Genomic DNA, 72,089 nt, shown 5'->3' with positions numbered 1-72,089 from the left:
GAGTCTGTGTGCATTTGGGTAAGGATTGTGAGAGAAGCATTTGGTAACATTGTGTATTGGCTGACATATACCTGTTTTAAAACCGGTCATGTTGTGAAGTTTTAGTAGCATTAGAAGCCAGTCTTTGCTTATGCTTTGATTATATGAGTCAGGCTTTGACATAAAAGTGCAGTCCTGAAATATGAAGATTGTGTGCAGTTCGCTTACCACTTCCACTGTAGTGAATGAGTTTTGGTAAACTCCTAGGGATAGTGGTGCTTGTCTAGAATCACACTGTGAGTCTGTGTGCATTTGAGAACCACTGTGAGAGAGGCATTTGGTAACATCGTGTATTTGCTGACAGATAACTAATTTAAAACCTCTCATGTTGTCAAGTTTTAGTAGCATTAGAAGCTAGTCTTTGCTTATGCATTGATAAAATGAGTCAGGGTTTGACACTAAGGTGCAGTACCATGTACTATTCTGTTCACTGTGGCAGAACTGAAAATTTAAAAGTTTTATCTAAGCACTGTCCTAGAAGTAGACTGATTATTTAGTCAGTTTCTAAGTACCAAATAGACTGCTTCAAATGTCTATGCAGTATGCATGTAGTGTTCTAACACACTATACACTTGTCTTTTACACCTTCAATTCCCTAGTCAGTATCCATACACTTCCAGGAAATATCCTGTCACTTCCTTTGTAGTCCTCCAGAGAACCATTCAACAGCATGTACTAATCCATTCACTGTGTCAAAACCCAAACACTTATAAATTCACCAAGACACTCTCTTTCCAGTATTCATGCACAGAGCCAGGTCTTAGCATATGGACTTCTTCAAACCCCTATCCACTATGCATGCAGTCCTCTAAGCACCTACACAATTGTCTTTCTCACCTTCAATTGCCTAGTCAGTATCCATACACTTCCAGCAAACACCCTGTCACTCCATATGTATTCCTCTAGTGATCCATTCAGCATCATGTACTAATCCATTCACTGCGCCAAACCCTAATACATTCACCCAAGCACTCTCCTTGCAGTACTCTAATCATTCAGTCAGTACCCATGTACTCATCCAGTGACCCAGGCCTTAGTATATGGACTGCTTCAATTCCTTATCCACTATGCATGCAGTCCTCTAACCACCTACACAATTGTCTTTCTCACCTTCAATTGCCTAGTCAGTATCCATACACTTCCAGGAAATACCCTGTCACTCCCTTTGCAGTCCTCTAGTGACCCATTCAGCACCATGTACTAATCCATTCACTGTGCTAAAACCCAAACACTTATAAATTCACCAAGATACTATCTTTGCAGTACTCTAATCATTCAGTCAGTGCCAAAGTATTCATACACTGAGCCAGGCCTTAGCACGTGGACTGCTTCAAACCCCTATGCACTATGCATGCAGTCTTCTAACCACCTAGACACTTGTCTTTCACACTTTCAATTTCCTAGTCAGTATCCATACAGTCCAGCACTTGTGACTGCCTTTGCACTCCTCTAGTGACTCATTCAGTTCCAAGTACTAATCCACTCCCTGTGCGAAAATCCTAGCACTTATAAATTCGCCTAGGCACTCTCCTTGCTGTACTCTAATCATTCAGTCAGTACCCAAGTAGTCATGCAGTGAGCCAGGCCTTAGCACATGGACTGCTTTAAATGCCTATGCAGTATTGATGCAGGCCTCTAATCACCTACACAGTTGTGTTTCACACCTTCAATTCCCTAGTTAGTATTCATACTCTTCTAGCAAACACCCTGTCACCCAGTGTGTCTCCTTATAGTACTGTAATCATTTAGTCAGTTAGCATGTAGTCTTTTAGTGAGGTAGGCTTTAGGGCATGAACTGCTTCAAAGTAGTATGCACTATGCATGTAGTGTTTTAACGATTGTCACACTTGTGGTTCAGGGCTATAGTTTCTTAGTCAGTTTTTATATAAAATATGTTTGTACAGTAATGGAATAGTATAAATTTGAAAGTTATTAATATACATTTATTTGTGATTCTTTTTTACAGATACAGAACAGGAGTGTTTCTCATCTGTGTGCACTCTTCTCGTGCAAGATTGTTTGGATGAAGGGTCCTTAGGTGTTTCATCATACTTGCTGTGCCTCACGAGTATTTTTTGTTAGGATTCCCTCGTAACAGAACTCTTTGGCAAAACTTGCGAATGAAGAAAGTGGCATTGGTCTTTGTTTGCCCCTTGGAAAAAATTACAAATTTCTTCACCACTGATGAAAAATGTTGTGGGCGTGGTGACTTCAGCAAAAAAATTTCCTCAGATTCGGTAAATATTTTAAAGCGGCAACATTTCCAGTTTTTGTAAGTTAAACATATAAAATTTTGTTAGCTGTATATATTTTATATATCTGTGATTTGTTTCTTGTGGTATTTTGTTAAGAATACCATGTTGGTTTTTTTTTAACAATCTTTTTGATTTTCCAGGTCTGTCGTCGACATCCGTGGTTCCCACAAGAGTGTTCTGCTTTGTAGTTTTGTATTATTGTTGTTACATTTTGTTTATTAGTTTATTGTTTATATTTATGTTAATAAAAATATAAAGTTTGAAAATAGTGTATCGTTTATATATTTATTATTATAAAAAATAAAGTTTGAAAAAAAAATTAATAATGTTTTTGGTTGTTCTCTTAACTGCTGTGTGACTCTTTCTTGTTCTTATTACTGTTACTTGATGGAGTCCACCATGGTGTTACATTTTGGGGCACTTATCGCTGGAATACTAGTGATATCTGTAGTTTGCACCAACTTCTGAATAGTGTGTTAGATTTATCTCAACTTTACTTCAGTTAAAGTGCTGATAATGAAATGGAGAGTAGCCGTTCCCGTGCAAAAAGACATGAGGTGCACCTTTGCTATTTATTCTAAATACTAAAATCCTGTATTGTATTGCACTGAGGTATTGGCTGCACTTACAGTGTACACACGAAATCTATTAAGAAATCTCATTGTATTTATATTGATTGGGAATAGTGCGTCAGGTGCTGGATCTTGACGAGATACACTGCTCAGTTCGTATATTGTTCTGCATATGAAAAAAATCACATCACAAATTTCACACTAATTGCAATGCGAAACAAATTCTGTCGATAAGACACGTTAGCACCAGGGATTTTAGACCTGCTTTCTGCTGGTGTTAAGCAGGACAACTACCTGCACCATGCAAGGGAACACAGCCAAGAGCCACACCAGGTCCAGAACACCCACAGGTGCCATAAAGTCAATGAGCATGATACAGGGATATCCATCAGGGCCAGAAGACTCATTTCAACAACTCCAGGACCGCCAATGCCCCCCAAACCAATATCTTAGTAAGTGTGTCCCTGTGGTCATTGTCTTAGCATGATAGGCACGAGCCCTGCAACATCACAGTGTGCTGTCACCTCAGCGTTGGCAGTGAGCCTGGATGTGAAAACGTACGCATCCTCCTGCATGCACAACTGGCGTGTGCTGGTCTGGGGTCCACAGGTCAGTGGAGGGGTGTGCCTATCCGGCAAGGGGAACGGGGTGTCACGGACATGTCCGTGTACAGGAAGTGCGGTAAGTGTGTCTCTGTGTTCTGGTGTGGCCTGTTACAAGAGCCGCAGCAGTCGATGTTGTAAAGTGGCATGTACCACCTCCAAACGGCACTGTGATGTTGTTGTTGGAATGTAGCAGGACATGTGCAAATAGGCATTACAATGGCGTGCCGTACGAGTGCATGAGATACAACAGCTCACCGTACAAAAGTGTGGGGGCTCGTGGGAGGGAGGAGCAGCCGTTTGGCAACATAACACACAGTGAACTCGACCATGTGCCACATGATGGGCATCTCATCCATGATGACCACGGTCGCAGACATCCCACAACACCAACGACTGGCCTTTGTACACATCCTGTATGAATGCAGCGTGGTTTTCACTTCTATGCTCGTTCAGTGGTGTGATGTTGGTGGGTTGTGTGACTTGTGCTCCTTGTTGGTGTGTTTCATTTTGGCCATTGTTTGTCTATACTTGTGCTGTACTTAATTGTGCATGTGTGCCATTCTGCCCATCTCCCCTCATCCCCCCACTCCCTGCTTCTTCCTCTTCATGGTGCTGTTGTGTCTATAATTTTGTTGCTGCACACATAAATACATGTAAAGAATAAATTAGAATAGTTCCTTGATTCTTTTAGGTTTCAAAACTTCTCTATTGGTTTCTTTTTAATTTTCCATATGAACCGTTTTTTTAATATTCAACAACACATAGAAGTCAGAAGTGCAACGTATTCTATCAACACACTTTCTAGAACATTCTACAACACGTGCAGGTTAAAAGTTCATCAATTTTTAAAAACGTTACGATATTTTTTTGCAACATTTTCTTGAACATTTAAAGACACGTGCAGGTTAAAATTTGACGATTGTTTTAAGTTCGAACAGTGCCTTCCAAATGCAAGTAGCAGGTGTGGTTGAGCTGAGCAAATTTTATCCTATGATATGTACTCCACGTTGAAACTGCTTTTTCTTAACCAATCACAAAGATGCTTTTCCACAAAACTAATGTGCACCCTACTTTTAAAAAAGAATGCTTTTCATGATATCTTCAGAGATAAGTTATAGATAGGAATTAGCATTTAAAAAACCTTTGAAATTCACTGAAAAAAACATAGGTTTTATGCACGTTATAGTTAGGAATTGGCATTTAAAAAACCTTTGAAATTCACTGAAAAAAACAAAGGTTTCAGGGGCGTTATAGTTAGGAATTGGCATTTAAAAAACCTTAGAAATTCACTGAAAAAATTCATAGGTTTCAGGGGTGTTATAGTTAGCTGGACATTTCCCTTGTACAAAACCATTGAAATTCCCCTGTTATAGTTAGTTCAGCTAATTATCACTCGCGCCCCCGCAATGCACTGCTGATGACGTCACATATTACATCACTCATGACATGGTCAGTGACATCACTGATGACATCACTGATTACATCTCAAATGACATCACTGATGACATCACTGATGACATCATCCAGTGACTGTGTGTTTCTGTAAATTTTAAATATGTTTTATATATTTATAGTGAAAGGCCTGTGGAAGAATGAGTGGCTGTACAAGTGTGTGAATGGATGATTTTCTAGGTGCGTAACTGACTCTATAAGTGAGTCATTAAATGTATCTTACTGCAGACTAGTGACTAAACTGTGTGAATGTCTGTATGTTTCTGTCTGTTAGTGTATAAGTGGCTGCATGGTTTTGTGAATAGCTATATGAGTGTCTATATGGGTTATCGATTGCTTGTCTGAGTATCTGTATGGGTGCCTGAGTGTTTGTGTGGGTAGGCTGTGTGTGACTCTGTGCATAGATGTGTGAGTGGGTGATTCTATGGGTGCATGGTTTTAAGAGTGCAACTGTGATGAACTGTATGGTTGAGTGAGTGTATGTATGAGTGTGTTAGGGATTGAATGTATATCTCAGTGGTACATTTGTGACTAACTACATATGTGAAAGGCAGTATATATGTGTGGAAGAGTATATAAGTGGGTATATGTGAGAGTGTGTGATTGAGAGAGTGGCTGTATGGATGAGTGTGTGCTTGTATCAATGATTGTATAAGAGCGTAAGAATGTTGTACTATTTTTATGAGTAAGTGAACTTGAGTGTGTATAACTGCATAGGTGAGTAAATGGGAGTGTGATGAATTATTTGCATGACTGACTAGGTGTGACAGTACCTCTATGGATGATTGGTGGTGTGTGAGTGTCTATGTAGGTGTATAAATGCATATGATAGTCTTGTACGGAGTGACTGTAAGTATGAGTGACTGTACATGTGAATGAGTGGAGGTGTATGTAGACCTAAGAGTTAATAAGTGGGTATGTAGTTATTGGTGTTGGAGTATCTATGGTTTTGAGAATGGACGTCTGAAATTTTGAGTTCGTGTATCAACGGTTAAATTAGGGTGTGAGAAGATGCAGTAATTTATCACATGGATGATGTCCTCAGTGACGTCATCAGTGATGTCATTTGAGATGTCATCAGTGATGTCATCAGTGATGTCACTGACCATGCCATGAGTGATGTAATATGTGACGTCATCAGCAGTGCATTGCGGGGGCGCGAGTTATAGTTAGCTGAACTAACTATAACAGGGGAATTTCAATGGTTTTGTACGAGGGAAATGTCCAGCTAACTATAACACCCCTGAAACCTATGTTTTTTTCAGTGATATATGTATATCTCAAGGTCGATGAAAGAATAAATGGGTATATAAGTGTCTAAATGGATGATTTGTTTTTGAAAAATTGATTGTATAACTGACTGATTAAGTGTATCTTAGTGAATACATGGCTTAGTGAGTAATGTTTAAATATGTAAATATCTGTATCAGTCTCTCACTTTGTGTATAAGTGGCTGAATGGGTTGGTGAGTAGCTACATGAGTGTCTATATAGGTTCTTAGTTGGTTTTTTGAGTATCAGAATGAGTGTCTGAGTGTCTGTATGGTTCGGTGGGGGTATTACGTAGTGTATAGGTGCATGAATGAGTGACTCACTGTTTGTATGTGTTGAAGACAGCATGTGTGCAGGACTGTATGGGTGGATGAGTGTGTGCATGGGTGTGTTAGTGAGTGAATGACTGTCTCAATAGTGTCTTTATGAGTAACTACATATGTTTTAAACTAGTATATGTGACTATTGGTGTATATAAATGAGTATATGCAAGAGTGAGAGATTGAAAGAGTTCCTGTGTGAATAAGTATGTGTTTCTATAAGTGATTGTTTGAAAGACTAAGTATGTGTAAGTTTCTGTAGAAGTAAGTGTGGTGGTGTGTGTATAACTGTATATGCAAGTAAATGGATGTTTGATTCTTTATTAGCATGAGTGACTATGTGTGTGAGTAACTCTATGGATGAGTGGCGTTGTGTAACAGGATGTATAGGTATATGAGTACATATGATGAGTGAGTACATGTATGAGTGACTGTATAGGACTGTTGGTGAATGAGTGGATGTGTATGTGGATCTTAGAATTACTGAATAGGTTGTTGTAACTGATATTGGTATGTCCATTGTTTTGAAAATTTTAGTTTCGATTTTTGAATGTGTGTATCAAAGGTTATATTAGGGGGAGAGGAGGTCTGCCACTCTATCACAAGGATGATGTCATCAGTGATGTCATTTGAGATGTCTTCAGTGATGTCACTGACCATGTCATGAGTGATGTAATATGTGACGTCATCAGCAGTGCATTGCGGGCGCGCGAGTTATAGTTAGCTGAACTAACTATAACGGGGGAATTTCAATGGTTTTGTACAAGTGAAAAGTCCAGCTAACTAGAACGCCCCTGAAACCTATGTTTTTTTCAGTGAATTTCTAAGGTTTTTCAAATGCTAATTCCTAACTATAACGTGCCTGAAACCTATGGTTTTTTCAGTGAATTTCAAAGGTTTTTTAAATGCTAATTTCTAACTATGCCTACAGAGATAGGACATGTGAAGAAAGAAGAAAAAACGCACAGAAAGAAAAAAAAGAAATGCAGAAAGAAGCAACAGAAGTCCTCAAAGACGAAGAAAAGTGCAGGAAGAAGGATAACGTGCAGAAAGAACAAACAGAAGAGCAGAAAGAAGCCTTGTTGCAAAATCATCCTGTACCCTCAACTTTTTCAGACGGATACTGGTGGTAACTGAGTCTGACTAACCAGTCCTAGAGCCAGTGCTATGTTAAAAGACACTCAGAATACAGTGAAAACACCTACATACACTAGGGAACACTATGCGGTGGGGTCCCCCTATGCTCAGCATGACCTCCTCTGTAAGCCCCTAGTATAATAGGGCAGGGGATTAAAACTACCTCTTAAAACGCGCCACAGGGCGTGTTTGCACACGTCACCTCAGGCCCCATCCCCTCACTTCCCCACTGTGTAAACATGCCCTGTGGCCGTTTTAAGTTGGGAGATTAAGTCCCCTTGAATCCTGAGGGTCCCTAGGGTCCAACTAGCCCACTAGGTACCTCCAGTAAGCGCCACAGAGCTGCATTGCAGAGAGGTGTAAAAAGTGGCACGGCCTGGTCCACCTCTCTGCAACGCAGCTCAGTGGCGCTTACTGGAAGCACCTGGTGGGATAGTTAGCCCCCAGGGGCCCTCAGGATTGAAAGGGAATTATTTCCCCAACTTAAAATGCGCCATGGGGCATGTTTGCACACGTCACCTCAGGCCCCGTCCCCTCCCTTCATCACTGTGTAAACGCACCCTGTGGCCGTTCTAAGTTGAGAGATTAAGTCCCCTTGAATCCTAAGGGTCCCTAGGGTCAAACTAGCCCACTAGGTACCTCCAGTAAGTGCCACTCCCTGGTGCATACTGGAGATACCTGTTGGGCTAGTTGGCCCTCAGGGACCCTCAGTATTGAAGGGGAATTAATTCCACAACTTACAACTGGCCAGGGGGGGCATTTGCAGAGTGCTGCAAGGAGGGGGCATGGCCTCCAGCGCGATGCCGGTCTTTTATTTATTTTATTTTTTTAAGAAGGAGGGCTGTGTGGCCACCCTTCTTTTTCTAATTTACTGGCCCTGGGGACCCCATCCTCAGGGCCTGCACCCTAATTTTTTTTGTTGAAAAAAATTAATTTGGCCCTCCCAAGGCCTAAATCGGCCCCGGGGACCCCAACCCCGGGCCATGGCCTTTTTTTTTTTTACTTCTTTAGGAGGGGGCTGCGTTGCCCCCCTCCTCAGGCCACTTATGGCCCCGGGAACCCCATCAGACGGGGCCGGCCTTTGTTTTTTATTATTTTTAAAAAATATATATTTATGGAAACACCTAGGACATGCTGGACAAACCGGATGTACCTGTCACCATGACGATTTGCGTGATATTCATTAAAAGGCGACAATGCATAGAATGAATCCACATGGAATGTATTTACACCACTAGTGAAGCTCTGACGTGTCTGATGCCCTACGGTGCCTAATCCCGGCGCCCCCGCCGGTGGGTACTCTCCAGGTAGACACCCTTGTTGTTTATTTATACAAACATGGGTAGCTATTGACGGGCACATTTAACCCCTTGAGTGCCCATGACGAGATGGTCTCGTCATGGGCCGCGGTTGCGCTGTGCCCATGACGAGACTATCTCGTCATGAGCCCCGCCCGCTAATGAAACGCCCGGCACAGGGCGTGGAAAGGGCGGGGCACTCAAGGGGTTAATATACATGCACACCAAGCCATTCAAAGGGGATTCGACAAAAATTCGACCAAACTATGCAAGAAACCCCCCTCACGGTTAATAAAACACCACCGGATGTGTAATACTTTTTATTTTACTCTCTGGAAAGGAGACAAACCTCACTTGAGAGTCACAGCGTGCTCCTGGCTGAGCCCAATGCTGTGTTACACCCACCAGTGCCCGCCGAGTGCCTCACACCTCTGTGTTGTATTCCACCAGCTAGTGCATATGCTATGACACTCTGAAGCCCATGTGCACTGTAACACCACCCCGTGAATATGTCATGCCACACTTGCCTTCGCACGGGTTATATTGCCCCATCTAACGTGCCTTCCTCGATGCCTATGTTATAACGCACAGCACTATGCCATACATATTACAATCTGGGATCCATATCTTTGTCACAGTGCATATGCAACGTTACACTCCCCAGCACATATTTTATATTACAACTTTAGAGACTAGTTAGGTTACACAACACTGCCCTGTGCATATTACACTCCAAGGCGCATATCGCATAGCACGCGCTAGTGCCTGTGCTATCTCGCGCTCTCCAATGAATCTGTCATTGCTCACAATGTATTGCATATTATATTTCACGCCCCGGTTCATCTTATATCAAACTTTTTGGTGCATAGTTTATAGCATATACTATATCTAGTTTTCATTTTCAATCGTGCTCTCAGGACTATGTTCTATATAATCTGCGTCCACCTACCCTTTTCACGGGCATTACATTTTGCGATGGGGGGTGGAGGGTCAGGGGGTGTTTCTGCCAAGTGAGCCCAGAGTCACAGTCACAAACGTCCTCTTCCTCCTGAATAAAAGTGAGATTATGCTGCATACTTGTTCATATTTTAAGTAGTTCACACAGACACACATTTTAAAAACAATAAAGTTCCTAATACCCACCTTCTCTGATCAGTTAGCTTGCTGCCCCATCCACCTCCTCCCTATCCTCTGTTGTCTGAATCCATGGACTAGCCTCCTCCCTCCTGCCATGCATGGTCTGATGTGCTGCCACTGCCCTCCATTTAGCATGATGTACCAGTCCACTCCTCCTGCCCTCCATTGCCCAATTCTATGGCCCATCATTGACCTCCTGCTTAGCCTCTGTGCTTAGCGTGCTGCCCCTATTCTCCTTCCCCCTGCCCTCCGATGTCTTTGTGCATACCCCTGCTCCATCCTTTTTGCCCACCATGTTCTATGGACCTGCCACTTCTATCTACTCGGAGTGTTCTGTTGAGCTGCCACTCCCCTCCCACCTGCCTAGCATTTTCAGATGACTGTAACCTGTCCCTGCCACCTCCACCCTGCCTGTCCACATGCCATGCCCCTATCCCCTTCCTCCTGTCCTCCATGGTCCATTTTACTGCCACGCCCTTCTGCCCTCCTGGGTCTGTTGTGCTGCAACTGCTCCTCCTGCCTGCCCCGCACGGTCTGTTGTGAGGCCCCTTCCCCTGAACTCTCTTGCCTGTGCCCAGGTCCTGACCCTCCCTTCTATCCTCCATGGTCCTTTGTGCATGCCCCTGCACCCTCCTTCTTGCCCATCATAGCCATTGTGCTGCCACTAACCCTCCCGCTTGCCATGCATGGTCTTCTGTGCTGCCATGGCCCCTCCCACCTTCCCTGTGTGGTCAGCTAGCTGCCCCTGACCCCCTCCCACCTTCCCTCCATGGTCTGTGTGTATGCCATCATAGTCTCATTGTTGCTCTTCATGGTGTGTCTTGTTTCTAGTGCCCATCCTGCCTGACCTCCATGGTCATCTTGCTGCTCCTGCCCTGCCCCCTTGCCCCCAGCCCTCTGTTTCCATGTGCAGACCCCTATTCCCTCCCTCCTGACTTGTCTGTTCCATTGTAATGCCCTGATCCGTCCCTCCTGCCCTTTATGGTCTGTTATGCTGCAGCTTTCTCTCCAGTCTGTCCATTATGGTCAGCTAGCTACCATTGCCTCTTTCCCCTCTGTTCTCTGTTGTCCATGTGCATGGTCCTGTCCCCTCCCTACTGCTTTATTTGGATTGTTGTGCTGCACTCCCGTCCCTCATGCGCTGTGTGGTGTATTGTGCTGCTGCAAACCCTGATGCCTGCCCTGTAGGGTCAGTTTGGTGCTCCTCTCCATGTCCCTCCTGTCCTCTGTCCCTACCCCAATTCCTCCTGCCTACCATGATCCAATGTACCATACTTGCGAACATTTTGAACTTGGTAAGAGGGAGATTTTGAAAAAAAACTGGGGTATTGATTTTCCCCTTTGAGTTACATTGAAAAAGATGAGATTGTAGACAGGAGACAGATCAAATAAAGCCCATTTGAGCTTAAAAATATTGGACCTTTCCTGGCTGAAACAGGTCTGTTGGCATGTATGGTTGTACTACCACTGCCTCTTCCTTCTGCCCACAATGGTCTATTATATTGCCACAGCCTCTCTTGATAGTCCTGTATTGTTGGTTTGTTGCCCCTGCCCCCCTTTCCACTGCCCTCCATAGTCTGTTGTGCTGCCACTGCCCTTCCTGCCTGCCCAGTGTGGTCAAATTGTTGCCTCTGCAGTCTCCTACCTGCCTTCAATTTTCAGAGTCCGTGCACCTGGCCTCTGCCTCTCAACAGTATCCCAATGAACAACTAGATTGCTAACATTCTATATTTATTACAAAAGTGTGGAACGCCTGACGTCATCTTGATGTAATCAAAACTGTAATACCTAGAGTATTTCCTTTGGAAATTACATATATGAGAGGGTCTTATTTGCATCAAAATTATGGTTAGTGCTCTAAAAAACTAAAATGAGGACATATTTTCTGAGTTTTCAAAGCGACAAAGAACTTTTAAATTATTTGTATTCTTTATGTTTTTTATCCAGTTGACCACTTGATCAAATGTTGCACCTAGGGGAGACGATGTGGTGTTACTTCCAGAGCTGCAGACTTTGCAACTGGGGAACCAGGTTGGAGTTTCTGCTTCAGCTCAACATTCTGTGATTCTAGTCAAATCAATTAATCTCCCCATGTCTACAACCAAAATGAATTTGATCTTGTGTGATGTAACCAATGCTCATGTAAAACACTCCAATACCTGACAAGTCTACACTATATAAAACTGCAAATACACAAAAAATAAGTGTTTTGCACACTTCTGTCATTGGGCTACATGTGGGCTACATCTGGGTGATATTTGTGCTGCATTTGGGCTCTTTTGTCTCTCGTGGCCATCTTGGGAGATTTATTTGTTATGAAGTTTCCTAATTTCCTCATTTACTGCAGTCTCCTCAGTGGGAATACTTTCAGTTTTTTATTTTGGTTCCATCAAGAAGGCATTCAGATGTGTCACACATTTGCCATAAATTCTGAATGTTAGCACTCTAGTTGCTCATTAGATCACTGTAGTAAAACTACTGCTCAGCAGGGAAGTCTGCTGCTGGTATTCAAAGTGCATGTTTCAGTCTGCATGTCAGAATTTGTTTATGAAATAGAAGAGTATTTGAGAAGTCAAAATATGCCCTAATTTTTCTTTCTGCAGAACTAATCATAATTTCTATGGCAAAATGAACCCCCTCATTGTGTTCCTTTGTAAATGAAATGTTTTAAGTGTTACCACTTTATTCCAATCAAGATGGCTTCAGGTGTGCCATACTTTTGTCATAAGTAAGACTGTTAGCTCTCTAGTTGTTCGTTAGAACACTCTGGGACATTCTGTCATTGGGCTATACTTGGGCTACATCTGGGTGATATTTGGGCTACATTTGGTCTCTTTTGACTCTGGTGGCCATTTTGGGAGACATATTTGTTATCATGTTTCCTAATTTCCTCATTTACTACAGTCTCCTCAGTAGGAAATACTTTCAGTTTTTTACTTTGATTCCATCAAGAAGGCATTCAGATGTGTCACACATTTGCCATACATTCAGAATGTTAGCACTCTAGTTGCTTATTAGATCACTGTAGTAAAGCTACTGCTCACCAGGGAAGTCTGCTGCTGGTATTGAAAGTGCATGTTTCAGTCTGCATGTCAGAATTTTTTAATGAAATAGAAGAGGATTTGAGAAGTCACTCAAAATGTGCCCTAATTTTTCTTTCTGCAGCACTAATCAAACTTTCTATGGCAAAATGAACCCCCTCATTTTGTTCCTTTTTAAATTAAATGTTTTAAGAGTTACCACTTTATTCCATCCAAGATGGCTTCAGGTGTGCCATACGTTTGTCATAAGTAGGACTGTTAGCGCTCTAGTTGTTCTTTAGAACACTCTGGGAAGCTGCAGTAGAACACAAAGGAATCAACTGACAGTCTCTGCCCTTGTTGGATGTACATATTTTACTGAGAATGGCAGACTTCATTCTCACATAACTGAGAAAGATAATGTGAATTTACAGAAAGTATGCTCTCAGTTTAGCTTATAGATCACCTTCCAAACCTCTGTGGGAAAAGCATGAGAAAATATTTTTCTCTCAAACATGATTCATGATATCACAGCAGAAGGCTTTTTCACATGGTAAAATCACCTAAGAACACACCACAATTCCTAAAATGAGTATGGTACCATCAACAAATGATTTATAATGTAACTAAAGTCTTAAAACCTTCTATTAGCTGCAATGCTTTTTAATGAGGTGCAATCATGTATATTGGTCCCAAGATGGCTGCCAACACTTCTTGGATGAAGTGCTGACAGCCAATCAGATCTCACGATGAGATGTGTGGTTAGGCTCCGCCCAGATATAAATGTGAATTTACTTTTGATTTTCTCAGGAACTACTGAACAGATTTACTCAATTTAAGCAAAAGGCACGAGTCTGAACTGAGGACTACCTCTTTGCCAAATTTTGTGTAATTCCGTTCAGCACTTTGTGCTGTAGCTGCGTCAACAGGTCCTATGGGAAAATGCATGGGGAAAATGCGTTTTGGGACCCCCCTTTTTTCTTGGCCCCCGCTTGACGAATCACGGTGAAATTTTCAGGATAGGAGCGGACCGGAGCTGGCCAAAAGTTTGGAAAATTTCGCGAAGATTCATCAATCGACGCCAACGTTATTCCAAATAGAATGTTGTGGATTTCCTATGGAAAATAGGTCCTAACTATAACTACCGACTGCCAGTAGGTAATATATATATATATATATATATATATATATATATATATATATATATATATATGTATCAAAACCATGCCAGTTCCCAGAAGGAAAAGCACGACACACTCCGGAAACAATTGAGGGCTTTATTTTAAGTGCTAGCAGTCCATGAGTTTCAGGCAATTTTCAGTGCTGGCAGTCCATGTGAACAAGTGGCATACGCGTTTCAGCGGTAAGTCGCCTTCATCAGTGCCGGTTACACAGGGTCCATCAGGGGTCAGCAAACAGTACAGCTGCTCTTCAAACCGTTCCTGTTTAAATGATCTTTGTGCCCCTCCTCCAAATCATGTGCCCCTGCATCGCGCTGACACTCCCACAGGCAGTTGCATTCTGGTACCTGCAGTCCGGTTGGGCGGCTGAAGAGTTTCAGGAACGCTCCAAAACATCCAGTGATGCTCCCAATTTGATGAGCACGGGCCACACACCAGCTCAAGTGCCCGCGGGGGTGAGAAAGCAATGTCCTCCTTGATTCCTTAATCAGGCACACCGTGATGCCTCCTCTCTCCCCAATGCAGTCCATACAACCAAATGGCGATACACCTGCTGGGGGGGGCGCCTTGTTTTGCCACCAAAGCAAGAATCCACAATGCTGGTTTTCCAAGGTGCTCCAAAACGAGGGGGTGTGTCGTTTTGTCAGCAACCAGCTTGCTGACTCTACATCAAAACCACGCCAGTTCCCAGAAGGAAAAGCACGACACACTCCGGAAACAATTGAGGGCTTTATTTTAAGTGCTAGCAGTCCATGAGTTTCAGGCAATTTTCAGTGCTGGCAGTCCATGTGAACAAGTGGCATACGCGTTTCAGCGGTAAGTCGCCTTCATCAGTGCCGGTTACACAGGGTCCATCAGGGGTCAGCAAACAGTACAGCTGCTCTTCAAACCGTTCCTGTTTAAATGATCTTTGTGCCCCTCCTCCAAATCATGTGCCCCTGCATCGCGCTGACACTCCCACAGGCAGTTGCATTCTGGTACCTGCAGTCCGGTTGGGCGGCTGAAGAGTTTCAGGAACGCTCCAAAACATCCAGTGATGCTCCCAATTTGATGAGCACGGGCCACACACCAGCTCAAGTGCCCGCGGGGGTGAGAAAGCAATGTCCTCCTTGATTCCTTAATCAGGCACACCGTGATGCCTCCTCTCTCCCCAATGCAGTCCATACAACCAAATGGCGATACACCTGCTGGGGGGGCGCCTTGTTTTGCCACCAAAGCAAGAATCCACAATGCTGGTTTTCCAAGGTGCTCCAAAACGAGGGGGTGTGTCGTTTTGTCAGCAACCAGCTTGCTGACTCTACATCAAAACCACGCCAGTTCCCAGAAGGAAAAGCACGACACACTCCGGAAACAATTGAGGGCTTTATTTTAAGTGCTAGCAGTCCATGAGTTTCAGGCAATTTTCAGTGCTGGCAGTCCATGTGAACAAGTGGCATACTCTTGCTGATGACATATGTGTCTTTATGAAAAAAAAATATTTGTAATATATGTATAGCTAAAATTTAATGGAAGAAGACATGGGCAAATAAGTGTCTAAATACAGTATTAGCATCAGCAGAGGATTGCGGTCGCGTGAGTTATAGTTGCCTACAGTAACTATAACGGGGGAATTTCATTGGTTTTTTATCAGTAAAATGTCCAGCTAACTATAACATGTGTGAAACCTATGGTTTTTTCAGTGAATATAGATATAGATAGATTATAGATATACCATAGATGGATAGATATATTATAGATAGATAGATAGATAGATAGATAGATAGATAGATAGATAGATAGATAGATAGATAGATAGATAGATAGATAGATAGATAATTTTTCTTGCTCCAATACTTGAAGGATTAAGGCCATCTTGCATAAAAAGAGATAAAGTCTGATAAACCTTGCAATAAACAGAACGATTAGTTGAACAGAAATGGGGATAGCAGCAGGTTACAAGCTCCACACCCAGTGAAGTAGATCAGATGCTTTTCTTCTGCAGTAATCTGTGTGTGACATACAGATCCTAGGTTCCTATGTTTATAGCTTGATGGTGTATTGCGCTGCTGCAGACCGAGAAAGGGGTAAAGATAGTGTGAGTGTGTGCATGTGTGTGTGTCTAGCAGGGCTTTGCACAGAAACATTTATTTTGTGCTGGGCATCTCACACTTAGAGCTGTTCAGTGAGCAATATTGTATGCATAAGGTCTGGATGCAGTCTGTTTATTAAAACCAGAAGGTGTTGAGGAGGTGAAGAATAACAACTTCAATGGAATAGTACTGGACAATGAACAGTTCAGTTTACTTTGTAATATTACACACAATCAGAATTTGAAGTATGTTGATTTGCCCACAATCATGTGACATGCTAAGTCATGATGTCACTGACGTTGATGGTGCTTCCCGTAATGACATAGGGCGTCAAAGTTCACATCTAACAGCTCAGGCACATACTCACATAGACCCCAGACCTTACTTTGTAAAAGAATTAGTGCTGGTGCCCAAGGTTTTGATCACACGCCAGTGGCTGCTGGTACTGAATGTTGACGTGCTGAATACCAAGGTTGGGTATTCTTGATTCCACCTCATCCTTCTCTAATCCATCACCAGGCACTTGCTGTCCCTTTATCTCCCTTATTTCAGGTTCTGCCTGCGTTCTACCTTTGTCAATGTTTTCAGTCTTTCTCTTTCTTTTGCTTTTCCCCTAGTGTGTTTTCTTCTCTCCTGCTGTGAGTTAAAGTCTGTGGGGAATATTATCAGAACGGCGGTAAAATTATCGCCCCTCTAGCGGCAGGAAACTGCCGCTAAAGCGGTGATAAGGGGCTTGATAGTATGCCCTTGAGAATTCCAATAGAAGCCCAGGTTCTGGTTTGAAGGACATCAAACCTGGGATTCTATTGGAATTCTCAAGTTTCCTGCAGCTAAAGCGGCGATAATTTTAACGGCGTTCTTAGTTTCCTGCCGTTAAAGCGACGATAATTTTAACGCCGTTCTTGATAATATGCCCCTGTGGGAACGAAAGTGCCGGTGGGCCACACCAGCAAACACTGGCTCAAATTAAACACTGAAGAGAACAACAGAGAAGGTTGCTCCTGTTTTTTAACACTCTCACCCACCGGTCTACAGTTCGAACAGAAAAAGCAACAAAAAAAACGTTTTAGAAAACAAATTCAGCTGCTAAGCAAAATAGAGGTATACAACACTCAACCTTCACACCAGTGCATATAAGAAATGTCAAAATAGTAAAGAGTACACATTGTGCCAATATACTGTGACTATTTTTCTCAGATTAATCAAGTCAACAGCACGCCAAACGCATCTTAAAGAAAAATGTTTTATCTCCTGGACAGTGAAAGAACAGGACAGCTTTATTGACAGATTTATTTTTAGCAAATTTAGCCGCAGGGAGTAAACGTGGGTTAGGAGAAGATTACATCAGCTGTTTGAGGAGTGCTTCCGGCATAGAAGGGATGACGCCCAAACAGTTTAATCATTGTAAATGTGTGCAGACAGGAACAGCCAGGCGGGCACGTCTTTCATTACTTGAGCAATGATTGGCTCAGGGATAAATCAGTGAATCTAAGCAAAGCAAAATGTTTTAGTGGATGGTGAGATCCTTTGTAGTGTTCATTAAAACGGCAACATTTTGTGAAAGGATTAACCCTTTAGATACTGAGGGGCTTATTAACAAGCCCTTTACGCAGCCGGTGCGTCACTTTTTCTCATATAAGAAATGACGCACCGGCGGCGCAAAGGGGCTTGTAAATAAGCCCGTGAGCCTTAATGTCTTCAAGAAGCAGAATACAGAAGCAGAGAGGAGAGGGCAGAGGCGACCAAATGGCTTTGTTTTTATGTTATACATTTCAAACTATTCTAAGGTGAAAACATCACAGTGAACAGAAAATCGTGGGCTGTGAAATAGGATGCAAAAATTTAAAGTAATAAATGGGAGTAAAATGCACTGCCTTGTGTGAAAAGTACGCTGAATCAATAGTATATGCCTTTAATGTGCAGGGGGCAAAAGATCGCGGGGCTCATTTATGAGCCCCTGCGTCACTTTTGCGCCACCGGTGCGTCACTTTTTGTGACGCACCAGTGGCGTAAAACATGCGCCATGATGCGCCATATTTACAAAGTGACGCATCTACCTAGATGCGTCACTTTGTAAACCCCTGCGCTACATTATACCTGCGTCAGGTATAATGTATGCAGGGTGGGCGTTCCCACGTAAGTAAGCATCGTAGAAGTGACGCAGTGAAATCTACGAGATTTCACTGCGCCACTTCTAGAGTGCAAATGCGTCAATATCTTGCGCCTGCCTCACAGTAGGCGTAAGACTGACGCAGGCCTTTCTCATGGGGCTTACCCCATGTGAAAGGATACATTGCTGGAGTTGCGTCACTTTTGTGACACACTCCAGCGATGCGTCACTTTTGCACCTACAGATACGTCAGAAATACTGACGTATCTGTGACTCCTTGCGACATGATGCGTCATACTGTAAATATGACGCATCATTGGAGTCGCAGGGAGGGTGCAGTGAAAAGTGACGTATCACTGATTTCACGCAGTGATGCGTCACTTTTCATAAATGAGGCCCCGCGTGCTTATGATTAAGCACCTTTTCACCTTTCTCCTTACACGTTGCAACGTTACAATTGGACTCATTTGCACGCTAACTTACGTACATACTGGCCTAGCAAGTCCGACTTAGCCTTCCTCCCTTCTAAGGTCGATAAATTGAGAATCACTAAATTGGGTGGTGAAAAGGCCAGTTATGTACAAATTCAAAACTATAGTATGAAGGACTGTAGAAAAAATGCAAGCTTCAGTTATGATTATATATATTAAGGAATATTTAAATATCTATACATTTATCTACATAAGGTTTGCAGTATAGAAAACGATAAACTGGTTTGCAGACATAGATATACAAAGTGTTGAACCTGGTCTAACTAACATTTGAGGCCTTCATTACAAGCAGCTTCTGAAACTGGCTGGATTTGTCCTACCGCTTGAGATAGGGCGATCTTTTGACAAGCAGAACACATGTTGCTGGTTGGAACTGTGTTTGATTGAGTGAAATATTTGTACATTTTTAAATTATGCTTCATGTTTACTATTGTTTCACATGATAGCATTAACGGGACCGCATTCTAAACATAGAGGGTTTATGTAACAAGGGCAATTCAGTTACTTTTGTTATTTGTTACTCCTTTTTGCTTCTGGCAGAATAGAAATAAAATATATTTGCACTTAATCTGAGACATAGACCTTTACTGCTAGAGAACTGCTAATTCGGATGGGGGTGCAAACAGCAGTTATAACCAACATCGGAATTATCAGATCTGCAGAAACACCTTTCATCTCTTAACTCTCACCCAGAGGCTTGGCTGGTTTTGAAATGACCACTAAATTTGCACAGATATTTAGTTTTACTGATACAAATATATTGCACTCAACTGATAATGTGTAGAAATCGGGTTTCTGTGAATATTTATCATATGTGCATCACCAAGTGTCTTGATTTCTTTTGATCCTATTAAAATCTTTCTTTCCATCACACTTCAGAATTACAAAAAAGTGCTTCATTTTTACTTTTTTAACCGCTAAGTGTGTACGGTTTATTTACAAGTATTTACATTTTATTGTATGTTACAAAAAATGATATCCTACAGCTTTCCTTTCATATTCACTGGAGCAGCAAGATTGTCACATAATTCACTTTAATTTTCTTTGATGACTGCAAGGTTAGAGAAGATTCTAAACACCAATCCACATGTTAGAAACATAAGCAACAATTTGTAAGAAGACAAAGCCTGACATTTGACCTCTGTCTGTGAACACAGCAAATGTGACAAGATACAGAAGTTAAAGGTATCTTTAGTTAATGCTTGGACTTTTATGATTCACAAAAAGTTGCCTCACAGCTTAGAACATGCTACTCCAGTTCATTATTAGAACCAAGTGACCTTCCTGGATAGCTGTTATGGTTCTGCCAGTTTGTCATGGTTCCTTATGAATTGGGATTACTTTGAAGGGTTTTACTTGGACTTTTTAATTTTTGCCTTTGTTTTCAGTTTTTTTAACTGTATTTTTACTTTTTGAAGGATTGCATTCTGAGAACATATATATGGATGAATATCTACTGTTATAGAACTGTATGTTTAATTTTGTTATTTATTTGTGGGTGGAAAATGTCATATTTTATTTTCTATGTGTATTTATTGTAATTACAATGTGTGATTTTAAAATTCTATGTATTGGATTTACTTGGTTCAATTTTGTGTTTATTTCTAACATTGTGTATTGTTTATTAGGTGATTTTTAATTAATTAGATAACCTGTAATCTTTATTCATCAGTCTTATTTTCTATTTTATTTATATGTTTTTTGACTGATGTGCAATTAGTATAACTTGACTTACTTATAAGTTCATAGTATGTGGTTCCAGGGGTACCCAGGGGCTGTAAGTTAAAGTGTCCCATCAGGACTGCAGCACCTATTGTACACTCTAGATATGACAACATGAAAACATGTCTCCCAGCCAGCAACTGCAGACTGGCAGAGCAGTTTTGAATTGCTAACTCAACTTTTCCATTCAAACCAATGGCAAAGTCCAAGCCTCCCTTCCTAATATATATGTCACCTCTACAGCAGGCCAATGGAGTCCAGAGGCAGGGTCCTGTATATTAAAAAAAGGATATATATTTTGATATTTCCTAACAGTAAAAACCCAAAGTTGTCATTTTTACTGTGGAATGTCTTGTAGCCTCATTGTGAATATAGAGTTACATGCTGACAACTCAACTGTGCTAACCCCTGAATGAGAATTCTAAAGTTGGTACTTTAAGGTATCAAAATAATCGTTACAATAAACCCAACTAGATTACCAAATCAAACCTATGGGCTTTTTACGAGTAAGGCAGTGGATTGGCCCAGCGTACTCGCGGTGCCGGTCCGACCACCGCCACACTGTGGGCCAACCCGCAGTATTGCGAATATAGCAGTCAGACCGCCACAGCACTGCTGCATCCGCTGGGGATCCAGGATCCTGCGGTTGTCACGCAGCAGTCAGGAGCAGGAATATGCAGGCAGTGCCACTGCGGCACTGCCAAGCATATTCTGAGTTCCCTGTCCACCACCCATTTCATGGCGGTGAGCCCACCATGAGAAGGGTGGCAGAGAGGCAACTAAAGGGGCCCCAACAGGGCCTGGGGGTGTATGCAGGGGGGCACATGTTATGCCCCCCTGGAATTGCACCCCTGTTCCTGCACACACAGTACAAGAACGTGCTGCAGGCACTGTCACAGCAGTTGGCTGCATGTTAGGCCCTCATATGAGACTAATGGCCCACCGACAGAGACCACCGCAGCACCATCCGCCCAACCTGGATTAAATTCTGTATCCGGCGAGCAGGCGCACTATGACTTTGGTGGTCCCCCAGTGGACGGCGTGGTGGATGCGCTGTTGGAGGACCACCAAAGTCACAATAAGACCCTTAAAGTAATTTCTAAGTATAAAGCAACGTTAGAAAGTTGCCTCTCTGTTGCCCGAAGTCTTCCAGTGGCCATTCACAGATGCTGGCAGCAAGATAGGCTTCTATGGAGAGGTGTGAGTGACTCTCAGGTGTGAGAAAAATAGAGGCGGCTGTTGGAAGAGATGTCACCTATCCCTGACAGGAAACCACACAGGTTGTGAGATAAAATGAACAAGCATGCACAAACTCTTCTCCAACCATTTTCCTCTGAGGCAATGGTCAGAGATTGTTTCCTTCAAAGGACTGGAATACATTTCCTTCCCACATGAGGAAGAGATGAGGTTGAGGGGTTTCCCCACATGAAATACGTTTTTCTGTGGAAATAAAACAATTAAAATGAGCAACTGTAAAGCACAACTGACTTTTCCCAATGTGAATTTGTTCTGTGCGTAATAATCTATATTGAGAAAATGAAGGGTAGTGCTCATGCCTGGCTGATATATTTTGTGTCTGAGCTTGCTGAAGTAGTCTTCATTTCTTCAATACTTTTGTGTTTCTGGCCTGTCTTATGCGGTGTTCCCTAAAGATCAGCATTGAACCCCTCTAGTCAAAATGTATCCCTGGCAGAATTAATTAGATCATGGCATTCATTTATCCCAGCAATACTCGGCTTTTTATTAGACTTGATTAAAATCTTGAAGTTTCTCAGGATTGCCCTAAATTTTGCCTATCACCAATCTCCTGCTGGATGGCTGAGAATTCATTGAAACTGAACAGTGATGAAACAAAGGTGCTGGTGTTGGGAGGCACGCACTCTTCTCAGCTAGAGGTCTGGTGGTTGCATAGTTAGGTAATCCCTATCTTTGTTTCTGCAGTTCATAATCTGCGCTTTATAATCTGTTTTACATTATTCCTTTGAAACCTAATTACAAAGATGACATTCTCTTGCACCCTTCATGTGATTATAATCAGAGCTTCAGAACTTGGCGACCAGAATCAGTCATAATTTACCACGCCACACTCACATCACATCACATCACACCACACCTGAAGGAGCTTCACTGGGTCCCCATTCACAAACGAGGAAATTCAAACTACTCACCCACACTTTCAAGCCACTGCATAACACAGGCCCAGCATACTGCACCAATTGCATCTGCTTTCACGAACCTTCCAGACACCTCCACTCGTCTGGATGCCTCCTTGCATAGCTCCCATGCATGCAATAAAACAGAGCCAGTGGTCGACCCTTTTCGTACATTGCTCGTAAAGACCGGAATGACCTGCCACCACACATAAGAGCCTCCTTCTCACTTACTGAATTTGGCAAGAAGGTGAAGATCTGACTTTTTGAGTAGTCTTAATAGGCCCTAAGAGTCACGACTGCTCAGCGTCAGGATACCCTCCCAGTTGATAGTGTGCGCTACTAATCTTCATAACATAACATAAGAGAGCTGACTACAGAATCTGCTTATACATAGGGATTCCAAAAAATCTCATATGCCAATTCAATAAGATTTCATATTCAGCAGCTTGATTGAATCTAAATCTTTCTAAGAATGAATCTATACTTAAGTATGTCTGGGCCCTCTGTAGGTTGCTGTGTATGTTTTGGCCCTCTACAGGTTGATGATACTGTACTTTTATTAATGGAATCTTAGTATGAATTAAAAAATATTATTTAAAAAAATCACTTCCTATGTAATGAGGCACATGTCATGCCATTATTTACAATCACACCCTAGTGCCACCTTATAGCCCTTATGTCTATTTTCATAGATAAGTCCTCTTATTTTGGCTCACTTGTAGGGAAATCATCACACTGTACTATTCTATGGTCATGTAACCTTTTAAATGTCCCATTATCGCTGGTAACCAAATTGTGAACAAACAGTAACCATCAACACCATATCACAAAGTGGACCACATACAACTATAAAGTCTACTAAATCCTATGGTTAGGATTCACTAGACTTTATAGTTGGATACCAGCATTCCATAACTATAAATACAGCATGCGTATCAACACATGTGGTGGGACTATTCCTGTCCCTTCTCTCTACTAATTGATATGAACTAATGGAACACACATTTTTGTGGATTTTGATGTGGACACCTTTGTTGGTCTATAGATTTAGTTTAGGTCTGGGATCTCAGAGTGCATTCCATTTTCTTCTGGAATGCATGTACACATGATAGATGTGTTAGCCACTGGGATTTGTGCTTTAAGCATATATTTAATATATGTATTCTTAGTGTGTAATTTATATTGTAGCCCTGATGAAGGCAGTGGCTGATATACCAAATGACGAAACATGTGTTGATTGAAGACATTTGAACATATGTGAAGAAGAAAAAATAAAAGACAAAGAAAGAACAACTTGATTGAGTTGACTTTTTGAAATATTTGGCTGCTCAGGAGAATTTTCATATTTGTTCAAGCCACAGACGGTTTGTCCTCACAAACGTTGGGGGCGTCAGTGGCCATTCTGTCTCCTTTTAGCACCTGAGGATAATTGGAGCTCTGCATTAGGGTATTAGCAGTTTGCGCAACCAATAACCTTGTCACGCGAACAATTGTAAATGACATGTATCAAAGCCTGTTTTTTTTGTACAACATTTCTTTTCAATTAGGACTGTAGAAAGGCTCTATTGCAACAGGGTGTACCAGGTAAAATAATCTCCCTTTTAAGTACAGCCAAGATGAGCTGGCATTCCCTCTCAAATTTCATTGTCCGGGCTCCATGGAGTGTGGCCCCTTGATGAAGGACTCTCTTGAGACACACTTTTGTGCTCTAGGAATGCATCGGAGAGGGTGACCAACTGAAGGGCATAAATAGGCTTTAGAAACGTCACTATCCAGTGTTGTATTTCTCCTTTAACTAGGGCACCCACCTCCACAATGCTGGGGTCTGGGTAAGGAGGCAGAAGGCTGTCAAGGAGTTTGACTGTTGATCCCTGTCAAGAGGAATAGTGGGAGCTCCCTACTCCCGGCTTCCATATCTTACCTTGCAATGCACTGGCCTTCCTTGATTGGTAGCACCAATCCCCAGTGTGTCCCGCAGGTCTAGTGAGGAATGTTCGTGCTGTACTCCTTTGCGGGCAGCCAGCATGACTAGATCCTAGATTTGTCTGCAAAGCCATGTTGTTAGTTGCATGTCTTCCCTATCAAACAGCAATTTAGGCAGTGAGGGCAGAAGAAGTGCTGTTGGTTAATGGGACTGATTTCCTAAAGGGTGATTGTTCGGTCAGAATGAGAGGAACAGGGACCACTGTAAGAGCTCTTGTGAGCCGCAATCATGTTGCTTCCCTGTGAGAAACATCTACCAGATGCTACTAAAAGACACTAGAGAAAACCTCCTTCCTAAAGCACGAACCAAGAATCTGAACAGCTGAGGACCCTGCGGATTCAGTACAAAGACGAGGTGAAGGTGCTTCAAGCTCCATTTCACCAAAGCAAGTTTCCACTAGCAAAGGAGATAAATAACTCTATCCAAGACTTCCCCGGACTTGTGAAGACGAACAGTTTATTAGTGCTCTTTTTGCTTTTTGGTCAAGGGGATTATTTGTGAGCATTACTTTAAAAATGCATAACTCTTGATCTCTTTAAGAGTTTTTAGCTGTTCTGGTAGTCGGGGGGGGGGGGGCATGAAAATTCCCAATTTCCCATTTTCGTGGAGGTATGAAAAATACCATATGAACATATGTTTCAATTTGTTTTTTCCCAATTTGGAATTGCATGATGTGCACAATTCTAGAGTGAGCAAATAGTAACATACAAAGAGGTTTAATGACTTTACGAAGAGTAAACCTGAATATCTGCAACTGGAATAGGTTTCCAGATGTATAATTGGAAAGGTTTATTAATTCCCCAAAAATGTATGAGTGAATTCAAGTGGAAGAGTACATTTCTGGACACACTGAATCTATGACCAAGCCTCTGTAAAATGCCCCCTCAAAATCCAACAGACAGCCAATGCAATAGACTTTCTTTAAATCAGGCATATTAATTTGGCACAAGTCACTATTCTTATTTTGCTTTGTTAGTCCAGGTGCATTAGGAAAACACCAAGGGGCTTATTTACAAGCCCCTACGCTGCGGATGTCACTTTTCATGCTGACCTATATCCACGAGTCCACACAAAGCCATTTTGTGTGTCTTTTCTTGGCCTCTTAGATATTGTGTAAGGCAACGCAGCGCAAGTTGCTGTGGTGCCTTACACTGTGTCAGGAGATCATTCCATGGGCGTTGTGTTGGGTTTTCCCACGCAACACACATAGGCTTTGACAGATTCCCAGATTTAAAAGGATCTGTAAACCTGGGAACCTGGGAATGCTTCAAAACTGTACACCTCTCCAAGGGAGGCATAACAAGAAGAAATAGCTTTATTTCTCCTAGTTTGTTCCTTCTCCTATATGTGCTGCATTCTGCCTCACACATAGAAAAAAGGAAATTGCCTCCATGGATTGTTTTTGTGCAGGAAGGTGTCACTTCCTGCACAAAAACAATCCTGCCAACAATGCAGACACCCTTGCACCATGTTGCAAGTGTGCCTGCGCTGACAATGGGAACCAAATTGTGTGCCAACTCTGGCTGAATGGACAGGAATTCACCATATCTTGTACATATGGTGCATTCCTGCCCTTTTGAATTTGCGTAGGGCAGCTCAGCAAAAAGACTTCCGGCGCTGCCATACGCCAATTCATTGTAAAGGAGGTACCAAATCCCTAAACTACTGTAACATACCTCACTCAAACAAAAATAGGAACACTAAAAAGACAAGAGCAAGACATGAAAGGTAAGAGTTACAAGTCAAAACACAAGATTCTGAAACAGATGGGTAAATAATATTCCTAACTGAAAATGTGATGCGAATCACCATCTTTTAGGCAGCCATGCACCAAAATTTGTATTAAAAAAAGAAACTCCTAATGCAGAAAGTTTGAAAAACAAATAAATAATAACCCTGACCCCCTAGGAGTTTTCTCTCAACACATACATTGAGGTTGGGGGTGGAGGTAATTTTATTTATCTGTTTTGACAACTAGGTATTCCGCTCCAGTTGACGGAAAGAAAAAACAATCTACCCTAAAGAGGGCGGGCAGTCTGATTTTCTAAGCCCGATGGCCCCCACTCCATCAAACTGTTGGAATAACTTTTTGGATGATGGAGCCAATGTAGGAACGATGGTTGAACAATGGACAGTCCATCTGCCAGTGCTCAACTTCTAAATAAATAAGTGCCACAGCCCAAGGCATCACTCAGAAGGTCACTGCAGGTTGCAGTGCTGACTAGAACTGTCATCACTGCAACAGGCCAGTATAAATGGTCCCTACTAAACACTGCACTCCTTTAGGTATCACAGTTTGGACAATTTCAGTTCACCCAAAGTAGTAAGAATGGCCTGGATGCTCTAGAATTATCTTTTAAATGTACCTTTATTTGTTAATGATATGCTCTAAACAGACCTAGACAGCATGTGGGAGACTGTCATAAGTAAATGCCAGTGTGAACAATTAAGTGCCGGTGCTGGGCACGTGAAAAGACCATCACAGATTAAGCAATGCCACCCATTCAGAATAAAGCGAACAGACCAGCGGTTTGGCAGACATGCTACTCCATAACGTTTGTGACCGCCAAATGCTGAATCAGGCTCTTAGTCTTCCATTTGCAGATCTTTCTAATCTGATACTTTCTCCCAATTGACTCAATTAAAGTGAATTGATCCTGAAATTCAGAGAATGCATCTGAAGTTTAAAAAAGGTCAGATGTTGTAAGGCGGTAGCTCCTCCTCCACTGCTGCTGCCTGACGCCTGCCTGCCTGCTACTACCGCTGACGCCTCTTACCTCCTCCTCTCCACCGCTGACCTCTGCCCTGCCGCTTGCAAGTACCGCCCTCCGCTCGCTGCCTGCTCGCTCGCTGCCTACTTTTGCTGCCCATTTCCTCGCCAGTTCACCGCCGCCGCTGCCCCGGTCACTCTCTTTCCTTTTTCCCGCTTCCCTGTTCCGGTTTCCCGCCGCTGACCCCACAGTCCCGCCTCCCCTTCCTGCCCATTGGCCACCCAGCCTCCCGCCTCCCAGCTGACCCTCCCTCCCGGCTCCCTACTTAAGGGGTCCACGTCGAGCTGGTCAGTGTGACCCCCTGTGCCCACAGGCGGTCGCTCCTCCTCCACTGCTGCTGCCTGACGCCTGCCTGCCTGCTACTACCGCTGACGCCTCTTACCTCCTCCTCTCCACCGATGACCTCTGCCCTGCCGCTTGCAAGTACCGCCCTCCGCTCGCTGCCTGCTCGCTCGCTGCCTACTTTTGCTGCCCATTTCCTCGCCAGTTCACCGCCGCCGCTGCCCCGGTCACTCTCTTTCCTTTTTCCCGCTTCCCTGTTCTGGTTTCCCGCTGCTGACCCCGCAGTCCCGCCTCCCCTTCCTGCCCATTGGCCACCCAGCCTCCCGCCTCCCAGCTGACCCTCCCTCCCGGCTCCCTACTTAAGGGGTCCACGTCGAGCTGGTCAGTGTGACCCCCTGTGCCCACAGGCGGTCGCTCCTCCTCCACTGCTGCTGCCTGACGCCTGCCTGCCTGCTACTACCGCTGACGCCTCTTACCTCCTCCTCTCCACCGCTGACCTCTGCCCTGCCGCTTGCAAGTACCACCCTCCGCTCGCTGCCTGCTCGCTCGCTGCCTACTTTTGCTGCCCATTTCCTCGCCAGTTCACCGCAGCCGCTGCCCCGGTAACTCTCTTTCCTTTTTCCCGCTTCCCTGTTCCGGTTTCCCACCGCTGACCCCGCAGTCCCGCCTCCCCTTCCTGCCCATTGGCCACCCAGCCTCCCGCCTCCCAGCTGACCGTCCCTCCCGGCTCCCTACTTATGACGCCCCCAGAGCGACCGCGCAGCGGACGCGCGCAGTGGGAGCGCCGATTGAGCGCCGAAGGTGCGCCAAAGGTAAGCCCGTCTGCGCCGGTCCGCGCCTGGACCGTGCCCAGCGCCAGACCCCCTGCCCCCCGCATCCGCCACCCCCCCCGCAAGACCTACGATGCCGCCACACTCAACGCACTCAACACCGACCAAGCCCCCGGATGCTACCGAGCATCCCCGCGACGCACCCATGGACCCTTTGTCTGCCGATCCTACAACTTCTCCTGCCTCCGAACCGGCACCGCACCCATCAAGACGGACAACAGCAACCACCTCAAGTGCATCCTGATCAACACCCGCTCCGGTGGCCTGGCTCCTCGACAAAACCGCCGACAACATGACCACCCTCAAACTCGCCACCCGCAGACATCACCAGCTCATCCGCACCACCAAGAAGAAATCTCTGAAGGAACGACTGGACAAGAACGCCCATGACAGCAAGGAGCTCTTCAACATCGTCAAGGAGTTCTCCAACCCCAGCACCGGCAACAACGACATCACTTCCTCGCAGGACCTCTGCGACTCCCTCGCCTTGTACTTCCACCGAAAGATCGCCGACATCCACAACAGTTTCGGCGCTCCACCCCCGCACCCATCGGTCGAACCTACGCACCCCGCCGCCATCCTCCAAACATGGACCGAGGTGACCCCGAAGAAACGACACGCATGATGAACACCATCCACTCCGGATCCCCGACCGACCCGTGCCCCCACCAAGTCTTCAACAAGGCCGCCTCTACCATCGCACCCCACCTCCGAGACATCATCAACACCTCCTTCGACACAGCAACCTTCCGGGAGAGCTGGAAGCATGCCGAGCTCAGCGCCCTGCTGAAGAAACCAACAGCGGACCCAACCGACCTCAAAAACTTCCGCCCCATCTCGCTCCTGCCTTACCCCGCCAAAGTCATCGAGAAGGTCATCAACAAGCAGCTGGCCGCCTTCCTCGAGACAAACGGATCCCTCGACCCATCGCAGTCCAGATTCAGAGCCAACCACAGCACCGAGACCGCCCTCATCGCAGCCACCGACGACATCCGAGCCCTGCTCGACAACGGTGAAACAGCGGCACTCATCCTCCTAGACCTCTCCGCAGCATTTGACACTGTCTACCACCGCACCCTAGTCCAACGCCTCAACAACACCGGCATCCAAGGGAAGGCTCTGGACTGGATCATCTCATACCTCTCCGGCAGAACTCAGAGAGTACGCCTCCCTCCGTTCCGCTCTGAGGCAACCGAAGTCATCTGCGGAGTCACGCAAGGATCGTCGCTCAGCCCCACTCTCTTCAACATCTACATGAAACCCCTCGCTGCCATCGCACGCCAACACAACATCAACATCATTTCCTACGCCGATGACACCCAGCTGATTCTCTCACTCACCAAAGACCCCGACACCGCCAAAGCCAGCCTACACGGAGGGATGAGAGACGTCGCCGAATGGATGAACATCAGCCGCCTGAAATTGAACACGGACAAGACGGAAGTCCTCATCCTGTGACCGTCACCCTCCGCATGGGACGACTCCTGGTGGCCCCCGGCCCTAGGCACCGCATCCAAGCCAACGGACCACGCACGCAACTTGGCCGTCATCCTGGACTCCTCCCTATCGATGACCAGACAAGTCAACGCCGTCTCCTCATCTTGCTTCCACACCCTCCGCATGCTCCGCAAGATCTTCCGATGGATCCCGACCGAGACCAGGAAGACGGTCACCCAGGCCCTCGTCACCAGCAGGCTAGACTACGGAAACACCCTCTACGCCGGTACAACAGCCAAGCTTCAGAAGAGACTTCAGCGTATCCAGAACGCCTCCGCCCGACTCATCCTGGACGTCCCACGACGCAGCCACATCTCAAGCCACCTGAGAGGCCTGCACTGGCTCCCGGTCAACAAGAGGATCACGTTCAGACTCCTCACCCACGCACACAAATCCCTCCACGACCTGGGCCCAAGGTACCTCAACGACAAACTGACCTTCTACACGCCCACCCGCCAGCTACGATCCGCGAATCTCGCCCTCGCCGTCGTCCCTCGCGTCCAGAGAGCCACCGCCGGAGGAAGATCCTTCTCCTACCTGGCGGCCAAGACATGGAACTTCCTGCCCGTCCACCTGCGGCTGACCCAGGACCACATCGCCTTCAGGAAACAGCTCAAGACCTGGCTGTTCGAGCAGTAGCAGACCCCCTCCCCCAAGCGCCTTGAGACCCTTCCGGGTGAGTAGTGCGCAATATAAATTCCACGATCGATCGATCGATCGATCGATCGATCGATGTGACCCTGGTGTCATAGACACAGTGTGCAGCCCTAGACATGGAACAGCATTTTGGAAAATTTGGTAAATGCATTCTCACTTGCACCGAGGTTCTAGACAGGTTCTCTGTATGTATCAAAAAGTGGGCAATAAATCAGTGGCATTACTCCTTCTCTCACGTCCATGCCTAAAGCGATACGTCAGTTCCAAAATACGCTGAGGCTGCCATGCTAGGGTCTGCATTGTGGAGGATCCTGTTAACTGGGCTTGCGACGTGAAGTCTGGCATTGAGGATGCGGTGTGCAGTTGGGATAATGCGTTGGTTCCGAAGAGCGGCAAAACTGTGATTCTGAGTCCGGCGTCATCATCGAGGCTGCAGTCAATGAGGAATGTGAGGGCGTGAGCTGAGGATACATCACACAGTGGTGGTTCAGATGGACTGCAGCAGCAATGTGGGTCTTTGAGACAGGTCTAATCCATACAGCAGCAGAGATGCATTAGTTCTGCTCAGGGTTGCGTTGTTCAGCAAAGGTGGTGCATCGGTTCCACTGGATCCACAGAGGCCTGGCAGAGCACCTTAAGCCCATTTCAAAGGGTCCAGGATTGGGGTGGCATCCCTTGGCAGTGTAAAGTCACAGAAGGCACAGTCCAGTTGCAGGTCCAAGTGCATGGTTGTTGGAAGCCTGTTGTGTCCCTGAGGCTTCAGATCAAGAGGCCAGCCAACTATCCCTTGTAGTTACTCTGGGTTCTGGGCTCAAGAGATGCAGGTCCAGTCCTTCTTACCCAGGCAAAAGGACCGCAGGCTGCAGATCAGCATAGCAGGGCACCAGTTCCTTCAGAGCTGCAGTCCAGCAGAGCAGCAGTCCTTTCAGCAGCACAGCAGTCCTTCTTCCTGGCAGAGTATCCACAGATCCAGAAGTAAACTGAAGAATTTGTGTGTGAGGTCCAATATTTATTCCCATTTCTGCCTTTGAAGAGAGGAAAAATCTTTAAGAGGCTTTCCTTTGAAGTGCACAGGTGCACTGCCTTCCTTGCTCTGTCTCCAGACTACATAATGGTGATATACTAGTCAAGAAGGCTTTATTTCGATATAAATATATCTTAAAAGCATACATACACAAGGTACACATTAAAATATTAAAAGACATCAGAGCATTAAAAGATAGCCAAACATTTCAGAACCGCTACTGGTGTCAATAATTTAAGTAAAAGCCAAAATATTTAGATAAAAAACGAATTAAACAAGATAGGAAAGCCTAGTTGATCTAATGCGCCAAGCCCGACCTAGGAACTTGGCTAACCCACAGGCAAAAAGGGGCCGTGGGTCGTTTTTTAATATTCGCATGGCCTCTGTGTGGAGCCTGGTTCCAAGTTCTCTGCAAAGGGGCTTGAGCCATCTGCTCCGGGGGGCTGCATAAGCCGGGCATTCAAACAATAGGTGGGGTACAGACTCAAGCCTATTTTCACAGAAGGGGCAGGAGGAAGTTGTCTGCGTTGGAACCTTCCACCTAGATGTCAGATCACCAACGGGGAGTAAACCAACTCTGAATTGGAAGTACAAAGCCCTATCTTTGTGGTTTGAAATAATGTCCAGGTAGGGTTCACAGAAATACACTTCCTTGATCAGGAGAAAGTCCATAGATGTCCTACACAAATTGGCATTGCTATTTCTAGTACCAGCTACCCAGGCCCAATAGATCTTTTTCAACTCTAACTTAGGAGGAGCAGTTCTATTGGACCAGTTTTCGCCGAGGCCAAGGTTGAAGAGAAGACGCTTGACTTCCCTCAGCCAAGGAATCTTGGCCCAGGCTGATGAGCCCAGCACGTCGGTTAGGCCGTCTGTGTAGCTGGATAGTTCTGGTCTTCTCCATATTCTTGCCCATAGGAGGAGAGGGCGAAGCTTTGCTTGATCGCTCAAAGGGCGAATTCCCGTATCTAGAAACAAGGGGAGGGTTGGGGTGCTATAGGGAAACCCCATTAGATCTTTAAGGAATTTATTTTCCGAACGGGAAAGAAGATTTACCTTTTGAACCCCCCAAAGTTCGGCCCCATATAGAGCAGCGCTAACAGCCCTTGCCCTGTAAATGTCTAGAACAGCAGCGATGGGTTTTAAGGATGAAGCGCGGTGTTCCTTGAGCAAGGCACCCACCACCCTCTTATGTGTCAGCAACATCTTTTGAAGGTGGCAATTCCAGCTCATAGAGTCACAGAGTCGGACACCCAGGTAATCGAACTCTGAGACTCTCTCCAGCGCGACAGAATCTAAGGTCGGTGGTTTAGCCAGTTTTTTAGGGGGATTGAGGACCAAATACTTGGTCTTTGCAGTGTTAATAACTAACCCTCTTGCATCACAGAAGGACTTAAAGTTAGTTAACAGACTCTGCAAACCTGCCGGGGATTTTGAGATCAGGAGGGTGTCATCTGCAAATAGAAGGGTAGGTATTCTTCTACCAGCCAGGGATGGTGCATCTGCTGGGTGTTGGAGCAGGTGCTCCACCACTCCATTAACATATAAGGAGAATAAGGTAGGAGCAAGGACGCATCCCTGGCCTACCCCTCTATTTACAGGGATGCATGCTGTTTTTTGCCCCTGGCTACCCCACCTGATCTGTGCAAAGTTGTCCGCATGAAGATTTATTAACAGGTTTAACAGATAGGGTGGGATACCGAGTTCGTTTAGCACTCTCCAGAGTTGGCTACGGGGAACTAGGTCAAAGGCAGTCCGCAAGTCTATAAAGGCAAGGTATAGACTGCCCTTGGCCAAAAGAACAACCTTCCAATAGAGCATCATTAGTCGAAAGGATTGCTCTATTGTCCCCGTGCCTGATCTGAACCCTGCCTGAAAATCAGAGAGAATGCCCTTATCCTCCACCCACTGCAATATCCTGGTTAGAACCACCTTTCCAGCCACCTTTTGTGAGGTATCTAAAAGACTTATTGGACGGTAATTAGCTGGGTCGTTCCGACAGCCTTTCTTAAAAATAGGGACGACCTCAGCACCCTTCCATGAAGTCGGAAAAGTTGCCCCTTCAAAATTCGAATTTAATAGGGCAGAAATGAGTTTTCCCCAATGTTCTGGATTGGCGCGTAACAGGTCTCCGGGAATGCCGTCCAGACCTGCTGCTTTGTTGGGGACCAGATTATTTATTGCCCCCTCCACTTCCTTGGGTGTAAACTGAAGCTCATCCTTAAATTGGGCAGAGTCGTATGGGTGTCGAGCACTCAAGCTAACCCCCGCTTCCTGAGCCATTGAGTAAAGTTTGGTGAAGTGGTCAACCCATGAACTCTCTGGTACATTGCACGTAATCATTGTGTCCGCAGGTTTCTCCCTGGATCTCAAAAGGTCCCAAAAACCCTTTGCATTCTTCCTTCTGCTTGCGGCTTTGAGGTCGCACCAAAACTGGTCTTCCCAAATTGCCTTAGCTTTTATTAGTGCCCTCTTGTAGTTGCCCCTGGCTGCACATACTAGGGTTCTATTCTTAGCTTTTACTGCTTTTAATAGTTCCCTTTTGGCCGCTCGACAAGAATCTGAGAACCACCCGGGTGGGCCCTTCCTTGAATCTCTCTTAGCCCCCTTGCCCGCATTCTTGGCTGTAAATAAGTCACCTATAGCCTTTGTGGTTTGTGAAAAAACTGCAGATACCTCTGGTGCACTAATGGAGGGGGAGTCTAGGCGCAATGAGATATTAGCCATTATAGATTGTGCCTCCCGCATCTTGGCCTCATTGCCAATAAAGGTCTTCCATTTCAGGCGCCTGCCGCAGTTAGAAGGACATACTTCATGTGATAATTTCCACACATGAGGAATTGGGGTAGGAGGGCTGCCCTTCCACAAGGGAGACAAAGACAAGAGCAAGGGGTTGTGATCACTGTCTATAGACGGGCAGACCTCCATATCCACCAAGAAAGACCACAAGCAAAAGTTCAACATAATGTAGTCGATCCTGGAGGAATGGCCTATTCTGTTAAATGTATGTGCCCCCTTTTGGTCAGACTTAGATCTGCCATTGGTAGCTCTCAGTCCGTATTCCAGACCGAGCGCGTTGAGGTCTATAGCATTTTGAGACCATCTTTTGATTGGAGCAATTGACAGGGGCGGAATGCCTCTTCTTGCATCATCATCTCTATAACCCAGCACATGCAAGAGGTTCGAAAGTGCAGTTAAAATCCCCTGCTAATAGGACAAGGGAGTTTGAGCCACAGTTTTTAAGTTCCTCATCAATGCCGGTTGGAGAGAGAATAGATCCTCCACCCCTAGAGCCTCTAACATAAATATTAAGTATTTCAAGTTCCGGCCCTCCACACGGGCCTCGAAGTGAGAGTCTCTGTAAATCCGGGGAAATAGTGGCAATGCATTTAATAGAGCACCGCAGGGAAATGCTTACCCAAATTAAGAGCCCACCGGAAGGGCGCCCCTTGCCTTCCTTTGGTCAAACAGCTGGGACAAAATAGGTAGTAAAGCCCAGCTTATGCTGTGGTTCCAGGCACCACGTTTCCTGGAACAGGCAAATCCCAAAGGTTTCAATAAATGCATTCCACTCAGGGATGGCTAAATTTCTCGCTAAACCGGCAATATTCCAACTTGCTACCTTCAGAGGCGCAATTGGGTCCTTTCCCTGACTTAGGGCTAAGGCACCTGTAGTGAGAATAGAGTTAGTAATATTGTTTACATCACCAACAAGTGGAGCCACGTCATAAGTAGTCAAGAGGCTCTTAGTGGGCGAATCCCTACTAGAATCATGTGTAGCCTGAGAGTGTCCGCACGGGATCGGTAGAGACGGGAAAATACAAGTGGAGGGACTCCCCAATTGATCTCCTATGGGAGAGTTACCGATGGCTAATTCACCAGGTGCTTCAATGTGGCACTCATGTCTAGGGCAAGTTGTGTGTCAATAGCCTTGCTGAGGGCAACCCTGTGGCTGGCGGAGGTTTGTGTTGAATAAGCTGAATTTGGAAGTGTTCCCACGGGAGGGGTGGCTGTCCCAGCTCTCCCTCGTGTGGAGTCCACTTTGCCTCACGAGCGGGTTAGGAGGATTAAAATAACTACATATGTAGCTGACAACCTTTGGATCTTCAAAGTTCACTATAATGCAATCCCCTTTGGTTGATTTTTTCCTACTTCCAATCCAACCCACTCTGCGTACATGGATTATCCGGCCCTCCCAAGACTCAGGCAAGGGTCTATTCTCTTTGAGCCAGAATAGGGTCTTGTTAAACAAGTCAGTATAGGGCTCACTCTTGCCCGGGCTGAGGACCGGTACACCAGTCAGCACAACCACATAGGGCTGGCAATCAGGAGGCAGATTTATATTGGGGACCCGCATTAAGGAAGGGGCCTCATCAGGCTCCACTATGTTTGCCTTTGCAATTCCAGTTGAACTAACGGTTGGGGTCTCATTTATACTACGAGCTGCTGGCGGGGTAGACATGCTAAATAAGTTTTCGTCGCCTGAGCCAACCGGGACTAAGGGGCGTGTCATCTTGGTGCCTGAGATATGGCTTGGAACCTTGGGAGTCTTAGATTTAGCCACATGCTTGTGGGAGGTATGAACTGGATGACTGGCAGTATCCTCCACTAACACAGTAGGGTACAGGTTACAGTTAGGTGATTCCAACCCAGCTGGTATTCTGACAGTGGAGGTTACTGAGCTAGATAGAGCTGTTGACAGCGAGTTGCCGTCATGCCCCCCCCCCAAGTCCTTCTTCCCTCGTCTTTAACTGCATTTTTATAAAAGATTTTAGGGAAAAAAATTGTCTAAAGTTGTCTGTTCCAACTTATCCACACGCTCAGTTAGCCCTTTAATTCTGTCAAGTACTGGAAGGAGTAAGGATTTTATTATATCCTCCATTTTTTTAGTGGGGAGGGAATCTAGGGGGAAAGTCGCTGCACTATCCGCGGCAGAATTTTTGGACACAATAGCAGCAGGCCCCTCAAGATTATTTTCTTCCTGAAGCGATCTAAGTGCTCCTTCCACTACTTTGTTGAGATCACCCCTCCTAACGCCTACCCGCCTCTTGTTCATACGGTTCTTTAACAGTCTGGTTATCCGGGGGGGTAGCGGACCTTGCACTCTTAGTAGTGGCCGGATGGATTTCAGCCTGAACCCCAGTGTCCGCCATAGAAGGCAAAGTTAGGGAAATGGTGGAATCAACCAAATGTGGGGAGGAGGAAAGAGTGCCTAACTTAGTTACTACTGGGATGGGAGCCACTTGATTTTGGGTGTTGAGTGTCGTGGCCGTCAGACTTTCGAGGCCCTCGATGTTGGCCCTCAAGGCCGTAACTCGAGGGTGATCTAAGGAGTGGGGGGCGTTGGGCAGCGAAGTTCGGACCGGGGAGGATATTTGGGCTAGCTGGCCAATCAATGAGCGCCTATCAGTAAACGGACTTTGGGATAGCCGGCGTTCAGCCATACTGATTTCCTTGTCAATGACATTGGCCACACGCGTAATAAATTGATCCATGTTGCCCACCATGCCCCCCTCGTTCCCCCTCAGACTTTTCCCAGAGCGAGTTGGCATAACTATTACTGGACAGGGCTATACCTAGAATCACAAGAAAGCCCTGAGACAAAATCAAGAGTCCGAGGAATAACACAGAATAACCCGCACTCTATCGTGCTTACATTCAGAGAAAGTTGCCTTGGAGATTAGTCCGCTGCTGACAATCCCAGTCCACAACCTCTGTAATATGCAGGAATTCACAAGGATCCACAGCAGTACCTGTATGGGGCCGGTTATGGAGATACCAACAATTTAGGGGGTGAGCCCAGCCCGGCCTCTTCCGGCCCCGGACGGCCACAGACGGTCCCGCCCTTGTCCCGTGCTTCTCCCGGCGCCGCCCGCGCGCGTCCCGCGACGCGGATGGAGTCGCGTCCTTTTGTGCGCCTCCGGGCGCGAAGATGACGAGGAGGGGCGCAAGGAGTGCTGGGAGGTGTAGTCTCCCCTGCTCACGGCTGCGGAGTGGAGCTGCGGCAGCAGGGGAGACACGCAAAGCAACAGCCCAGATTTATCGCTGGCAGCGAAGCGCAGCAGCACAGGTAATGTTCACGGAGCCCCAACAGGTACAACAGAGCTTCGGCAGTGGTTCCCACTCCACCGAGGGAGTCGCGTCCTTTTGTGCGCCTCTTGGCGCGAAGATGACGAGGAGGGGCGCAAGGAGTGCTGGGAGGTGTAGTCTCCCCTGCTCACGGCCGCGGAGTGGAGCTGCGGCAGCAGGGGAGACACGCAAAGCAACAGCCCAGATTTATCGCTGGCAGCGAAGCGCAGCAGCACAGGTAATGTTCACGGAGCGTACATAATGGTGATATACAGCCTGTTAGAAATGGGATCTCTGGTTGGCTAAGGCTTGCGCCAAAGCCAGGCAGAAACCACCACTCTAGTCAGGGCAAGGAAGTTGCACGCCAAAGATAACCCCTGTTCACCCCCTTGGTAGCTTGGCACGAGCAGTCAGGCTTATCCCGGAGGCAATGTGTAAAGCGTTTGCGCGCGCACACAGCAACAACACCTTAGGCCCACCACAAAAGAAACTCTACACAAGGTTACATATAAAAATTGCCTTTGTATTATAATAAGCACATTAGATAATAATCCCACAATTTACACTGTGCCAACCGGCACTAGGCAGAATTTACAGGGGACTATTTACACAAGACAGGGCCAATGGACCACCGTCAGACTCATCACCAATCACCAATTGTAACTGTAGAACAAATAATAAATGTAGCGCACAACCAGTAACTACTGGTAACGTTAAGAACTTAGCATGAGATCCTGCAATGCAAAACAGTGGATGCATAAATCACTTTGCGCATAAACCTCATTAGGCATAAAACTATATTATGCCCAAAGCCTCACTAGCATCACATATCACACAATAGGCATTACAGTAGGCGTCACAAGCATAAGCATTTTGGGAACTAAATGGACATAAAGGAAGACAGTGTGCCAATCAGGGGCACAACGCACTGAATCTGGCCCCAGGCCAACTGGCCTCTCACAGGGGCTGAGATGCCCAATGTCCAGAATGTCTGGGCTGGCTGCTCATGCAGTAAAGCAGAAAGCGCGTAGGGGCACAACCTAAACGTTGCAGCTGCCCACTAAGTGCTGGGCAGCTGTGTCAATGAGTCTGGGCACCAGCGTGCCCCCTGAGCCCCGGTCTGGTACTCTAAATGAAAAGGAAGGGGCCACAAACGTTGCAACTGCCTGTGATCTCACAGGGCAGTTGTAATTAGCGATGCAAACTCGGGCACCACCGTGCCCCTGGCCCCTCACTCGGCCAAGCAGCAGCACGCACGGGGCTCTCTTTTCCACATGAGAGCCCCGCTGTCCACCGCTGCAACTTCCGCCCGCTGGGGAGCGAGGCCCTACTCACTGGGGCTTCCCTTACCAACGGAGGCGGGGTAGGCTCCCGCCCTTTGTCCGGACTCCTGGCTTCCTCTTCTTTTCCTGCCACAGGAGCGCGGGGAAGGCTCCCGTCCGCTTCTTGCTCACGCCTCGCCCACGTCTCAACACCGGGTGCCTGACTTCCTAGTAGGCGCTCCACACCCGGGTCGCGGCGGTAAATCCTTTTTCACGGGCAATACGGGTTAGGCTCCCGCTAAGCAACTAAGTCACAAGCGGGGTGGGCACCCGCTTCCACTGGCAGCTCAGAGGAATCCCCACATGGGGATTCCCTCGATAATCACCGCAGCAGCGCGCTGCACACCGCCAGCTCCTTGCGGCCGCTCACAAAGGCACCACAATAAAGCGCTTCTCAGGGAAGGAAGATCAAGCGCTTCCCAGGCTGAAAAGTAAAGCGATCTCCAAGCCATAGCGCTTCCCAGGCGCTGGAGTTACAGATTCCAGAGAAAGTCTTTTTAGGATGAAGGAAGGGGGTAAGGCTAGGCCCAGGGGCCAGCTCACAGGGCCCTCCAGCAGGGAGGCAGTCCTCAGTGGCGGTTCCTCCTGGCGCCCAGCAGCAGGCCCCCCTCAAATTAGGAACAAGAGAGAACATTTTCATGGGGTCACAGCCCCTCTTTTATACACAAATCCTTTGTCTCCAAAGGTGCAGGGAATGGGTGAACCAGATGCAACTGGTTCCTGAGCACTTTGTTTTGCTCAGCCCCTCTCCCTATTCACAGGACAGGCCAGGGACATCAGAAGCACCACAGGGGGTGGAGCCAGGATTGTGTAGGGAAAGCCCAGCCCTATTCAGGTCCCAGGTGTACTCCTCCCTGCCATCAGCATGCAGATCTCTCCATTCACCACCGGGGCAGACCCATCCTGACTCCTGGAGCCAGGCACACCAGCCAATCACAAGCCAGACCGTCACTTCACCCTTGTTACACAGACATGCCAGCTTCTAGAAGTGGCACTTCTACACTAGACACAGTAACGCCGCACACATCATCATGCAGCATTCAATCTCACGAGTTCGCACATACCAAACACGAAAGGGCAGGCCAGTCTCACTAAATGTAACACAGAGCGCATGCACTTTACACTGGGACACAGTGTTAAAGTGCCTAGAGGCCTAAAACAACTATCATCAGGCCACATTAAGAAGCAAAAAGTTTTAGGGGTGAACCTGTCAGAAGGGCCAAGTCCAACACAGCCCTTGGTGTGAAGGCAGAACACTGCCTATTCAAGTGCTAGTAGGGCTAGGACTAGCTCCTCTCTTCCATCCTTCCAGCGATAGCCCATCCAGGCACACCTCAGCTCTCTATTGTGCATGGCTGTCTGGGAGGAATACACAAAGCTCAGCTGACAGCTACACCCAGTTATGTGACCCAGAAACAAGCAACCAATACTAAATGACTAAGGCAGGAAAATGCCTCCGGCAAGAGGTGGTAGGAAGTTTGCAAAATTTAGAAACAACCCACAGCAATCTTTTTATGTTCAGTGCACCCAATTAATTATTACTCCAGAGTGCTGGAAAGGGTCTATACTTCATCCTCTTCATAAAAAGTGCAAACTTATGACCCAGCCAATTTTAACCTCACTGAGCTATTGGACTCTGAGGCCAATAATTTTGCTAAAATTCTGCTGAATTAAGTAGAATAAAGAACCCCATCTCCAAAATGTATTCCAGTTATTCAAGCAGTGTCCAACCAACTTAATGCACCTAAATAACATTTTAGATCTGTTTTGGTAGAAGATACATTATATGCACAAGCACTTCAATCTATGCCTGCCTCTTTACAGCCACTATTGACAGGATAGACAAAGCACTATTCTAGTCCAGGCTGCATTCATGGGAAATCCTTGCAAATATACTATGGGCTGTTCAATTGCTGCATTTAAATATTTGGGTTAAGGCCAAGCCTGGTACGACTCAACAGTCTCTCCAAAATGTGTACAAACAGCAGACTTAAGCAGTGTATGTGCTCTTGCCTCTATTATTCACTGTATTCATAGCAGATCTTGAGAAACTCCTTAATAAAAATTGGTCTCATTCCCCAAAGTTGGACAACCGATGTATTACATCCTTACAATGTGCAATTGACATCCTGCTATAGAGGAATAGGTTGACAGAGAATAATTAAAGTGCTGAGGTTCTTTTATAACAGAAATAACGTGGAGGTACACCAAAGTAATTCAAAAAGACTTGTCCTGCCTCCCCTCCATGTTTTGTGTATCTTCTTAGCTGTTTGTTGCTGAGCCGTAACCTTTCCATTTCCAATAAAAAAGAATTCTCAGCCTGCGGCTTAAGGATATTGGTGTTTCTATCTCCTGTAGGCAGACTCTCCATAGATTTAAAGGATCTGGTGCCTAATGATTTAGAGTCTAAAGTGTTGTCTCTCCCCCTTTTTACCCTCTCTGACATTTTGATGTTATCATGCTTCCTACCGAAGGTATAGACCCTACCCTCTTTGTAATCCGTCTCATCTCACCTGATCTTTTTGACTTTCATATCATGCTGATATATCTGATATTCCCAATCAATCTTTCCAAAGTATCATCATTTTTCTTCACTACATCCTTCAGAGTGCTTGCCTCAATTTCCTTTTCTAGTTTTAGTTTATCTATGGCAGTTTGTAATTGAACCGCCTTTATGGGTTTATAATATAATACAATACAACATAAATTTGATTGTGCTAGTTGTCATAAACATAGATTTTGTTTCTAAGACCATAATTAGTTCTAGGTGCCATCCCTCTATTGACACATGTATTTGTAGAAAGGAATTCATTTTTGCCCTGGATATTTGGGGGTCCAGTGAGAAATAGGAACGGACCACCAACGGAACACTGCATCATTGAAGACATAGATTTTCGATATACTGGAGGAATCAATATGACAAATGATGACGGTACGTCTTAAGGGCCGTATTAGGCTACAGGCCCAACTTGTACACAATATAACACACACGGTTTTGACTGATAGTAGCACGCACTGAAATTATCAAAATGCAATAACATTTTATCGGATGCATGATTTGCTTTGACCAATAGGCTTTAATTATTGTTTTTGGAGAAAGTCATACCAAATGTGGGCTTTCTCGCACTTACCTTTTAATGTAATACTCTTCCTTCTCTTTCATTTATTTATATTGTCCCTGTTTGTTATGTCTGATTTGTCAGGACAAATTTGTGCTGTTGTACCTGACTTTTTAAGCGTGGATTTTTTATGTGTCTTGTATTGTGGTTTTATATGTATGGTGTTTCATACATTATACGTCTTTGTATGTTTTTACAGCACTGATGAAGTCCACAGGCAGTGGACAAAAACCATTGGATTTCATTCCTGTGAAACATAAAGGACACTTGGGAAACAAGATTGTTTTAGATTGGACTAACTTATTACGGAAACTCTCTTTTGCGGTGCACTTCACATTTGTAATAGGAATGAAAAAAGGCTAAACTAAACAGGAATGGCTTATCTAAACAAGAATGAAACAGGAATGACCCTGCAAAAAGACTGGTATATCATCCCACAAAGTCAATATTGAAAGAGCAATGAGACTTGCTTATGTTCTTTCAGCTACATTAGTTTCAATAAATGATGACATTGTGCTAGATTACTGCAAAATTCTGGCTGATATGGTGAAATCTGACTCTTATCAGGTGAATTTGTCAAGAGACAGGAAGAGACATCCCTCACCATCAATTGTGTCCTGAGGGGTAAATAGTGTTCTGGAAGCAACTGAGGAACGGTTGTATGATGAAACAACGCATGCCATTACAGCCCATGCCTTTACAATGTGTTTGTAACCATGCATGCCTTTACCAAGCAAAGTTTCACCACTCATATGCCCTTACCAATACCATACATGCCTGTACAACAAAAAGGTAAGTATTTTTCAGATAAGCGTAAAGGGACGTTATAGTTAGGCTTAGATTTCACTTGCGCAAAACCAGTGAAGTTCAGCAGTTATAGTTCGCCGAGCTAACCATAACTCATGCCCCCGCAATACACTGGTTATGACCTCACATATTACATCACTCATTACATGGTCAGTGACATCACTGATGACACCTCAAATTACATCACTGATGACATCAACCAGAGAGTCAGTGTTTTCTGAGAGTTTATGATTCTAAAACAATTTATGTTAACCTACTACAAAAGTTAAATTAGTATACTAGGTGCACTACTACTGAGTGATACTGCTTCTAACACATTTCTTATGTGAGTGTCTGAGAGACTGTATATATCCATGTGTGTATGGGTCTGTAAGTGGCTGTATTGGTGTATATGTGGGTGTGGGAGTAGCTGTGTGGGTGGGTGTGTGAGTTGCTGTGTGAGTGGCTGTATTACAGAGTGAGTGGGTATGTCAGTGGCTGTGAGTGGCAGTGTGAGTGTCTATAAATGGGGTTTTTGTGTGTGTAAGTGACTGTATGGGTGATTGAGTGTGTGACTGCATGGCTGTATGAGTGAGTGACTGGGTGTGTAAGTGGTGGGTGGGTGAGTGAGTGGCCGTTTGAGTGGATGTTTTGGTTAAGTGAGCTGGTGTGTGAGTGAATGTATCAGAGAGTGAGTGTCTGTGTGAATTACTGTATTGGTGAGTGGGCAGATGTGTTTGTGCTTGTATAGATGTGTGATTGGGTATGTGAATGGTTGTGTGGGTGTATACGTGTTTGTATGGGTAAGTGAGTGGCTGTGTTGAAAGACCATATGGGTGAGTGAGTGGGTGTGTCAGTGACTATGTAGTTAAATAAGTGAATGTGTGAGTAACTATATGGGTGAGCGTGTGAATATGTGACTGGCTTAATGGTGAGTGACTAGTTGCATGAGTCGCTCTATGGGTGAGTGACTGGTTGTGTGAGTTGCTGTATGAGTGAGTGAGTGGGTGTGTGAGTACTGGTATGGGTCTGTGAATGAGTATATGAGTGGCTGTATGGGTTTGTGAGTGGGCACACAAGAGGTTGTATGGGGCGTGAGTGGGTGTGTGAGTGGTTCTGTGAATAATGTCATCAATGATGTAATTTGAGATATCGTCAGTGATGTCATCAGTGATGTCACTGACCATGTCATGATTGATGTAATTTGTGGGGTCATAAGCAGTATATTGCGGGGGCATGAGTTATGGTTAGCTCAGATAAGTATAACTGCTGAATTTCACTAATTCTTGTGCAAGTGAATTCTGAGCCTAACTATAACGGTCCTGTAACCTATGTTTTTTTCAGTGAACATCTACGTTTAAAAATAAAATTGTATTTCTTAACTATAACGACTAGGCCTGGGCGGTAAATTCCGTTCCGTTCGCGGAATTTCCGGAATTTGCGTAATTTCGCGTTCCGCGGAGAACGCGAAATTGCCCAAAAATCTGCGTTCCGCGACTTCGCGAAATGTTTTGCTTGTTCGCGTTCTCAATATGCGTGTTTGCGAGATATTTCACCCCGAGCACGCAAACAGTGATCGCGAACAAGAAAAAAGTATCGCGAACAAGCAATTCCGCGTGTTCGCGGAATTTCTGCGTGTTCGCGGAGATTTTTTACCGTTTCGCGGAGATTTGCGTAACGCGATTACGCAAATTCCGCCCGCCCCTAATAACGACCCTGTAACCATTGTTTTGTTAAATGAATTTCTACGATTTTTTAACTAGTAGTCACAGTTGTAGAGTGGTGGAGAAAGGGGGTAGGACCTCCAACCAGTTCTCAGGAATCGGGAGTGTCGGACTTACTGGAGGTAACAGGAAGGCTTCTAGGTGCCAAAGAACCCTCATTATCCAAAAGGACTTCATCCCTCAAACAGCAGTGCACCAGGAGGCATGTTTGCAGAGTGGTGGAGAAAGGGGGAATGGCCTCCAAAGACCTCTCAGCAATTGCGCTGTGTGGGACTTTCTGCAGGTAACAGGAGGGGCCCCAAAGACCCTGTGGAGCCAAGGGGACTTCACCCCTACCAGCAGTGTGCCAGGAGGCGTGTTTGCACAGTGGTGAAGAAATTGGACAAGGCCTCTGAAGAACTCTGAGCAAACCCGCTGTGTGGGACTTACAGGAAAAAAACAGGAGGGCTTCTTGGCCCCCAAGGACTCTCTAGAGCCAAGGGGACTTTATCCCCCAGCCAGCAGTGCATCAGGAGGTGCTTTTACAGAGTTGTGGTTAAAGGGGGTGTGGCAGCCTATGACCTCTCAGCAATCCTGTTGTGTGGTACTTACTGGAGGTAACAGGAGGGGTACTTGCCCCCAAGGAGTCTCTGCAGCCAAGGAGAGTTCATCCTCCAACCAGTGGTGAGCCAGGAGGTATGTTTGCAGAGTGGTGCAGAAAAGGGGTGGGCCTCTGGCAGCATGCTGGTCTGTTAATTTATTTATTTGTTTATTAAAAGAGGAGGACTGCATGCCCCCTTCCATGGGCCAAAATTCTGCTCCAGGGACCCCATCCCCTGGACTTAGCCACTTTTTAATTTAAAAACGAAAGGGGAGGGGGCCACACAGCCCCCCTCCCAGGCCAATTTTGGCCCCAGGCACCCTATTCCCCGGGGCCTGGCAACTTAAAAAAGAAATCTAAACCAGGTGAAGGCCGATTTCAGCCTAGGGGACACCATCCCCTTGAGCCCGGCCATTTACAGATGGGGAGGAAGGCTGCACAACCCCGCTCATCGTGCCAAATTGGGCCCGGGGGACCCTATCCCCGGGGCCTGGCCATTTAAATTAGGTGCCTCCAGGACATCCACTCACCACTAGGACTACTGCAGGAGAGTCTAAAAGCCCCTGTGGTGTGTGCGGGAACTGGCATTGCTTTTATACATAGGGAGCTGCTAACATGCAGCTCCCTGTTTCTAAAAGCATTTGTGCTCGCTTTCACCAAGTAAGAGCATTTTCTATGCTCTCGCTTGTTGAAGGCAAGCACAGTTTGCTATGGCTCAGCAGGAGTGGTGAAGCTCCCACCAAGCCATAGCAAACTGTTGGGCACCCTAGGACATAGCAGAAGCTGGCATTGGGGGTGGCAGTCTTAATGACCATCTATGGCTCCAGGAGGGGAGGCCCATTGCCCCCTCCTTTCTTCATTAAGGGCCTGCCTTGGGGAGGTGGCGGTCCCTGGGGTCAAGAATGGCCTGGGAGAGGGTCCATGCAGCCCCACCTCCCATTTACAAAAAAGAAGTCTGCCCTCTGGGAGGTGGGGGCCCCTGGGGTCTGGGGGGATCAGTGAGACCCCCATACCAAAAGGTTAAAGCACAGAGAGGTGGTGGCCCCTGGGGCTGCAGGGGAGGCCATACAGTCCTTCCCCGCACAAATTAGGGCAATAGTGCTGGGGAGGTGGGATTCCCCGGGGCTATGGGGGCCGTGCAAGCCACCTGCATGCCTATTATTGTTAGCCCCAAGGTAGTGGCAGTCCCCGGAGAATGAGGGTGCCACATGGGCACTCCCTCCATATATTTAAAATCATGCCCCCGGGATTTGGGCTTCCCCGAGGCTTCTAATTAAAGACATGTGGGAGCTTGCACATCTTATTTTAACATTTTCCCACAAATCTGCAAATCCACCTGTGGATCTGAGGCAAAATTAAAAAAAGTATTTAGACCCCAGCGGGGTCCCTATGGGACCTCCCACCATATCTGGGGGGGGGTCAAGGTATTCCTGCCCTGCCCCTTTTTCTTTATTTTTTACTTTTTGAGACTCTGCTTAAAGTATAGTCCTGAAGATGGCAGCCAACCAATTTTCAGTAGGATCCGTGAGTCCACTGCTAGGACTGGGGTCCCTAGATATCTATGGGGCAGATTTATGAGCCCCTTGCACCACTTTGGCGTCACTTTTAACATAGGAAAAGTGACGCAAAAGTGGCGCAAGGGGCTCAAAAATCTGCCCCTATATTTTTTAAACTTAAATATCTTTGAAATTACTGAGTGGATTTACACCAAATCACAAAGGGGCCGATTCTGATCCTGTATTTTTTTTTCCTGCACGACTCGTATCTGTATTTTTTTCCGTACGAATCGTACAAGTCACGTTCGACCCGTGAAGAATGATTAGTACGGGAAAAAGTACATACGGATCGGCCCGATCCGTATGAATCGTAGCGGGAAAAGTTTTACAAGACGGACCCGGACACTTTTCCGTACGAATCGTAAAAACACAGTCCGAGCGTACAAGTACGATCCGGACCGGCTTACCGATTTACGATTTGTACGGAAAACGTCCGTCCCGTACACGGGGAATGACTTGTACAAATGCAACGTCTGTGTACGCACCGTACAGTAGCAATGTCGGTGTACGCACCGTACATAAGCGATGGCGGTGTACGCACCGTATATAGCAATGTTGGTGCACGCACCGTACATAAGCGATGGCGGTGTACGCACCGTACATAGCGATGGCGGTGTACGCACCGCACATAGCAATGGCGGTGTACGCACCGCACATAGCAATGGCGGCCTACGCACCGTACATAAGCAATGGCGGTGTACGCACCGTACATAGCGATGGCGGTGTACGCTCCGTACAGACAACAACGCATGGGGCCGTGTGTCTGTACGACTCATACCCCTGTACCGTACTGAACCACGGACACTGGAAAACAGCACAAGGAGGGCCTATTCGACTCGCACAACACCACAAAACACATCTACACTGCACAAAAAATGGAAAGGACTCACCTGGACACATCCAAACAGGCAGACAGAGGGGCAAACTCACAACCACCTCTTATGACACACCCACCAAAAATTCTAACTGAGCCACACCCACAAATGGACCAATAAAAAGGGCCCACACACACAAACCATGAGCCTTTGCAACAGACTCACTGCAGCTACAGAGCACAACAACAACAGCACCCATCCCCCTTACCATATACACCTTCACACAACCTCCTTCACACATACCCCCTCTACACATTCACACCCACACCGTCACATTCAGACCCACACACCCACAACCATCTACACCCTCACCCCACACCATACCCACAGACAAGAATCCAAAGTTCACAAGGGAGAACCTTGTCAATGAAGTTATCAGAGTCGAGCCACAGCTGTTTGGAACATTGGTCAGACAGGCCACGCATAGCTGAAAAATCACGCCTGTGGCAGAGGATCGTCGATAGGGTGAATGCTGTTGCACCCATCAGAAGGACCAGGAATGAATGCCAAGCCAGGTGGTACGATCTGCGGAGGGCGGTCAAGTGCAAAATGAATAAGGACTACGCCCAGAGCAACATCACTGGAGGTGGTGCGCCCCGCAGACCAGTACATTACCATCCCTGGGAGGAGAAGGTGATGGCCATGCTTCCGCCGGTGGCAGTACATGGACTCCAAGGAGTTGCAGAGCCTGGTGAGTACACAAACAACTTACGTAACATGGGGGTAATGCCATCCACACCCCAACTACACCAAATGCACCCAACTACCCCCAAGCCATCACCGGCCAGAACCACACTCAAAAACTACGCTAATGCCAATAACATGTGTATGCCCCATTGACAAAGCAAGGCCATGGTACGTCCCATGCTACACTCACTGTCATGGCAGCATGCTCCATGGGGGACAGCTACATCACCTGGGAGCCCCAATGCCAAATCACACTACACCCACCAGCAGGCCCTGTCACACACACCCCTTACACAAGCAGACACCACCAGGACAGGCAATGAATTAACCCACTGTCACAATGGACATGCAACACAACAAGACCAATACATAGCCGAAGAAGCATCCAAGCCACAAATCGACATGTCAAAGACTCAGGAGAACATATCAATTTGTCCCCCGCAACATACCCATCCACAAGTGAACATTGAGGAGAATGCTAGGCACATACAACTACCTGGAGGAACAGTGCCAACTTGAATGTGTATCAAACATGCATGTTGCATGAAACAGCATTAACATTGTCTGTCTCTCACACACAGGGCAACGTGAGGAATATCCCCCCAATAATGGGGGGGAAGAATCACAGTCACAGGCTCGGGAGGAACCTGATCCCACCGGCAGGGACGCCTCTCAACACTCCGCAGATGACCCCGACCGACCTGGACCCTCTGGTGTCCAAGCCCCTGCACAACCTAGTTCAGGACCATCTGTGCCAACCACCACCACCATTCCTGCCACATCCCAGGAGACACTGAGGAGCCCTGCCCGCAGTGAACAACTGAGCCAGTCTGACCAGGAGGGACAAGGTGCGGCTGGTACCCAGGAGGAGGCAGACAACACCGACACTGCCATCCCTCAGGGGTCCCGTAGACCCGATGTGCCCAAATGGCAGGCCAGACTCGTGTGGGCAGGGGTGGTGGGATTGGAGGATGGCGGAGGCGAGAACCTGACCAGCCAGCTGAAGGGACCGCTATGTCACACATCCACAACATCATGGAGGCATACCGGCGTGACACCAGGGAGTTCAGCCAGGTAGTGCTGACCCTCACAGAGATCAAGAACCAGCAGGCCGAGCAACACGCCAGTCAACAAGAACACCAAGGACGGATGGAGGCAAGACTGGCTGAGCACCTGGCGGTGCAAAGGGACATAAGCCATTCACTCCGTCGGATCGCCGACAACATGGGCAACCCTCCCTGTGTCACCAGGTGAAGACCACCACCAGCCAACGGGAGGGAGGAGGAGGAGGATTCGTCTGACGGAGCGTCCCAAGCATCGTCAAGGCCTGCATCTGAGGGTCCCGCGAGGAAGGTGGGTCATCCACGGAAAAGACCATGAGAGGCAGCAGCCCATCCACATCTCCCAGGTCACCTGGCCTGGCACCTGGCCTTCATGTGAGACAGCATCACCTCATTGACTGACATCATCTGCCACATGGACTTTCTGGTCACAGTCTGACCAATGATGCCAAACACTGTGGTCTGGACTCTGATGACTTCAAATGCCAAGGATCCCATCTCCCCCTGTGAACTTTGGATTCTATGGTACCTGCATAGTACCTTTTTCTGTGCACAAATCACGCCCCAGAGCTATAAATAAAAAATTAAGACATGAAATTTTATGTTGCAGTCATTTAGCATGATTACACAACATATGTGTGAGGATATGTCGAAGTATGCCTGAGTGTGGAACAAACTCCAGCCATCCCCACACTTGGATCTGAGTCCGGTCGAGGACACACATGGGTCACATGGGTCACAATGTATCACAAAATACAGACATGGAGCCCAATACTCACACGTGATGGCCTCGAGATGCTGAGGGGGTGCTTGCAATACTGCTCAGACAGACCAATTTGGTAGAGTATCATGAAGGTGTAGAGGTCATGGGTCATGTTGATGTGCCCGGGGAGGGAGTCCCAGGTCTGTTTTGCAAGGTGGGAGAACTATCTCCTGCATGCAGTGTTTATGTGGATGTGATGAATGGGGGCCAGGGCAAGGTGGGCTGCATGGAGTTGGGCCAACGGGGTGTTGGAAGACAGACATCCAAGGTCGGTGTTGGGTCTGGGGTTGTGGACTGCCTCCTGAGTGTGGTTGAGGAGTCTGAAGGTGATCCTGCAGCACACAGTGAGCCATTGTACCTATCTCAGGTGGACGGTGATGGGGCTGGGGTGGGGGATGTTGCAGATGAGGTATGCGGATGCACCCAGGATGTGTACAACTTCTCCTGCAGTTTTGCTGTTGTTCTCCGTAGAGGCCGGTGCTGTAGTTGAGCCAGCTGGTGTCGTGGACCAGGGGGACGGTCTGTCTTGCCTTGGAGTGGATCCATCAGTGGGTCATTTGCAGCATGTGGGGGGTGTTGCAGCATGAGGTACAGATGGTGGTGAGTTGCATTGTAATTATCAGCGATGGGTCCATGATGAACACCAGCTTGCGTGCGTGGCCACTGGGTGCTGGTGCGGTGCACAGACCAGTGGGACACAACGAGCGGAGCCAGCTGTAAGGGGACAATCCTCAGATGATGACTACTGTCCTGTCCAAGTCCAGCCTCAGGTGGCTGATGTTCAGCTATTCCTCAACGGATCTCATGCTTTCTTGAAGTTTTGATCCGGCAATGGCTGGGTCTTTGGTGAGTTGGAGGAGCAGCTGGGTGTCAATGGCATATGAGATGATGATGAGGTTGTGTGCGCATGTGATGGTGGAGAGGGGGTCATGGAGACATTGAAGATCGTCACGCTGAGAGAAGAGCCCTGGGGCATGGGCCAGATGACCCCAGTATACTACATGTTGCAGGGTGGAGGCAGACTCCCTGGGCCTTGCTGGTGAGCGACTTTCTGATTTAACTCTGGGCCCTTCTCTGGATACCAGTGTTGGAGATGTGTGAGCTGACAGTGTGGTAGCACATGGTGTAGAATGCCATAGAGAGGTCAAGTGGCCTCACCACTGCTGAGCATGGCAAAGTTGTCGTTGGTGGTGGCAATGCTGACGGTTGCAGTGGTGTTATTACTGTGGAAGATGGTCTGGTGCCGATTGCCTGGAGAAGGTTGCATGGAGGAAAATTGTCATTTGCTTGTTGAGTGTCTTCCTGATGACATTTCCTGGGTAGGGAAGCAGGGTGATGTACCAGGAGATCCTGTGGTACTGCCGTCCGTAGTCTAAGAAGGGCCTGGGTCTCTGCATGCCTCCTGCACCCATGAAATGTGGCAAACTCAAAGGAGACATTCAGGACGCGCTGGACGTGGGCTTCAAGGATGTGGAATGATGTGGTTTAGATGTTGTGTCTGAAGGGGCCTGATAGAGAGCCAGAGTGTATGTTGCAATGAGCCAGGTTGTGTCATTGCTGCTGATGGGAGTCCATAACCTGATGGGGGTTTGTCCTGCTGTCTGCATCTGTGTGCCAAGGCTGTCGTGTATGCCCATGAGCTTTCAGTGGTACAAAGTTGCAAGGGATGTGATCTGCCTTGCAAGGCTGGGATGGAGATCTGCTGTCAGTTCACTCACAATGCTGATGAGCCCCTTGATGTCGTGTGTTTGGGTGTCTCAGCACTATCTGAAGGATCTCCACTTGTCCTTGCTGATGATATGGTGATGGCTGTGTGTGGTGTTTTCCAGGGCTGTAAGGCAAATGATGGTTCTTTGTGTTGCAATGTTTGCACAAGAGTCCGGCTAAGTCTGTAGGAGTCCTGTGGGTCTGCCTTGTCCCAGGTGCATGAACTGTTGTTGTGCTTCTCAGGAAAGCCCGTCAATGTGGCAAGATTGTTGGATCAGTTGCTGATCCAGTGCGTGAGGTTGCAGGGTGTGGCGGGGGTGTTGTTTTGAGTGTCCCACACAGCTTGTCGGTGGTGACTTACATCAAGCATCTTTGGGGGATCGGGAGCGGGGTGTGGGGCAGTGTGTTGCTTGTGGGAGATGTGGAGTCAAATGTTGATGGACGATTGATGGATGGTGGTGTTGTTCCCCTCCAGCAAGTAGTTACTGGCACACAGCCACATGTAGCCTGTGGAGGTTAGGTCGTGCGTGCAGATGTACGTGTTGATGGCTTAGCGGAATAGTGGATGTAGTCCTGCAGATCTGTAGAGGAGTGTTACACTGAGGGTTGCCATGGAGTTGCTGAAAACCCTGATTTGTTACTCTGAGGGTGTACTTGTGAATAAATAGCAATTCATCCCCCGGGACTGGTGTTGCCGTCCCTGCGGGTGGTCTTGTATCCGTGTGAGATGGCAATGAAGATGTCATGTGCTGAGGATGCTTTTGTCCAGGTTACTGTCATGAAGGTGATGTGTGGGGCTGTTGTGTTGAGGAGGTAACAGAGTCCAATGGCGTGCTGGTGGACGGAGCGAGTGTGGAGTAGGAGGCACATTACCTGGTTGTTCTGACAGGGTCTTGTAGGCTGGGCAGCACTGTGTATGCAGTTGGAGTAGCTCACTCAGCATGCAAAGGTGTCGTGTGTGTGCTTAGGGGTTGCCTGATAGCAGGAGGATGATTGTCACGATGACATTGCTTCGAGAGTGGCTGCAGCATGAGCCTGTTGTGTGACGTGGGTCATGCAAAGACTAGAGGGTCGTGCACTGTGTATATTGCAGGCGCATACGTACCTGCCTTTGGCACGGCGCTGGGGCTAGAGTGGCACAGAAAAGCTGCTGCCTGCATTTCGAATGGGCGGAGGGGGAAGGGCAGAGCATTTCGGAGGCGTGGGGGTTGCAGAATCAGGGCACTCGGTGGGGCAGTGCCGCAGGTGAGGCAGCAGCAGGCAAAAGGGGTTAGAAATTAGGGAAAAAGTAGCACACACAGACAAGGTCTGAAAGGCACAGTGCAACAGGTGTATGTAAAGGAAGGAGTGTCAGGTCACTCATGGGTCACTACGAGAAAATGTATGAACAATCACCATAAATTACAGCCACTGGATCAGGCAACAAAATGCGGAGATGCGCACAGGACACACACCATCAGCAGGCGTTGACGTCCCGTTGTGGGGAGCAAGCTGCACAAATACATACCCAACAAGGTACTTCATGCACAATAGAGATCATTAGACATAAAGCACTGCATGCATGTTGCCAAAGTACACATACACACAGATGCTCAATCTTCGACAATTATGCCATAGATGACGCATGCAAACTGTCAAGAGAGCTGCAGTGACAGAGATGAGGCACTTTGGATTGTGCTGAACACCTTTATTCCACATAAACACACAAAGGGATATGCATCCATATTAACAGACTCACAGGTCAGTTGACAGAACATGTGGAACATACGCAGGACACCCCCTTCACAACACGGATGATGTAAATCCCAATGAACTGGCACACAAGTTAAGGGGATGAGCCAAACACATCCTGCTGCACACGGAGAGGCCGCAATTCCCCATGGAGCCTGTTGTTGTGATGTCCCCCACTATGTCCACCCGGAGCATCTGCAATGTTTCAGAGGCAAGGTTTACACACATTGATGCCTTCATCAGACGCCACACTCCACTACAGATGACTGTCAAGAAGGGTGACTATCATGTCATGGGAGTGATGCTACATGTTATATGCTCCATGGTGAGAAGACATGTATGCATGGTACCACAACATGCACAGAAGCAGTCCCCACACATTCCAAACCCGTACCACCACTAAAAATCCTTGCTGCAAACCTTACCAAGACTGACCTTTCCACATGTCCGTGCATGGAACGCTGATTCAGCACACGTTGCAATCCTCATGAGGAATAGCAGGAGGACAACGATGACACGAGCAGACAACAGGCGCTAAATACCTGGGAATGACAGACACACAAGAAGTCACCTAAAACAATTCTCACCGCACACATGAACAATGTTTGACACATGCAAATTTCAAAGAATGTCTCTCCGCAAAACTGTGTGGCATGACATCATCACTCTAGTGACACATCAGAACACACATCCAAGTCACTTTGCAGTCAGTCAGCTGAACACACATTGCAACACATGCCACTCAATGCTACAAGCTTGCACACTCATACCCAGTGATTCACCATTATGAGAAGAAGTTGCGTATGAGCTGAGTCCGGATATCCTCCTCCTCCTTCTCCTCATCACTAGCCTCGTGAGCAAGCCCTTGATCCTCCACGGGTGGATGTTCCTGCTCATCCGGATCCAGGATGAGTGGCACTGCCTTCTCAACTGCCATGCTGTGCAGCATGCAGCACATGAGGAAGATTCGGCAGACCTTCTCCGGGGCATAAGGGAGGGACCCGCCTGTCTTACCCAGGCACCAGAATCGGCTCTTCAGGAGGCCAAACGTCCTCTCAATCACTCGCCTGGTCTGCCCGTGTGCATTGTTGTACCTGTGATCTGCACCTGTTCTTGGGTTACGGAGAGGTGTCATTAGCCATGGCATGTTGGGATATCCAGAGTCCCCTACATGGAAACATCATGTAAAAACAAGGTCAGGAGATGCTGTAAGAACCAAAGATACCGCAACACACAGGACAAACAGAGTATACCCACCAACAAGACATGCTCGTTTGTTGTGCAGCCGCAGCATCATTTGTGGCACCCTGCTACGCCTCATGATGTAGGCGTCGTGTGCTGATCCTGGAAAACGTGCACAGACATGGGAAATCAGCATGTTAGCAAGACACACCACAAGGGCATTTATCGAGTGGTAATGTTTTCTATTGCGATAGGCTTGTTCCTGTGCCTGTGGTGGTACCAAAGCCACATGTGTACCATCAATGGACCCAAATACATGGGGCATCCCTCCCAGGGCATAGAAATCACCCTTGACATCTGTCAACTCCTCAGGAGTAGGAAATGTGATGAATTCATCAAGGTGCTCCAACATGGCTGCTAAAACATCACGCAGGACATGGCTGAACATTGTCTGTGACATGCCATCAACATCAGCTATGGTGAATTGAAACGTACCTGTGGCAAAAAAATGCAGGGCTGCCATCACCTTCATCTTTGGGGTCAGTGCAGTAGGATACCTGTATCGCGGTTGGAAGTGTGGTGCCAGCCTGTCAGTCAAGTCCTCAATCAACTGTTGAGTGAATCTGTAACGTCGGATGCAGGCACGTTCCCTCATGGCACCCAAGTCTGGCATTAGTCTTGGGACAGGTGGTGTCCAGCAAGACATTGTTTGGATGAATGAAGATTGAGAGTCGGCCAACATCAATGTCAATGAACATAGCACATGCTACACTGCTAATACACATCAGGTAACTATGGAGTTGGGTGTGTGCAATACATCCAGGACACATATGCACGCTTGCTGGCACTCCTACAAAAAGACAGATACACCTGTTGATTGTCAAGTCTACATGACATGCCCTGAAATGAGCTGGGGGCCAGTCTGAGTGAACAGCCAGAGATATCACCAGAGTGACACACATCCACATAGCTGCATTGGAAGGATGTCATCTCATCCAGACAGCTGACTGCAAGGCACACGCACAGGTCACATGGAATGTCAAATGTACATATCAAACACATTGCGATGAAGGGGTACACGTAACAACTAAAAAAACACAGCCATTGAGACAACGCACACATGTCTGACTGGGAAAATATGATGCACGATGTACACAGACCCTACAGCCGTGGGAATCCACATGTGGCATGGTGTGCGTAGACGTGTTCCATGCCCATCTCCACACAGACCCCTGATGGATGCACCAACAGCAGATGCAGTTGACGGGACACTGACATCAAGCTCATGGGAACACATGGCACACACCTGACATAGTCCCAAAGGGGCACGGTGATCGAGACCTGTCAGTTGAGAGAGTGTCCTTGTCCCTGGCATCAGGAGACAGGTGCGGGTGTTGATTACTGTGCCATCCCACTGCTGCTGTGCATGACACAGTTGGACTACAGACACACATGTGGTAAGTGGCAAGGTGATGTATGCCACATAGTGCCCCATCACACATGACATGTGTCCACAGGTCATCACACATCAATTGTGCAACTAGTTGAGATGACCTGTGCAATATCACTGGCTAACACACCTAGGGCCTGCACATGTAAGTATGCAAAGACAAGTACTTGATGGACATCCATGTGCGACTCGTAGCCCTCCATTCCTTTCATGTCTACGCCTGTATTACCATTGCAAGCGTGTGAAATGAGTACACGTACGGGTACGCATTGTACTACTAGTGCAGTACGTGTACTACTAGTGCGTACCCGTACGTGTACTCACTAGCAGTACACGTACCTGTACGTGTACTACTAGTGCGTACAGGTACGTGTAAAGTACACGTACGGGTACGTGTACTACCTTAGTACACGTACCTGTATGCACTAGTAGTACACGTACGGGTACGTGTACTACTAGTGCGTACACGTACGTGTACTACCTTAGTACACGTACCTGTACGCACTAGTAGTACACGTACGTGTACGTGTACTACTAGGGCGTACACGTACATGTGCTACCTTAGTACACATACCTGTACGCACTAGTAGTACACGTACCCGTACGTGTACTACTAGTTCGTACACGTACGTGTACTACCTTAGTACACGTACATGTACGCACTAGTAGTACACGTACGGGTACGTGTACTACTAGTACGTATGTGTACGTCTACTACTAGTGCGTACACGTACGTGTGCAGTACACGTACCTGTACGCGCTAGTAGTACATGTACCCGCTATCATCGCATGTGTACGCTTCGTTTCACCATTGTACTTGTGCCGTAGGGGTACATGTGAAACGCACCATACAACCGCTATCATCGCGTGTGTACGCTTCGTTTCACCATTGTACTTGTTCCGTAGGGGTACGTGTGAAACGCACCGTACCGTTATGTGGATTTAAAAATTTACATAGTGGACACATAAGGGACAAGTATTAGCACCCTAAATGCATGCTGGTTGTCATGGAGACAGAGTTTTCAGTTGGAAAGTGTCGATCAGGTGTCCTGGAACAGTCAGTTGGCCACAAAATACAATGTTGCAAAGTGGTTGTTGACTTGACATGATGCTCAAAATTTGAACGATACGAATGCTGTCATTGGTGTATGTTTAAAGTCATTGGTGTATGTTTAAAGGGATTGGAGTAAACATAGGATGCTAATGAGTCTGACCAATCACTATGTACTCCTCTAAATGAATGCCCCTCAGCAAGACAGATATAAGGCAACCAGAACCCATGAGAGGGCACTTGCCTGCACAACTTTCCAGTCGACAACATTGCTGCTGTCTCTGCTTCCTCTGGACCATGTCGCGTACTGTGGAGAGGGCCCAGCCATTCACCCAGGAGGAGAATCAGGCCTTGCTGGACGCCCTCCTTCCACAGTACACCAGCCTGTATGGGAGACCAGGGAAGCAGGTGAATGCTGAGTCCACTACCTTTGCCTAGGCACCTGTTGTGTGACTGTCAATATTGTGTCCAGGTGGGACAGACATGCTATGTTGTTTAGAGTGGGTCCCAGGGTGGGGGACATGCTGATGTCTCTCATGCAGAGCCTGATGTAGTCCCTGTGTGCACTCCTCACTTGCATAGTGCTTACAGTGACTTTCACTGCATAGTGCATGACACATGCAGCCTGTGAAATCCTTGGTGGCTTTTTTTCCTATTGTCGTGAGGTGATTCAGTGCTCCCCCCGGTGTGACAGGTGACTCTACCCACAGATGTGTATGAGTTGAGTGGACTGAGGTGAGAGTGTCCAAATGATGTGTACGACCTCATGGACATTGATGTGTGTGAATCTTCCTTTACATGTGGTTGAGTGTCTATGTGAAGTGTTGCGCCACACCTGCATGGAGGTGGAAACATATCTACCCATCTGATGTGACAAGTAGGCCGTGCTGTGTGTCTGACTTGCATAGCTAGCATGACACCTGTGACACCCCACTGGCAAGTGACACATGTGCAGAGTGAGGGTTGTATCTGCTGTTGTCAATGACAAGCGAGTGATCTGTGCTTGGGTGTGTCTGTCTAGTATGCTGAGGGTGCGTCAGTGGAGTGGGACATGTGACTGCTTGGCACATGCTGTCCATCAGCCTGCTGTTGCATGTGCTGCACAGTGTGTGACATGATCAGGGAGTGTGTCGCAACCCTCATGCCAACCAGTTGACTTTCAATGCCATGTATTGCATTGGGGCTTGCACACAGGCCAATTTCTTATTGTGTATGATGTAATTCCTGTCTGCATCCTATGCCCTGTTCAACATTTCTAAGAGGTTCAAATGTGTGTCTCGGGGACATGGAGCAGGTATATTGATAGTGTGCCACTTTGTCATCCTGACAGGTAACTGCCTACGAGAAGGGGGTGATTTGGAACCACATCGTCAAGGCCGTGAGATCTGAGGGGGAGCGTAGTCGCCGGCTTCCACAGGTCCGCAAAAGGCGGCAGGACATCCGGTGCTGGACCGGCGGATCGCCCGGGTCCAGCTGGGGCTGGACCCTCATCGCCCCCACGGCGGACGCCGACGGCTGACCCCCCAAATGAGACGTGTCCTGGCGGCGGTCTTCCCAGACCTCGATAGGCAGTTACAGGAGAGACTGCAGCAAGGAGGGGGTAGGTACATGGCTGTTTGTCGTGTTATGTGTCGCAAGCTTTTGTAAGCGCTCTGTAGCCTGGATACACTCCCAGAGTTGATATGTGCAGTGCATTTTCTGTCGCCTGGTGCTCTTTTTCATCCCTTCCCCTCCTTGACATGTGTCCCCTGGTCTGTGTGTAATCACATTTGCACATGGTCATCTAGGGTGCCAGTAAATCTAAGTGCACATTGCTTTCTGCATCATGTGGGAGGGTGGTCTGTGACTTGTGTTGGTACCTTGCCTGTGCCATGACCTGTTCACTATGTTGGGGGTCCATAGTTGTTGTCACTGATGCTGACTCTCCACATAGGAGTGTGAGCTTTCAACTGGACACCCTTGCAGCATGCATGACCAATGTTGTGGCCTCAGACATGATGTGCATGAGTGTGAGATATGCATAGTGCCATGACAGTTGAAGATGGTACAGTCAGCTGATTCCAGTTCCACGGAGCAGTGTGTCCACTAAAGTCCCCTGAGACACCACTGTGCACTTTCTCTGTGTGTTCTGCATAGGTCTGCCTCTGTGGCATTGTTCCCTGGCCTAGTTTGTATTTTGCTAATGTGTGCTACCTGTGTCCACTGGACAGGGATACATAATTTTGCTTGTGCATACTCACACCGGGCAGTGCCTGTGTGGCTATTCACAACAATCTGTTGATGGTTGTTTGTCACAAATATGTGTTTGCAGCCCCACGAGGTGATGTTGTGTAAATGAAGCTATTTTTCAAGCCCAGAATAAAAGGTGTCAGTTCTTGATATGTATCAATCACATTGACTCAGGTATTGGGGGGGTGCGGGAGAGGCATACATGTGCAACCCTAATTTTTCATTGCCAGGTCTGACTTGTGTGTGAGAATTGTCTGTCCAAAAATACACTGTGCAGTGCCCCTGTGATGGTGGCCAGTGCTCAATGTTCGTGCTTTGCAGCCTGTGTAATGTTTTTACCAACATGAATCCTGATCATACATTTTTCGCACCTGTGTGTGGTTCAAATGCAACGCATTTTGGACTTTGTGTGCTGACATCTGTGTGTCCATTCTGGCTTGCCATGAGGGTGTCCCCACAGTACAGCTGGGCTTTTTTACCAGCCAATTGCAGGCCCATTAGCGCATGCATTGTCCTGGGTGTGGACATGTGTGCCACTCCAGATGACAGGCAGTAGGTCATATGTGTAGCCAACTTTGTAATCAGGTGACGGATGGCCATGTGACAACTGACATAATTCAAGTTGTTACTCTTACAAAATTGTACCTTGGCACTCACAGCACTTGTCAACAGTTGTTCATGTTTTAAATGTGGAAATTGGATGATTTGTGTTAGGTACACTGATGTGCCTGCATGAAAAAAGTCTAACAAGGAAGTGCACGCCAAACGACATTTCAACTTTCATGGAACACACTGGCACCTATTCAAAGAAGCCACTGTTCAAATTAAATGGTGTTGCAGATTCTCCATATACATGTTCCCACAGTAGTCTTGATTTTGTGAGACTCCTTTGTTGTTGGTGATACACACTTACGAGTCTCAAGACATCAGGACCTTCGTGGGCCCATGTATATGTACTTTCTGCAACACCATTGATTTCTAACAGTGGCTTCTCAGAAAAGGTGCCAGCTTCTTCAATGACAGTGTACATGTACTTTTGTGTGCACTGCTTGTGCGACATATTGCATGTAGCCACATGAGTGTTGTTTTCACAAAATGGCCAATTGGCACATTCCAAACATGTAGATTGTGTAAAGTATTGTGAGTCCCAAGGTAGCAACATTTGTTTGTTTTGTGTTCCGAAGGAATACAGGTCTCTGAGTGTGGTGACACCTTGAGTATTGAGGTGTGTTAGTTTACCTTGAGTGCATCACTACTGTTTCTTTCAGGCTAAACAAGAGGTGTCATGACTTCATTCTATTGCTGTGCTCACCGGTTCACATGCACTAGCTTCTCAGTGTATTTCTCATTCAAGTTGTGGCCTTTGGTGTATTTATTTTCCTAGTGTCAAAGTGGCATGGTGGGTCTAACAACTGGGCAGTACAGGGCTTACATATGTGCGGAGTAAGGTTGCTGTTACTCATGATGCATTGCCTGATATGCACTGTGACCAATTGTTCTTGTTCTCATGTGTCAGATGTATACAGGTGACTGATGCTTTTTGGTTTCTTCTCCTTGCCCACAGCATCATCATCTGCAAGCGAGGGAGACACCTGCATGGACCTTGAGGAGGGACCCAGCGACAGTGGCGCCAGTGCTGTGGAGTCAGCAGGAGCCAGTGGCACGGAGGGCGAGGGGAGTCAGTTGGAGGACCTGTCTGGAGGCGAGAGCATCTACGACGCCGACGGGTCTGAGGCTGACCTCCCTGAGGAGGCGGAGGATGCCCCAACAACTGGCAGCATCCCATCATCTGTACCCGCCTCCTCCATTGACATCTCCGTCCTCCCAGTTGCTCCCGTCCCTTCTGTCCGTGCAGGGTCCCACCGTGTCTCCTTCGGACCAGGCACCGCACCCCCTGCCCCTGTCAACCCTGCTGCCCTCAGTGAAGAGTCTGTGGACACACTGCGCCAGTTGCAGGTTGGTCAGGCATCAGTGCTGCATGTCCTCCATGGACACACTAAACTGCTCACACAGTTGGTGTCGTTCGTGGAGGGCATGTCATCAATGATGTCTGAGCAACGCAGGATTCTGTGGTCCATGGACTCTTCACTGATGGAAGCAGTTTCTCTCCTGCGGCGCTCTGTCCCCCCCCTACCCCGGAACCATCCACACTGCCCTTTCCCATGCCTGCCCAACGCACACACAGACAGTCACGGGCACGCACCCCAACAGACATATCCAGCACAACCCCAAGTAAGGCACTGCGCACACCTCCTGGCACGCACACTCAGGGGGATGTAGGCACACCCACAGGGTCTGGGGGCAAATGACAGACACGCAGCCACAGTCAGAGTCTGCAGTCCTCACAACTCAGTCCCTCCAAAACAACTCCTCTTAGCTCCCCTGCCAAACTGTCACCCAAAGAGCTCTACATGGGTGGGCTGTGTTGAAAACTAAAACAGCGATATGATTAAGCATTCACTAAAGACATGAATTTCCCTCCCTTAGAACATGTTTTTTGTCTTATGTTGACTAATGCCTGGACTCCATCTTGTAATGTCATGTCTCCACGTGTTTCGCACGAGAAGAGTCCTTCCTTTTCGCTAGTTGCTCTTGTAATCTGCCTAGTAACAGTCTATAAACAGCTCCTTTGTCCGTCTGGCGCATGCCCAGACTTGACCACATCTGTTATCAGTTAGTCCTTGTTTGACCATGTTTTCGCGGGCTAAAGAAATTGTTAACTCCACCCATATATTGATTCTGTATCGAAAATGTCCATAAAAGGTAATGAATTTTGCCTCATGTTGTATCCACCCACTTATGAGCCCCTCTGTTGTGTATAAAAGGGGACCGTGTATGCAAGTTCTTTGTGCTACTCTATGCAATACTGAAGAGTGTTGTATAGGTTGTAGTACCACCCTTAAGGGTTAATAAACTCTGTCTTTGTATTTGTAGTTTCCGTGCCAACTTCCTTCTAGTTTTCGTTACATGAGAGCGAACCCTTGTATTCTGCGGGCCTAGCTGGGGCCTGTACTCATCAATTGGCGCCCGTCACGTGGGGCTCATCGGCGACTCGGATGCTCGAAGGACTGGTCGTGACGAAGGTGAGGAATTTGGCCGGGGATGTGATCACTGCCAGTGGCGTTTTTAGTCCTGGCATCCCAAGGTTTCTTCCTTCCCTTCCGAACTGACCTTCTGGGTGGCGCCAGTCCTCGACTGAGACCTCTTCTGTCGGTTTGCCGCGACAGCCGTTTGGGCGAATTTTGGAACTTGGCAGTTGGAATCTGGACACTCTTGATTGGTAAGAACCGTTGTACGGTACTTGCTCCGAGTTTTGAAGCCTGGGTTGGCTAATTGAGTTTGATTTGTGATGACCGGTCATATTTTGTATTGATTACTGTGAGAATATAGGCGTTGCAACACATATAGGCAGGTAATGTGGAGATATTTCTCCGGAGTTGTGTAAATCTGAACGGCGCAAAGTTTAAGTGCCATTTTTGATAATACTGCATATTTTGCATTATTTTTGAGCATGCCTGCTTTTAGCGCACTCCGTAAGTGGTGCTGCTGCTTTGGAAACCGGTTAAATCTCGAGGAATCTGCTCCAGCCCCCCCAGAGGGGACTCCTAATAGGGATATGTATGTGAAGCATGGTCTTTCCTCTATAATGTACAGCACAGTATGGAGGAAATACACCAAAAAGGATCCTGAGTTACGATGGCCTTTGTATGGATCGTTTGATATGCGTAAGATTGAGTATGTGGAACAGTGTATGTGTAAACGGCGTGCTCGGCAAGACATGTTTGAATGTGTACGGTTATGGGTGAAGGAAGTGCGTGAGCGAGAGAAACGTGAGAAAGCGCTGTTTGATAAAGAGCAACGGAAAAATGATCATGTGAGAGCGCAGGAAGCGAAGCGTCGGGAGGAAAGAGAACTGGCGGAGAGACAAGAGAAAGAGCGTAGGTTGCAAGTCTCGGGTCAATATGCTGTCCGCCAGCCACTTTATCCTGTCCTTACTAATCTTGAAGATGATTTTTATTTATTAGATCGCTCTCCGCCCCCTTATGTTGGCGCGTCCACCCCGAGATCACAGGATTCTGGATCGGTTTCGGATAAGGTAGACACGCGGTCCATGTTATCAGTTGAGCGTATGGGTGAGCTTCGGAAAATTTCTCTGCGTGTACTTAAAGGCAAGCTATCTCTTGCTGAATTGTTGGAATCTTTGGAAAGTTGGCAGGATAGAGAGAAGCTGTATTTTGCGGCAACTTTTTCTGATGAAGTGATTACTGCCTTTCGGAAATATTCTGATGTTTTCGAGCCTGATGCTGTAGTTTCAGATGCTAAAGCATTACGTAACGGTGTTTTTTCTCCCTCTAAGGTACCCGATGCGGTCCGACGGCTGTTTGCATTGCGGGACGCGGCGTTTGAACTTAAAGAGAGAGCGCGCCTAAAGGCAGGGGAGAAGGAGCAATCGGATTCACATACCGGCGGCGGCCAATCATCTACCTCCCAATCAGATAAGAGCGACGAACTAGTGCATGCCAAACCGATGCGAGAGGCGGCACCTTTGTATGTTCCTCCTAAAGGAGCAGGAAACAGTTCAGATATATCTTCCCCCGATGCTAGGGGATATTTTGTGTATAATTGGGTTTATACTCCCTGGCACAGGGCTGATGTTATGGCATTAAAGAATGCATTGCCTGACCCCCGCAAGAATCCAGGGGCCTTTTACGAAGAGGTCGAAGGGGCCTTGAATTCTTGTACTATGACTTTAGCAGATATAGATTTGTTCTTTGGGCTTATTTTACCACCGGATATGTGGCGATCTGTGCGGAAGGTAGATGATCAAGCCGCTTTTAAGGCCAAATGGTCTGAGATTGAGGATGTGGATAGGGAGAGAAAACCCGCGCAAAAACCACCCCAGCTTATTTTAGATCTTCCTGCTGCTATCCTGACTAAATTGAAAACAATTAGCCCCCCTAAAAAAATTGACTGGAACATGTTAGCCTCATGTAAACAGAAGGTTGATGAATCAGTTTCAGACTTCTTTACACGCTTTGAGGAGACATTTCTTGATTTCAGTGGTCAGTCACTTACAGATGATACGGGTCGACATCTTTTTGTCGATAAATATGTGGCGAATTTATTACCGGGATTAGCAGCTCGTTTAAAAGCGAGTGAAAGTTCTTGGTCCACTTCGTCTCCGGCATCCCTCCTGACTATGGCTCAGTATTATGAGCGTCAGGAACAAGAAGCGAAGGGGCATGAGGAAAAGAGATCGAAAGATTTGAAAACTAAGGTGATGTTAGCACAAGTGTATGGTCCGCCTCGTCGGGGTGTCGAAAGAGGTAGAGGAGGATTCTATGGTCCCCCTTCCGCTCGGTCAGATGTTAATAGAAATCAATGTGCGTATTGTAAACAGGCGGGTCATTGGGCTAGAGATTGTCCGGTATTATATGCATCTCATCAGGGACGCGGTCAGGGACCACCGAGAGGTAGAGGGGGCTTTTCGAATTTCAGAGGGAATTCCAATGATCGTGCTCGCTTTGAGCCTAACGTGCAGCAACGAGATAGACCTAATGTGTTTGATCGGCAACGCCAGTATCAGATGTCTGGGAATGACCGCCCTGGGTACCATGATTCGCAGCATGCATAGGATTGCGTTGGATGGGGGTTGGAATCAGTTGAAGTACCGGTTGATCAGAAGGGTCCTTATGTTTCAGCAAATGTTTTGGGTTCTACTGATCGGCTCCTAGTTGATACAGGAGCTACTCGCAGTGTACTGTCCAAACAATTGGTTCCGAGGGCTCCCCCATCTGGCTTAATGGTTACATCGGTAGGGTTTGATGGTACACTCTCTCGAAGCCCTCTTTCCCGACCCCTTGCATTCCATGTTGACCACTTTTCTGCACCCTGTCCGTTTTTGCTTGCTCCGAACACGCCCGATAACATTATGGGTCTTGATATGCTTAAGCACTTCAGAGCTATGATCCGCTGCTCCCCTACTGGAGTACGTGTGATATTAAACGATAATCACCCAATGACAGACCGGATGTGTGTGGTTGCGGAGGATACTGCATTAGCGTCCCTCCCTCATTCTTTGTGGGCCACTTCGGATACTGATGTGGGACAGATGGTGATTCCGCCTGTCCACATTAGTGTCCAGGAGGGTGCGGTGTTACCACGCCTCCCTCAGTATCGTATTTCCCAGGAGGGGGAGGAGGCACTCATACAGATTGTGCAGGATTTGATTAAGGTGGGAGTAGTGGAGGAAGTCCCCTATAATGTCTGCAACAGTCCTATTTTACCTATTTTGAAGGAAGATACCGATACCAGGGTTTATCGTTTTATCATTGACTTTAGGGAAGTGAATAAAATAGTGATACCTCAGTATCCAGTGGTTTCTGATATCACGACGTTACTTACTTTGGTCCCGCCAACGGCGACCGCGTTTTCAGTTATTGATTTGAAAAATGCTTTCTTTTCGATTCCTATTCACCCTGATAGCCGATACCTTTTCGGTTTTACTTTGAATAATAGGTCTTATAGATTTTGTAGAGTCCCTCAGGGTTATACAGAGAGCCCTAGTATTTACAGTCAAGCATTGAAAAGACAATTGGATTCCTTTGTTCTGCCTGATGGTGTCGCCCTTATACAATATGTCGATGACATCTTGTTGGCGGCCGACACTCCTGAGCTGTGTGAGCAGTGTACGTTATCCTTGCTTTCCTTTTTGGCATCGCACAATCACAAAGTGTCGAGAAAGAAATTGCAATTTTGTAGACCAAAGGTGACTTATTTGGATCACCTTTTGTCTAAGGAGGGGCGTGCACTTACACCAGATTGTATTCAAGCAATTTTGGACACACCAGTGCCTTCCACACAGAAGGATGTGCGTGCATTTTTGGGTCTTGCTTCTTTCTGTAGGCAATGGATATTGGGGTTTTCACACATAGCTAAGCCATTGTTAGCACTCTTGACAAAAGACACTCCGATTCCTCTTCCCTGGTCAAATGAGTGTAAAATTGCTTTCCAGCAATTACGACAAGCCCTTTGTTCAGCACCAGTGTTAGGTACCCCTGATTATACGAAGCCCTTTTCACTGTATGTGCATGAGAAAGATGGATGTGCATTATCAGTTTTAGTGCAGATGCACGGCGACAAGCAGCGCCCTTGTGCATATTTTTCGTCTGTACTTGATCCTGTTGCCCGAGCATTACCAGGGTGTTTTCGCTCGGTTGCGGCGACAGCTGTGTCAATACTCCAAAGCGAGGGAATTGTGTTATCTCACAAACTGTTGGTATTAGTTCCCCATGCTGTGGATGCCCTGCTTAATCAGACAAAGACGCAGCATTTGACTAGTGCTCGTTTAACGGGATACGAGTTGACGCTTTTGGCTCCTCATATTACGTTAAAGAGGTGTGCAACGTTAAATCCAGCCACATTGTTGCCGTTTCCGGAAACTCAGTCTGAAGCACGAAAAGCACATGACTGTATTCTTGTGACTGAGGAACAGACAAAGGGTCGTATTGATCTCCAGGATACGCCCTTTACAGATGTAGATGGAGAACTGTGGGTGGACGGATCATGCCTGAAGCTACCAGATGGTACGACTTCAGCAGCGTATGCAAATACCACATTACAAACAATCGTGGAGACAGCACGCATACCGCAGAAATCAGCTCAAGCAGCGGAACTGATAGCATTAACACGAGCATGTGAGCTCAGTACAGGATTGTGTGTGAATGTTTATACAGATAGCCGCTATGCCTTCGGAGTAGCGCACGATTTTGGCCTACTCTGGAAGGAGAGAGGGTTTCTAACGTCACATGGAGCACAGATAATGTACGGGGAGTTAGTTCACAACCTTTTGACTGCATTAACATATCCAAAGAAGATTGCTATAGTTAAATGTAGTGCCCATAAAAAGGTGGTTGATAAAGTTGGAGAAGGGAATGCTTTAGCAGACCGGGTGGCACGAGAGACTGCGATTCAGCCTGGTGCTACTGCAATGTATGTTGTGAAGTCACAGGCAGAAAGATGGCACGATGCTAGGAGAGAAGTGCTGGAGATACAGAGAACCGCTTCCGATAAGGAACGGGAACAGTGGTCCAATGATGGAGAATTAGATGACGAAGGGTGTTGGAGAAGTAAGCAGATGGATAAATGGAAGTTACCCACAGCTTTCGTACAACCTATGGTTCAGATGGCACATGGACTAGCGCATGTCGGAGCTTCCGCAATTGTCAAATTACTCACACGAGTTTGGGAGCATCCGGAGATTGCTAGTACGGCAAAGAGGGTAGTGCAGACCGTCATGATTTGCCTGAGGTATAACCCGGGAAAGGGTACACGAACTCCAGCAGGAGGATTTGCGACACCTACTGCACCCTTTGAGGTTTTGCAGATGGATTACATTCAGCTTGAGCGCTGTAACAATCTGAAGTATGTTCTAGTAGTGGTTTGTGCCTTCAGTAAATGGGTTGAGGCATACCCTACGAAAGACAATACTGCAATGACTACAGCCAAGATGCTATTGAAGGAGTTCTTCCCTCGATATGGTGTTTGTAGATTGTTGTGGAGTGATAACGGACCTCATTTTATAGCAGACGTTATCAAGTATGTCCGGAAAGGGCTAGGCATTACCCAGAAGTTCCATGCAGTATTTCACCCTCAGTCTGCGGGATTGGTTGAGAAATATAACGGTACTTTGAAGCTTAAGATCGCTAAGATCCAAGCTTCGACTTCTTTGACTTGGCCAGACGCTTTACCGCTGGCATTATTGTCAATTGGATCGATACCGCATTCTCGGACCGGCCTCACACCCTACGAGATCGTGTTCGGACGCCCAATGAATATTTGGGGTCCACCAAAACCGAAGTCAGTGTATGATGTACCTTGTGTAATGATGAATTATTATCTGGCACAGTTAACGGATAATTTGGTTTCTATTCATCAACAGGTTCGAGAAGCGCTCCCTGATCGGTCCACGGGTGACGGTCATAATCTCCGACCTGGAGATCACGTTATGATCAAGGTGTTCGAAAGGACGAATAGTCTGGAGCATGGGTTGGTCCTGAGCAAGTCCTGCTCGCAACGAGGACAGCTGTGCGAGTTTCCAATCGGAAGAACTGGATCCACTCTTTGCACTGTCGTAGAGTGCCGCCTGGATTGGTGGAGCCTGCTGTGTTGACCGACCATCGAGAAATCCTGACTGCGGAGAAAGGCCGTGCTGTGGAACCGAACGACACTGAGGAGCTATTCCCGGACCAAGCGATTCCTAGAGGAAGAAGATATCACCTCAGACCAAGGAAGTGATTGTTGTATCCAAAGACGTTGTCAGAACGGCCCTTAGGTTAGTGAAACGGAGGGCCAATGAGGCAAGGGGGGGGGATCAGCCCTGCATTAGTGTAGTGACACCCGTCTTGGCCCGCTGGTGAAGAAATCAACGGCTGCCTAAGGGGAAGAGTTCTGACAACCCTTTAGTTTCAGGAAGATATTGACTTCTTATTACGAGATGGAGAAAAAGAAGATTCTTTGTGCGACAAGCTTTATTATCATTGTAGCTATTGTTGGTATAGCCACATGGTTTGTTGAGGATGTAACTCCTGCCCGTGAGTTGCTTGTTTTGACCACTCCAGTGCCTGAGGAGCACTACTTTTATACCCTTCCGTATCAAGAATTGAAGCATCATCAGTCTTATTTGAATAACACTTTCATCCAGATGTTGCATCATACCCATGTTGCTACGAATGCTACGAACTGTTGGATATGTGGTATGATGCCAGCTCATCAGAAGAAAGGAGGAACGCCATTCATACCTCTTCCTTTCTCTCATAATGGCTCTTGTAGAGCATGGTACACTTTGCTTTTTGCCACACGGAAACCTACAGTGGGACGATTACTTTTCAGACTTAATAGGGAATGTCATCAAGATAAAGAAGGCTATCCACAAGCGAATGGGACAATATGGGAGTGGGAAGAATATCGACCAGACAATGAATCGATCCCCTACATTTTCACGAACACCAGAGACACTGCAGGGAAGGAACAATTTGTGATTCAAGTGGCACAAGCTCAAGCGGACCTGTGTGTCCAGAGTGTGGGTTATATTCCTGTTGGTGTTAGCGACTGCATTATTGTATTGAACACAGACGGGTTAAATAATAGTACTTTCTTAGCCTCCCATAACACTTACTTCGTATGTGGGAATAAGGGCTATTATCGCTTACCAGCCGGCTGGTCCGGAGTATGCTATGTAGCATTTTTATTACCCCCTGTATTCTTAGCACCTGCATCCTATCATAAAGATTTGAAGTTGTTGAATAATGTGACTGTAAATAGGTATAAACATACTCTATCCATTGATGATGTTGATCAAACTGATACTAGCTTACAGCAGTATATTGATTTTAACTTGGGATTGTTTTTCTTTGTTGGAGCTGCCCTAAATAGTAGGAAGGTTAGAAGGTTAACAAGAGTTGTAGAGGCTGTGACGAATCAGACTGCTGCTGCTCTTGGGAATCTTATGGAAGAATTACAAATTACTAGAATTGTTGCATTACAGAATCGTATGGTATTAGATGTTATGTTAGCTGATAGAGGTGGAGCATGTAAAATTATCGGAAGTAGTTGTTGTGTGTTCATTCCTGACCATACGCCATCAGTTTATAACGCTATTAATAAATTGCATAAAATCGCAGCTGAGATTCATACAGAAAATGGCACTTGGACCTTTTCTGGATGGTTTTGGGCATTGATCACTACATGGGGATGGAAGGTTTTAACTGGTCTCTGCATTATTGTAGCAGTTCTGTTTTCCTGTTGCATCTGTTTCCAGTGTGGTCCTTTACTCTGTTCTCTATGTGTGTCATTCTGTATTCCTGATAAGAAAGCTATTGCCAATGTCACTTATCAGAAACATTTAACCAAAGAGGTGGAAGAGATGATGAAAATTGACATATATGATGATTATCCTAATAAGCCGAATGTCTTCAGTAAATGCTGAAAGGGTCGTCTGTTGAAAACTAAAACAGCGATATGATTAAGCATTCACTAAAGACATGAATTTCCCTCCCTTAGAACATGTTTTTTGTCTTATGTTGACTAATGCCTGGACTCCATCTTGTAATGTCATGTCTCCACGTGTTTCGCACGAGAAGAGTCCTTCCTTTTCGCTAGTTGCTCTTGCAATCTGCCTAGTAACAGTCTATAAATAGCTCCTTTGTCCGTCTGGCACATGCCCAGACTTGACCACATCTGTTATCAGTTAGTCCTTGTTTGACCATGTATTCGCAGGCTCAAGAAATTGTTAACTCCGCCCATATATTGATTCTGTATCGAAAATGTCCATAAAAGGTAATGAATTTTGCTCATGTTGTATCCACCCACTTATGAGCCCCTCTGTTGTGTATAAAAGGGGACCGTGTATGCAAGTTCTTTGTGCTACTCTATGCAATACTGAAGAGTGTTGTATAGGTTGTAGTACCACCCTTAAGGGTTAATAAACTCTGTCTTTGTATTTGCAGTTTCCGTGCCAACTTCCTTCTAGTTTTCGTTACAGGAGAGCGAACCCTTGTATTCTGCGGGCCTAGCTGGGGCCTGTACTCATCAGCTGGTCCTCACCCCCACTGTGACACCACCCCGCAGGCGGGCGAGGAAGTCCCCGGGCAGGGGAGTTGAGTCCCCTCCATGTCCACCCCCTCCCCCATGAGCGCTGCACCCCATCCCTCGGCCACCCCCCCTCCATTGGCCCTGGGGTCTCTTCAGGTGCAGGGGTTACTCTGGACGTCCTGGCAGCAGAGTGCAGCGCCGAGCTCACCTCCACCTTTGGCGCTGCTCCACCCCCTGTGGTGGAGACGTCCAGCCCTGCACCCACTACACCTACCCAACCCCCTCCTGTCCCTGCGGTGCCTGGTCCTGCCACAGATGATGCCCCCCCCCGGTCGACAAATCTTAGGGTTACTTTGTGCAGGCAAGGTAGGGGTGAACACAGTCCCCTACGTCCATCCTTGGACTTTGACAAAGGACTGGCCATTGGCCTTTGTAGATAGTGTCTTCTTAATTTATTATTTTTGTGTGCTGAATAAAGCCTTTTCTTTTACTTTCAACACTATTGCATTTCAGGTACTTGATGTTGGTGATTGGGCTCCTGGAGTTGTTGTTTTGGTAATGTGTTAGGGTTCTGAGAATTTTGTTTTTGTATGATGGTGATGAGGTGGACCATGGTATCTGTGTGCCATCACAATGTCTCTGCAAAGAAGGATTGGTAGTGTGTGTTCCTTTTCTTTGGATACATTGTCCCAAGGAGTGTTCCTTCCACTGTGGCACATGACATCTTC

This window comes from Triturus cristatus, chromosome 1_2 (assembly GCF_964204655.1).
Source record: "Triturus cristatus chromosome 1_2, aTriCri1.1, whole genome shotgun sequence".
Taxonomy (NCBI): domain Eukaryota; kingdom Metazoa; phylum Chordata; class Amphibia; order Caudata; family Salamandridae; genus Triturus; species Triturus cristatus.
This window is presented reverse-complemented; position numbering follows the sequence as displayed.